General features: G+C 37.5%; 3 protein-coding genes across 5 annotated transcripts in view; 2 read left to right on the forward strand and 1 right to left on the reverse strand.

Annotated features, from left to right (window-relative positions):
* Positions 1 to 1,707, reverse strand: part of spred2a (sprouty related EVH1 domain containing 2a) — a 20,506-nt gene extending 18,799 nt beyond the window's left edge. Inside the window, exon 1 of the mRNA XM_053477073.1 lies at positions 1,072 to 1,707. Coding sequence (XP_053333048.1) covers positions 1,072 to 1,097 — 26 coding nt within the window. The 5' untranslated portion in view covers positions 1,098 to 1,707. The remainder of the gene's footprint in view (positions 1 to 1,071) is intronic.
* Positions 1,708 to 10,854: 9,147 nt separating this feature from the next.
* Positions 10,855 to 47,172, forward strand: meis1a (Meis homeobox 1 a). Of its 3 annotated transcripts, XM_053476909.1 has the most exons (14): positions 10,855 to 11,054; positions 11,138 to 11,371; positions 12,834 to 13,060; positions 15,347 to 15,485; positions 15,652 to 15,702; positions 15,798 to 15,848; positions 16,166 to 16,315; positions 20,173 to 20,278; positions 24,889 to 25,034; positions 32,655 to 32,731; positions 37,360 to 37,418; positions 37,962 to 38,051; positions 40,045 to 40,127; positions 42,994 to 47,172. In XM_053476909.1, the coding sequence occupies exons 2-13, from the start codon at positions 11,360 to 11,362 to the stop codon at positions 40,086 to 40,088; spliced, it is 1,152 nt and encodes a 383-aa protein (XP_053332884.1). In that variant the 5' UTR covers positions 10,855 to 11,054; positions 11,138 to 11,359; the 3' UTR covers positions 40,089 to 40,127; positions 42,994 to 47,172. The 3 variants fall into 3 exon arrangements, with proteins under 3 accessions (XP_053332884.1, XP_053332883.1, XP_053332885.1); XM_053476908.1 differs by having other exon boundaries at positions 10,855 to 11,371; XM_053476910.1 differs by having other exon boundaries at positions 10,855 to 11,371; positions 37,965 to 38,051.
* Positions 47,173 to 53,926: 6,754 nt separating this feature from the next.
* On the forward strand, positions 53,927 to 60,715 carry etaa1a (ETAA1 activator of ATR kinase a). Its single transcript, XM_053476662.1, has 6 exons — positions 53,927 to 54,221; positions 56,472 to 56,606; positions 56,685 to 56,758; positions 56,844 to 56,953; positions 57,130 to 58,757; positions 60,059 to 60,715. Exons 1-6 carry the CDS (start codon positions 54,092 to 54,094, stop codon positions 60,178 to 60,180), a joined length of 2,199 nt encoding a protein of 732 aa, XP_053332637.1. The 5' UTR covers positions 53,927 to 54,091; the 3' UTR covers positions 60,181 to 60,715.
* The last annotated feature ends 233 nt before the right edge of the window (positions 60,716 to 60,948 follow it).

Here is a 60,948-nt window from a genome sequence, read left to right on the forward strand (position 1 = left end):
GGAACGCCGAGTAGCCTAATCTGCTTGTCTGTGGACTGTGGGAGGAAACCAGAGTACATGGAGGAAACCAACCAAACATGAAGAGAGCATGAAAACTACATCGATCCCTCGACCCCACAGTGCAAGTCACTAAGCCACCAGCGCCTTGTCCGTGGTGATTCCCATCCCTGATAGATCATTTAATTAAATAAAGAGAAGAAAAAAAACAAGAGCCACTACATGTCTTATCCAGATATAATATTGTAATATAATATAATAATAATAAATCTCAGAGAATTCCGTGCAACGTTTCTACTGAATCATATGAAACACTGTTAATCATCGCTGTGGCGTTTTTGATCAGGGGTTTCGGTATGAGAATCTGCACAGCACGGATGTGACAGGAACAGCTTGTGCTGATCTCACACTTCCGGTGATCTGTAAGGTGATATAATGTAACCATGCGGTTTGACATGATGTGGTGTTGTGATGCAGGTTAGAGGTCGGGTTGAGCTGAGCTCCGCCTGTGACGTCGGGAGGGTTTCATTTATTTATTTATTTCATTTTTTTTATGAATGAAGCGTGGTATGCAAATAAGCGCAATTGACGAAAAAGGAGGAGGGGGGGCAGAACATGGCGGATTTAGTTCCCACCAGAGAGAGAGAGATACAGAAATGCGCCAAAGCACCTCGGGTTTAACCCCACGTGGGGGGTTATAAGGTCTCCCCGGCATGCGTAACGTCGACGGAACATCACCGGGGAACCGTTTCCGCTCCAGCCACCCTTCCACCCCTCTCTCTCTCCCTCTCTCTCTCAGTCTGAGATAACTGTGTGATCCTCGTGCGTGCGTGTGCGTGAGTGTCCAGGCACAAACGCGTGCGTGCGTGCGTGCGCGCTTCAGAGATTCGACGCGCAATAAATAAATATATCACTCAATCCCAGCAGTGAGAAAAAATAAACGCACCCCAGGAGCCAGGAGAAGGAGGAGTAGTTAGTAGTGGGGGTAAAGGAAGGGGGCGGCGGAATGGGGTTTTGAGGAGGAGGAGGAGGAGAAGGGGAGGAAGGTTTTTTTTTTGTTTTTTTTTTACTTACTCGTCTGGCTGCGATTCCTCGGTCATTGTATCCCCCTCGTTTCACCTACAGTAATAATAATAATCATCATCATGATAATGGTAATAACATCCCCGAGCGCGCGCGCACCAGCGTCCAGTAGGCTCCATTTTGTCTCACACCGATCCCGGTCTCCCTTTTTTTTCCCCTTTTCTTTTCTTTAAGCTGTATAAATTACAGCAGCAATCGTCTCCTTTCTTTCTTTATGTTTGTTTTGGTTTTTTTTTTTTTTTTTCGTCTTGCAGACTTTAACCAGCGCGCGACAGTGTAGAATCCGACCCGATGGTCTCGTGGACGCAGGAGGTTTCGGTCTGCGGTGAGCGCGCGCGCGGCGGCGGAGGCGACAACGCGGCGGTGGCGGCTGCAGTCGCGAGTTGCTCTCGGTGAGGACGGCCCCGCGCGAGCCCCATCGCCGCTCCGCGCTCACTCCATGTTGGATCTGTGTATAGAGTCGGCGAGTGAGAGAGAGAGAGAGAGAGGGAGGGAGGGAGGGGGGGTAGTGGTGTTGAGGTGAGTAAGAGGGGGGTGCGGAAGTAATGACGTCAGAACCGATAGACCGACCGTTTCGGACGAAAGGGCTCCTACCGCGCTTGTTCTTTGTATGGATACATTACGAGTCACTTCAATCAACCGATTCCTTTGAACACTCTCACTTTAACCGCGTGCTGATTCGACCGATTTCCCCCTGCTGTATCTTTCTTCTATCTATCTATAGAAATAAAAGAAAGGTTTGGTGTGTACTTTGGTCGGAACTCGCTCTTTACATGATATACATTTTATGAACCGAAATCTGTCTGTCTGTCTGTCTGCCTGTCTGAGACAGGGGTAGCTCAGTGGTTAAGGCATTGGACTACGGTTCGGAAGATCACAGGTTCGAATCCCACAACCACCAAGTTGCCACTGTTGGGCCCTTGAGCAAGGCCCTTAAACCTCAACTGCTCAGATGTATAATGAGATAAAAATGTAAGTCGCTCTGGATAAGAGCGTCTGCCAAATGCCTAAATGTAAATGTCTGTCTGTCTGTTTGTCTGTCTGTCGAGACAGATTTTGTCACAGCATCGTGCAAAACTGTCTGACAGTTTATGAAACTTTTGAAGTTAAACCTGAATGAAATGAAATAAAAATGTTGAGTAGAAGTGAAGTTATGAGTAGTTTTCTGCCAGATTATAAACTGCAGGTTCTGACAGCGTACTGCGCATGCGTCAAACTGTGGCCGAGTCTTAAATCGACTTTTGTACAGAATTTAACAAAACTTCTGCAGCGCTTACTGTAGACATCTGCCTGAAGTTTAACCTGCAGCAGAAGTGAATTCAAAATTGTTCAATGTTATGAACAATTATGTGTTGGATTTAATAATCTACTGTAAAATAAGCTACCAATTTGCTACTTGCTCAATGTAAACCAACACCTGCATTAATAGATATTAATTAGAAAAGCTAAACTGAATATTTTTACTAGGATTAGTAAAAAAAAATTCACAGCTGAAATAACAGCGCTGAAGTGGCATGAGTGAATTTCGAACACGCTGGAGTCGTTTTAAACACACAACATAACGTTACCTTTATCCGATTTACTTTTTGATTTCTCATCTGTGATTCACTCGCCTCGTACCGAACAGGGAGTGTATTTGGCTGATGATGAAAGAAGTACAACTTAGCATAACCAAGTCGTAAAATACTCAACCTTTACAGAATGTGATTTTTCTGTATTAATAAGTTAGACAGAGAGTTCTGCTGAACTAATAATATCTCTGATTACATATAACTGATTAGCTTACTTTTAGCTTTAACTTTTTAAAAACATTTTATGTGAATGTAACTCACAGTGGGTAGCACGGTGGCATAGTGCTTAGTACTGCAGCCTTGCCAGGGACCCTCAAGGGTTTGATACCTGCCTGTGTGTGGGATTTGCATGTTCTCACCCATGCTTGTTGGGTTTCCTCCGGGTACTCCAGTTTCTTCCCACAGTCAAAATATATGTAGATTAGGCTAATTGATGTTGCCAAATAGTCTGTGGTGTATAAATGTTTGTATGTGTGTGTGCCCCCTGCGATGGATTAATAGATGGATGGATAGCTAAAGGCCTCCTGCAATGCTAAATACAGGATAAAGCACTATAGACAATAAGATAGAGTGATAGAATAACTTGCATTCATAAGCAGGTACTAATTTAAATCAAAGAACCTAGGAATCCTGTTATCACCACGTTACACACAAACCAATGACTGGCCAAAAATACACATGTATATACATAGACATCATACATACATACATACAGTTCATACATACATGCATACATTAATTAATTAATTATTCAGTCTCAGACTTTATTTCCTGTCACCTCTACAAAATCATCCACCATTCACCAAAGTCCAACACACTAAAACTCAGTGACATAATTCTGTCATTTTATTATTATTTATTTGAACATCCCATTGCAGATTTAGTCCCATTTTGCCATCATAATAAACTCCTGACTTTGGAGAAGGTTTAAGACTACAATTTAAAGCATAACCATTTGGAATTAAGTTCATCTCCCTGCAAGAGCATTAGTGAGATCAGGTGCTGATGTTGAGATGTCGAGGAGGTTCAGTTCCAGTTCATCCCAAAGGTGTTTAATGGAGTTAAGGTCGAAATTCTCTGTGCAGGACCCTTGAGGTGTTTCACTTTAAACTTAACACGACATGTCTTGATGGATCTCAAGAGCATACAAAGACATTCTACAGGGCTACATTTGTGTGCTTCTGATTTTCATTGCATCACTTTAGGGAGCCTTGCCTTGCCTTATATTTCAAAACAAGTAGTGGCTAAAAACTAATTCAGGCCCACACATGAATAACTTTATTTTAAATTTAATTTCAAATGATGTGAATGTCCATTGTTGAGTCTGGATCAGCTTAATGCCAAAAGAGTCTAATCACTCATTAACGATATACCCCTTATACACCTCCCTGGTAACCTGTTCCTGTCCATAATGCAAGTAACACCCTTTAAGTAATAATGGAAGTTTATCTCATCCGAAATCTGTCACGTAAATACCTGCCTCAAACCACTTCCAGTTCCTTCAATGATATCACTCAGACATGTTGAGGTGGTTTAGGACATGGTGTGACTCACAGTAGACTATAAATACATACAGAGCTTCATTGCCTAGCTGAAATCTGTCACTTTCTTTTTTTTAGTGTACTCGTTCTACTGGTCTAACCACCTAAAAAAAATTTAAGAGAACTTGTAGAGAAAAGCTAGAAGTCATGTGGATTATATAGGGATATCAATCCAGTTGAATATAAGTTTGAATACAGAATACGATTGTTGTTTTTGTTGTTGTTGCACTTTGTTTATGCAACCATTTTATACCATATGAGGTGGTATAAAGATATTTTGAGATTCACGTGCCGCAGGTCCGGTTGCTTTTGCCGTACGTCCTTCCTTAGATTCTGAGAAAGATGATGAGCTTGCCTCGAGCTGTCAAGCTGCCTCGCCTCTTCCGGTTGTGGAGATGACGGTCTCTTCCACTGTGAATCTCAGGGTCGTACCCGTACGCCCAAGTTTCATCACCGGTAATGATCCTGGACATGAAGGACAGGTCATCCATGACACGCTCTTCAGGCTCTTGTCATCTTACAGTGATGTTCTGCCATGCCACTCAGAACACCTCGGGCAACTTATTGCAGCATCGTCATAAACTTGCCGAAACATGTCAAATGTCTCTGTGGCAGATTTGCCCAGTTTCACGTAAAATTTCACATTTAATCTTTGCTCTTACTTGCTCTCCATGATGACATAGCAGATGTGGTAACTTCCATGGTCAGAATAGTACCATGTGCACAGCTCCTGATGTACACAGGATGATGTCTTTTGGCACGCTGACTTATGAAGGTCGGTGCTCCCTGTGACTGTGCGTGCAGTCTTGTGCTGCCATCTGTTTGCGGGTTATAAAACTAGTCTTCAAACTTTTTGATACCACCTCATGAGATATACTGCCTGTGATAGGCTAGCATTACTTGTTAGCTATGTTAGCCTTGTAGCTGTAGTGCAAAAGAAAAAACTGTGTGGGTTTGTCTTTTTTCTCTTTTTATTGATAATAACTTAATATATAACACATAATTTTTTTTTAAAGTGTGTAATTCTATTTAGAAGATGCTATGCTGTCATGGTCTTTACCGCATTTAAACAGCATTAGTTTATGCTAACTCGTGAGCTAGCATAAACTAGCAACACATATAGAAATATTTCTTTTTTAATTAAAAATGATTTTTTTTTTTATTTACAACCACATGTTTTTTGGACAAAAAAAAACTGTTTAACAGACTGCTATTTGTTCTTATTTCCATGCAGCTTTAAAAAAAAAAAAAAGAGTCACATTTACACTTTCGCTTTCAATTTACAGATTTTTTCCTTATTCTTATTCATTTTACAGCTGCATCGTATGTTTATGTTTATTTATGTTGCAACTACACACAAAAACATATATACACTTGTTATTACATATTTTATATCACAAATCCATGAATTAGCACATAAAATGTTAATTCTCTAAACAACAGAGCAATCAGCATGGCTTTAAGTGAAATCTAACCATGTCATCTTCTGCCACCTAGTGGTCATGTTCCAAAATAAATACTGCCAACCTCATAGGGAGCTTATTACAGGAAAGATCACTATAAACAACTTGTGTGTTAATCTTCATAACTATTGCATGAACCACAAAAAAAATTATTTTGTATTGAAATTGTTCATCTATTTTCTCTTTAGTTAACATTGTCCTACATTACCCACAATGCCATTCAGCTAACTGCTGGAGCAGTAGGATTTAGCCTTACCTAAAGATATTGATGCAGCACAACTTCAGTCCTTTAGCTTGTCCAGCCCTCTCATCTTTTCTGTATGCTTATTTCAAAACAAACACCCTGTGTCTTTGCGCATGAGCATCTTTTCTGATGCATCAAAATACACGGGAATTTCTCAGTAATATGATGTCAAGCTCTCACTCACTCGCTCATAGACACTCATTGTCTATACCACTTCATCCTGTAATCAGTGTCGCAGGAGGCCTGGAGCCTCTCCTGGGAGATTTAGGGCACGAGCCATTGCAGGGCACACACAAATACACACACTCAAACACTGGGAACTAGTTTGTTCCACTTCCAGAACATTTAAACTGTTTATACTTTTTCAAAGAAATTTACAATTAGAATTGTAGAGTGCTTTGTAAGTTGCAGGTCTAACCTAACTCTGCTAAATAATTATTGTATTGAGTTTTGATTAATATAGAAGCGTATTGCATTCACTAAAGAAAAAAAACCTGAGAACCTACTTCATTCTTATAACTTAGTTACTGCATCATAATTATGAGATAAATATTTTTTCTTTTGTGAATGCAATGTGCTTCTCTACATTAATAGGAACAATTTTTATATTATGTTTTTGTTCCAATAATGTGTTGTTAATATGTATGGAGAATTTATATTTAGTACTTAAGTCAAACTAAGGCTTTTAATTGTGCAATACCTTGATTTCTCTATATAATCAGATAAATAATGTACACTATTGTACTTATCTTAGTGTTTCACTAGTAGAAAGGTAAAAAGTAGAAGGAGGTCTCACTTACTTCAGGTCTAAAAATCTGGCCTCCCAGGAATTCCTTTAGTGTCCCATAAATGTGAAAATGGCTTGGCGCAAGGTCAGGACTGTACAGGGGATGAGGCAATGAGATAAAATGGAATCACACACACACACACACACACACACACACCTCACCGCAGGAACATATATTTAGTGAGTGAGTGGATGAGCGAGAGAGAGAGAGAGGTTGATTCATGTTTTTTTTATGTTACTGATGCAACACCACAATAAACCTCTGATTAGCACACCACATGCACTTTAAAAGTCAGACTCAGTGCTACTTTTGCTCACAGCAGAATAGCTACACTAGTGCTATTATTGGTTTGGACTAATAATGGGCCAGCCTTCACTCCACATGTGCATCAGTGAGACTTGGCCACCCATGACCCTGTCACCAGTTCACTGGTTTTCCTTCCTTGGATCACTTTTGGTATGTCCTGGCCACTACAGACCAGGAACATCCCACAAGACCTTCAGTTTTGGAATTTTGGACCCTCGCTCAGATTTTTACACTTTTTAATTTTTTTCCTGCCTCTATCACATCCACTTAACAGAGATAAAATGTGGACTTGCTGGCTAATACCTGTATATCTCACCCACTTCCAGATGCCACTGTAATGAGATATTGCAATTGTAGCTACTGTGACAACGGCCAATTTGTGATGGGTCAGAGCAGCTCCAAAATTGCAGCTCTTGTGGGATGTTTCTGGTCTGCAGTGGTCAGGACATACCAAAAGTGATCCAAGGAAGAAAAACCAGTAAAAGAGAGATGGCCAAGGCTCCCTGATGCACATGTGGAGTGAAGGCTGGCCAGTGTAGTCCGATTCAATAGAAGCGCGGGTGTAGCTCAAATTGATGAAAATGTTAATGCTGGTTTCAATAAAAAGGTGTCAGAACACACAGATAATCACTGTTTTGGTGGCATAAGGGGAATCTACTCAATATTAGGCAGGTGGTCATAATGTTATAGCTGATCAGTGTATATTCTGACTCCTGAAACATGAATTTCGCAACATGTATTTAGTCCAGCAGGAGGCGCCGTGTGCACTAAGTATAGCTAGTACGAGCTTTAGGATTTCAGTTTGCTTTGAAGTAGAAGAACTTATTTGGCCTTGGCTAACTAATGCATAAAACTCCACAGTTGCATGCTCCTATAAAAAAAATAATGGATACCATGGTCGAGTGATATGACCTGACGTGACCTGACGTGAAGTGGACAGCAGCTCAGGCAGTAATAAATAACAAGTTGATGTTAAACGCAGTCGATCTAATATGTTATCAGTCCTTGGACTCCTGTGCACCGACTCTCCACATAAACAACAATGATTACCAACAATATTGTTCATTAATACGGGACGATCTAATTGTTGATATGGTGAAGTATTCCATTAGGAGGTGTTTATGTAACATTTATGAAAGGAGTATACAGTGTCAATGCTTTGTAACAGTCACTATGTGTTCAGCCACAGGAACGCCTTCAGGACACGGTGCGGTTCCTCTGCCACATGAAAAGCGGCATTGTTTTGACTTATTTACTTTAACGGAGTGAAAAAATGTGAGCCTTATTGAGAGAAACGCTTGTTTACAGCTGCTATAATGAAATAACTTGTCTCAGAGACACGCCACAACATTGAACATATTAAATGTCACGATACACAGTGAAAAGGCATGACATGTCATTCACTAATAAATAGAAATTGTAACTGGCAAATTGCTGTGGAATTAAAGGGGAAAAAACATGAACGAATATGAATAACTGGAAAATTATCATCCTCTTTTTGTCAGGCCACATCACATCAAATCATCAGCACAGTGGCATAGTAGTTAGCATTGTCGCCTTCCACCTCCAGGGTCCAGGATCGATTCCCACCTCAGGTCTCTGTGCATGGAGTTTGCAAAATTTGGTTGGTATTTAGTAAGTTTCCTCAATGTACTCCAGTTTCCTCCGTCAGTCCAAAAACTGGCAGATTAGGTTAACTGGGGTTCCAAAATTGCCTGTTGTCTGTGTGAATGAGGGTAATATGTCCAAAGTGTTCCCCGCCTCTTGCCCTAAGTCTCCTGGGGTAGGCTCCAGGCCCCCCATGACCCTGTGTACAGGATAAAGCAGTATAGCCGATGAGTGAGTGAGAAAAAACTCCCTTGGTTAGGTAGAAGGCATCAAACTTAACATGAACTGCAAAAGCATGTCTATTTAGACAGACCACAACCTATTAAATTGATGGTGAGTTTCTGTTGGACAGACCCGAAGATGGACATATGTGTACTTTTCTGGTCAGACCCTGGGAAAGTTATGATAACAAACAATTGCAATGATTTTACACTGAGTGTTTTATAGTATTTATTCATCCACGCACACACACACACAAAAACACACAGGGCCTGAAGTTAGACACAAAGTCTGATTTAAACTGTTTATTCTTCTAGATTAGAAATATTTACATTTAAAGTTACATTATTCATTTACACACTGTACTGCTGGAAAAGTAGTCTGAGAACTGCACACTGTAGAGAGGAACAGGACTAAACCACGAGTCTGGGATTCATTTAAAGAAAGCTTTTTACACTCTTTAAGGGGTTTTTGGAATTCTTTAGGAAGATAAACGTTCTTCGATTCCTAATAGGGTTCTACCTGAAATTACTTGTTGAGTTCTGCAAAGAAGTGTAGTCTATAGCTTTGACCTTTAATTTAGAGTGCAGATATCCACCTGATTCAATGCAAGCCTGTTTGTTCAAAATGTAAAAAATGTAAATAAAATTTTAATGTAATTATTCTTAGACATGCATTTATTTTTTGTGAAAAAAAGTAAAAAAAAAAAAAAAAAAAAGGCCCCCAAGTAATTCTTTAAATTTGCATTTTGTTTAGGAACATTTCACATTTTTTTAAATATTTCTACCTCAATGTTTGTAACAGTTCCAGTAACAAGATGGATAAAAAGAGCACCTTGAAGGTTGTTTAAATAGTTAAAAGTACTTATAGCTTCCCAAATGCTTTTTAGTTCGAGCCCTGCATAATGCATTAAGGTGCAAATCAATAAACACTTCCAGATTTTATCGTTTCGACGCAGTAAAGAAACATTGATTTTTATTTAAATTACAGTAATATGATTCTATTAACCATTTGTGTTAAACATTTAAATCAATCAATGTTTCTGGAGACAATTTTAAAAATTATGGCATTGAGATGATCTTAAGCTCTAGCCAGATCTTCCAGCAACCTGGAAACTTTGACTTGTTCGTATAATCCTGATCTAAAGCAGAAAATTCCAGAACTACTTCGAGCTCTCTGTTCTGCCTACAACTACGCTTAAACCTAGCACTGTAAAGGATTCTTTGATTCAGGGGATCCCCTGAACGGTTTTAGTTTGAACTTGAAAACAGACGTTTTCCTTTTCAGGAAAAAAAACAAAAAAAAACATTAATCATTCGAAATGGCCCTGAGCAAGCATTTTAAAAAAGATTTATACATTTATATATGTAGGACTTACTTGTGCTCACATTTAGTTTGTCCCTCTAAGGGAACCCTTAAAGGTTTATCATGGATGCTCTCTTCTATTCTAAATTGAACTTTTTTAGAAAATCTAATATCTTTAACTTAAGACTTTAAGAGTACATGGTGTTCTACAGTATCCCTAAAGACTTGGGATCTTTAATATATTTCATGATGCTTGTGTTACTTCAGTGTGCAGGAGTGTATTCTGCCTTGTGTTTGGATAAAATCATTCAAAAGGATGTGAAAAAAAAAAACCTTGGAAAATTCTTGGAATATTTGTACAATTCTTGCAGTTTCTTAGAGACAGTGGATAAACTTTTATTTTAAGATTTCACGTTCAGTTATGTCAAAGCTGATCCACAGTTATTTAAGTATTTTTTTTTTTTTTTTTTTTAAAGAAATAAGTTTTATTCAGTCTGGCATTTCCAACATGACTGGCTAAAAACATAACATGCTCATAAAAGTACATTTTAACGAGATAAAAACATTATAATTGAAATGACTCATAAATATAAGTGAAATGGAACTCAAGAGCTGAAATGAAATGCTGTATCTGGTTGGTTGCTGATGTGTGCAATAGCGGCTCCTTTAAGGACACACACTCCCTCACCACCTCCTTCTCTCTCTCTCTCTCTCTCTCTCTCTCCCTCCTGCTGTCCAGTTCGGAGACACGACACTGAATTAAGACTAGGCGACTTTCCGCGGACAGCATGGGGATTGTATCCGACTTGTAAACACAGCTGGAATAAACGAAGCACGATTTTTGGAACGTCTTCAGCATCGCCTCTTTGGATTTGTTCTTTTCCTCCCTTGTTTCTTCTGCTTCTTAAAACAAGAAAGAAGAAAAAAAGGTTGAACCTAGCACTTTTGGCATTTAAAACCCAGCAGGAGTTTGTTGGCGGATTGGCAATGAGTGTGGTGTGTGTGTGAGCAGCTCCAGAGCTCGGTGGATTCCCCCTGGCTTGATGCGGTGTGAGTCCGAGCGACTCCGTGGTTCCGCACAGCCGCCATCGGCGCGCCCAAAGCCGGCCTCGGTGTGAGCGGGGACTCGGTGCTGCGCCGTCACCTCCAACACCTCCTTCACCAGCACACTCACCTCCTCCTCCTCCTCCTCATCCACCACCTCCTCTTTCTCCACCTCCTCCTCCTCCTCCTCATGGCGCAGCGGGTGCGTAAAGCAAAAATCCCGGAGGGGAAAAAGTGATTTTTATCTTTCTGTGGGTTGAATGGAAGTCAACTATCAAGTGTAGACAGATTCAGAATGAACCGTTAACAGTAGGATAATAGTGGAGGTTATCACTCTGGAAATTATAATAAAGATGGTAGAAAAGATGATCGTCAAATTATTGTTTGTTTTAGTTGTATATATATATATATATATATATATATATATATATATATATATATATATATATATATATTTATTTATTTGGGGAACTAAATACCTGTAAATATAGGTACATCATGTGAATATATAAGATGGGGAATTCTGACCTTCTGATACCAAACTAAATACATTTTTATTAGTAATGATAATATATAATGTTATTCCACTCGCAATTTAAAGCACAATTTGCCGTTACAATTTTTTTGGTTTAAATCTCATTCTCGCCTGAAAAAGAAAATCGACGCTACATTAAAAGTGACTGAACACAAGATACAAATCTAGGACTAAAACAACTAACTTGTGTGTGCGCGTGTGTGTGTGTGTGTGTGTGTTCCAAAAAGACTTGAGACGTGGCCCATTTTGTAGTTAGAAATTTGAATCTAGCCCTGAGGACATTTATTTGCAAATAAAATTCAATTCTAATAAGATTCGGTTTTTATTTATCAGTAATTTATAATCCCTTTAATGATTTTTCCAATTTAAAATTTACAGATTTAGTATAAATGGTTAATTTTAACACGGCTTGAAGGCTACACACACACACACACACATTGAAAATTTGTTCAGGGTTCCATGCAATATTTTAATTTTAATTTATTTTTATTTGCTAAACATATAAAACATATAATATTATAATAATAACAACACTTAAGGTAACCATAATTTTTTTAATTAACTTTTCTAATATTTGAATAAACTGAGAAACTTTAACTGCTGTTCCAGTCGCCTAACGTTTACACAATTATAATTAGCTTTATCAGATTATAGAAAATTGCGGATATTGGATTAGATTTGTGGTTAATTTAGGTTAATCTTTAAAAACACTCTAGTAATAATAATAATAAATAAATTTAATAAATAAAATATTTCGTAATATTTGAAAAGTCTAACTTGTATCCTTTTTTGTTGTTAAAGTCTATGCTATTGTAGGGTTGTTATTCTAAAATATTTAAAACATATTTTTTTTAATTTAGGGGAAATAATAAATATTGTCATGTGTGTTTAAAACTTTAAATATACATAAAAAAATCTAGGACATGAATTTGACTAGTCTGTATGTTTATCGTGTTTTTGTTATGAATCCTTATATTAAATAATATTGGTAAAGATTTGTGTATTTTGTGCGTGTCTTGTTTTGTTCAAACCGCAGTGAATTATATTCTGGAGATTTGCTGTTTTAGATTATTAATTCTGTCTCTGTGTTTGTGTGTGTGTGCGTGTGCGTGTGTGTGTGTGTGTTCAGTACGAGGATCTGGTACATTACGGAGGGGACGGCCTCGGGATCCCGGCCCCGGCGGTGTACGGTGAGCCTCACGCGGCGGTGCGCGCCATGCACGCGATTAACGGGGGACCGGGCCCTGGTTCCGCCGCCGCCGCTCTTCACGCGCACCACTATCCGCTGGCAGCGGTTTCAGGCGTGGGCTCGGCCGTTAACGACGCGCTAAAACGCGACAAAGACGCCATTTATGGGTATGTGTCCTCCTTTTATGGCGTTAATAATAAAACCCGGCACCTATTATGGAGCTGCTGAAACTGCTGCAATATAGAATGAAGTTTGTGGACTGTATAACTACAGTGCGCGTATTTGTAGTTTTATTATTGTACTCTGAAATCGTAATGATTAACCTGTTATAACATGAACTAAAATAAAAACATAGTAAAGAGAATATCTGCTTATCTGCGAGGGTTTCCTAATTACATATTTAGAGCGTAAAATATGCAATAAACGTGCACAATATATGCCTAATATATGCTGTTATCGTCATATTGGTTACTAAAAGTCACACAGACATGCTTAACGTGTTCATAACGTTCCATTTCCATTTACAGCTTATCGTGCACGTGTTTTTTGCTTAAATAATAATTTAAAAATTTCGTTGATTCGTTCGTTATCTGATTCTTTTATTTTAACGTGATCCCGCACTTCATGTAAACACAACATTTTATTTGTTTTCCCCTCGACGTTATTTACATAATCACACGTGGAAAAACAGAATTACGTGTGAAAATATTTGTTATTTTTTTCTTCCTGTAAGCGATTTCTATCTATGCGCTCTAATCATCATGAATGATCTCAGAGGCTCTAGATATGTTTTCTGTGCTTTATTTAAACGTAGCACTAGCAGGAAAAATCTAATTAATTGAAATCAAGCAATCAGTCAATCAATCAATTAAAAAAAATAAATGACAAAGGAAATATGAACAGAAAAAAATAAAACAAGGAACGTTTTTTAAATATAGCATGTCAAATCTGTAAAAACAATAACAGCAATTATTGCTCATTATCTGTATTAACTAAAGCATCTGTATAACAGCTGTTCGCTTTCTAGATAAACACAACAAACAAACAAACAAACAACACCCATGCTCATGGACACATGCTATGAACACTGGCATTATTTAATCTCCTTAGTAACAAAAAGAACAGGATTTATTAAATAAAACAAGGAGCGCACACACACACACACACACACACACACACACACACACACACTAAACTGTTCATGGCCCATAATGTCGAGGTGTAAATGCTGTTAAACTGCAAAACACTTAAGACACTGGCTGTATTCCAAACCGCACACTGAACTAACCTACTACTAAGTTATAAACGGTTGTATTAATGCAACAGTACGCCATCTTAGGTAACCATGGTAACCCATATTAGCAGGTCATTCCGCTTTGTGAGTTTGCGATTTGGGGCAGAGCCAGATTTTCCCCTTTGTGTTTTGACATTTTATGGGCTTGTTGTGAAATTGTCTGAAACTAACACAATACTCTGTTGGTAATTATTCGCTGGTGAACAGACTCTGGGGATACAGCCTCAGGATTAAGCTCAATAATTAAGAGAGGATTGATTAAATTAGTCTGATTATGTGAAGAACTAAAACTTTAGCAAGGTGCTAACATATTCTTTCCGTTATATATTTGTATGGTTTTATTGTGTCCCAAAGTAACAATGATAATAATAATCTAGCACGCCATTTATAGTAACCATGGTAACCCGTGATCTTGTTTTGGCGTAATGTTTAAGATTTACAGCGTTCTTACATTTTTCTTTTCGATTTGTTTGATTCCTTCTTTGAATGATTGGAGAATTAAAATGAAGATATCTGATGATTTAATATTTATTATCGAATACTAAAACAAATGACAGTCTGTTTAGTGTAGGACAACTTTTTGTTTGTTTGTTTGTTTGTTTGTAAAGCTTCGAATACACAGACTAAAAGCAACGACACAAATGAGAGCTAAATCTGTAGCACAAAAATTTTAACAAGCTTGCAAATTTTGTTTTGTTTTACACGTGCATACATTTTTGTTTTTTTTATTAATTTATTTGTTTAAATTTTACTGTTTTTCTTTTAATCCCGTGAAAAAACATTTCCACATGAATTAAATCCACAGAACCCTAATTTAATTTTTGACAGTAATTGTGTTGGTGTTATATATTCGTTATGGCTATGACTTTATTTTAACGTGGAAATGAAGTAAAGGTTGATTAACGCTGATTAACGGATCCACTTTAGATTAGCTGGTCTTTGTGAACTATGTTGGGTAATTCTGCGATTATATGGAGAGGTAAAGTTTCAAATAACAATTAAATGTAAAAAAACATGTTTTTAAAAAGCTACTTTGTGGTTTTATTTTGTTTTAGTTGCGGTTAGTATTTCTTCTTTCTTTAGAAATCATAATGTAACTAACCAGTGAGTTTATTTTTTTACTTATGTTTTTTTTTTCTTATGTATTTTTTTATTACAGACACCCGCTGTTTCCTTTGCTTGCACTGGTTTTCGAGAAATGTGAATTAGCGACGTGTACGCCGAGAGAAAGCGGCCTGGCGGCTGATGTCTGCTCATCCGCGTCCTTCGACGAGGACATTACCGTGTTTTCAAAACAGGTCCCTCTTTCCCACCTCCAGTCCCCACTGCATGGGTTTAATGACTTCTAATGAGTCGTGTCGAATAAACGCACTGAAATTTAAAACTTGACCCCCGAAGCGCGAGTGCGCATGCGCTAATCTCATTACGCTTTTTATTAATTTAATTATGTTATTTCTATTACAGATAAGGACAGAAAAACCGTTTTTCACGCCCAATTCAGACTTGGATAACCTGGTAGGTTGCCTATTAAAGAAAGGCATTATAAAGATCGACTTTTGATCAAAATCTAGGCTAAATAATTGTTAATTCATTTGAAAAATCATTTACAGATGGTGCAAGCAATACAAGTGCTGCGTTTTCATCTTTTAGAATTAGAAAAGGTGAGATTTCATCTTCTTTTTATTATTACTTTAATTGATTTTGTTGTGTAGTAACAAAATAAAAGAATTATAGAAAAGTCTTAATAACTGCGCTTTTTTGCAGAAGTCTGATTTATTTTGCGTTTTTTTTTCATTTGCAATGTTCTGTCTTGTGATTTCACCTCTATTTTGTATGTTTATTTATTTATTTTTTTAAATATATTAATCACGTGCTTTGACGCGTTTATATGCAGTGTCAGGGCATGTCACGCTCTAATAATTCACGTGTTTTTCACGTGCAAACAGACATTTAATCAAGGGAGGTTTTTTCCCTGCAGGTCCACGAGCTTTGCGATAATTTCTGTCACCGGTACATCAGCTGTCTGAAAGGGAAGATGCCGATGGACTTGGTGGTGGATGACAGAGAAGGATCTTCCAAATCCGACAGCGAGGAATTTAGTCGAAACTCCGGCGGCACCACAGATCAAGTCAGTCTATTTTTATAACCCATCAGCAGGGTTCCCCCTTATGATTAGCCTTTATTTCACCTTGGGATTTATTTCATTTGGAGCCTGTTACCAGTAAGCGGCTCGTGCGCATGCGCGTGGTCTGTCCTTGTATACATTATGTATAATGAAAACACTGGGTTTATGTCTAAAAACATACACCATTCACCTTTAAACGAAGAGAGCCATGTATATCCAGTGCACTTACCAAGCTCAAGTGGCCTAGTAAACCTGTGTCAGGGATTGCTTGTACTGGAACTGATGATGGCATTATTTATTCATCCCTGCGTTTGATGTTTGAATTACTGAACTTAAAGAATTGCTTGAGATGTTCACATGCAAAAAATGAATAAACAAATTTATATATGTATTAAATAATATATTAAAAGAACAAAAACAAAAAAACAATCCAAAACCAACTCTAGCTTAGATCTAAACAGGTGTGCAAACATTTTAGGCTTGCAAATACACAACGTTTGAAGATGACAGATTTATCTTTTATAGTGAAAAGAGAGAAAGACAGCCTTTATTACAGTGTATAAAATGCTAACAATAGGACATACTATCCTACTAAATTCTTCGCGAGTCTTCTTTCTTTCTTTTTTAGTTATCGATTTATTGATTGGTTTATTTTTTATTTATTTTTTTCGTCTTGAGAACCAGTAATGCATGTTTTGGAAGAAATATGTGTAATTCATGGGATTTTTTACAGTACATAAAATAATTAGAAAACGTCTACGATATTGAATTAACAACAACAACATTACAAACTACAAAGGAAATATCTCCATACATACCGGAAATTCACTTAATTAAGCAAATACACGCACAACCCCAGATGTTTTAACACAAATTCATCATAGATAGGAGAGACAACTTGTGTATACATATAAAGAAATTATATTTAAAGAATTTTAAATAAAAATTCAGATAAATATGTGTTAATTTCCCTTATGTATTATTGGGATGCCCTGCAGGAACTTTTATATTGCATTAATATGCACAAAATATTATAATAATATCTAGACTCTATTGTTTTTTGTTAAGCTTTCTTTAAGTGTTCATTGGATGATTAATGGTTCTCATTCTCCAAAAAAGACGAAGAGTTCTCCTTGGAACCCTTCTAACAGAGAAATAATAATTAATTGTAAGGTTATACATTTGACGCTGTTCTCAAAGAAGGACAGCTTAAGAACTATTTCTAAGAGTCTATAAACTGTAAAGTGAATTGCAGTAAATGTAATATAATGTAATATATCACATTACCACGGTGTGTTATTTGCAGCATATAAAGGAGATTTGTTTTACTACAGAAAGTAAATGGGCAACTCCTATTTGTCCAGAGTTAATGAGACACAGCGGCATGACTGGTCCTTAATTCTTATTTTTCAGCCTTGCCTTCAGCCTTGTACGTCTATCCTCTGCCCTGCGTTCCTACCCTAACTGTAAATTGTACAACATATAGTGCTAAAAAAATCTTTTCAACTGACTGGCACAGAATATTCAAAGTGTAAGCACTACAGAAATGTTAGTGTCTTAACCCCTGTCAAAGCATTAATAAAGGTTACACGGACATTTGAGCTTGGTTTATTTCTGAAAGCAGGCTTGAACGGCTCGTCCTCAGTGTTGTGCAAAGGGAGGTTTTGCTTCGGGTCGTACACAGTTTACAGAAGGTTTATCCACCACAGCTGTTCCGAGGTCAGCGCGGAGTTTGAAGTTTTATGAAGGTTCGGCTGCAAAAGCACGACGATGACGCAGGGAAGGAACCAGTGTTTATGTGCAAGTCGAACATTATTACTCAACAATCATGTTCTGTATTGGGGCTGAGTTTTAAAAAACATCCTGCTTTTCGGGTGGTGTATATAAAAGAGCCGACGCGGGTCTGGCTTCAAAGGCTCATGGGATGGTGTTGTTTCTGAATGAAGCCACATGTTTACATTTCTGTGTTTGCTTTTCATATGAGGGAAATACTTGTATGTTAAATGAGCTTTCAGACTTGTCTAGATGGGCTTCTCTCTCTCTCTATGTAGTTTTCGGTGTACGTGCTTACTTACATTTTTGTATATGCACTTATACACGTGCAGACATACTGTAGCTCCATGTGTCGCTTTCTCGTAGACGTTTCTCTTGAGGTTGTGGGATGGTGATTGTTATGTTACGTACTTTTAAACGTGTAATCAAGTACTTGAAATTCTACACATTGCTTTGACAATGAATGAAAAAAAAAAGATAGAATTACGACTTTGCCGCATCACACCTCCAGGGTTCCTGGTTCGTTCCTGAGCTCGTGTTACTGTCTGTTTGGAGTTTCACATGCTCCATGTGGGTTTCCTCTCCGGTTTCTTTTCACCTCCAAAAAAACATACCTGCAGGTGGATTCTTGCCTCCACATTGCCCCTAGGAGTGAATGAGAGTGTCAGGGTGTGTGTGCATGGTGCTGTGTGATAAACTGGCTTCTGTCCCGACCGTTTTTTTTAGGATTCCGCAGATCTACTATGACGCCAATAGTTTAATCTCGGCGAAAGCAGAGGGGATGTTGAGTGCAGAATGTTGTGCTGGGTGTCATGTTAAATCATGTAACCTTGTTTTGTTGGGTATTTCATTGCTGTTATGTTCTACCCCATAGGCAAAAAACGAAACCATTTTGGATTTGGGATAATTTTAAGATGTTGGATGAAAAATAGTGACTGTAAGCGATAGTGCATGTTGAGAAATTCATAAAAAAAAAATCATATCTGAAGTATTTAATGGTCGCTTTCCAAAAGCTGTATATCATCAACATTAATAAAGATAATGCACTGACAAGTAGAAAAGCTGTTCCAGAGAGATTGAGGGGAATAAATGTGTAAAGAGTGTGTTTTAACAATCAGTGTTCTGAAGCTCTGGTGCCTCTAAGCTGCTTGCTCGGATGATGCTCCCATGCAGAAATAAAATCCCTACCAAAAGCATATATATATATATATATATATATATATATATATATATATGGAAAAAGTCAATCGGAGAACTTAAGAGATGACTGACGTGCAGAGCCGCGTCATTCTCAGAACAGCGTTGTGTGTTTTTTTAATTCCCATATGTCATAACAGTGATCATGCGCTCACGCCGCCCGCATTCAATCCCAACCACAAATATCCATGCTGGCTAGCTACATCAGCTGTGAGCTTAGCAAGCCATGTTAATTGTTCAACACCTCGGACACCTCCGCCGTCTTCACAGGCTAGCTGGAGAAGGCTAACCAGGCAGCACGTAATGGAGGGTTTTTTTTTTTTTTTTTGCTAAAACGGCTGAATGGTCTGTTAAAAGAAATGCGTTTTGTTCAGGAAAAATTAAAAAAACGTTTAAGATGTTTGGCTCGCACTATTCCTAGCTCCGCCCACTAGTCCTAGTCCCACTAGGAATCTTTTATTATAGAACAGTGCAACTTATATAGCACTGGATATGGCATTTTACAAAAAAAAAAAAAAAAAAAAAAAACGAAATCAAAAGTAAAGGCGCCCCAGACTAGAAATAACCAGGCTGATGGAAAAGAAAGAAACAAAGAGGTGTTTATATATCTTGTGCATCATGATATTTATTGTAGATGAACCCTATCATCCCCCTGCCTCCATATGTTCTAGCTGCGTTCTAGCTCTGTGTGTCTGTGTGTGTGTGTGTGTGTGTGTGTGTGCATGAAAACTGAGCATGTGTTCTATATTATCTCTTACAGCATGAGTCTGGTATGCAGTTTCATACTGCACTGGACCAAATCATATATCACCAATATATCTAATACTCATTTTTCTCTCTCTCTCTCTTTTTCTCTCTCTCTCACACACACACACACACACTCATACAAGATGTGTTGGAGGGAAGATGACTCCGTCTCCGTTCACTCCACAGAAGGTCCAGCACCCTGCGGCGGACGGTCCAGTTCTCTCAATGGAGACAACAGTAGTGAACATGGTACAACACACACACCCAAACACACACACACACACACGCATAGTGGCTGTCATATTAGCATGAGTATTTGTGAAGTGCACACCGTGTGCCAAGTGAAACAGAGCTGCTGAGGTTTTGTCATCTCTTGCATAGGTTTACACTTTAGCACCACCCTGGGGGTCCACTACTACACACTACTACTACAACTCCTACTACTACACACACAAATTCATATGGGAATAAAGATATTTTAGGTTTCTAGTGTGTGTGCGTAGATTTGTCAGGAAATGGTGCGTGGTGGATCGAAAGAGAGTCTGGTCTGTGCTATTCAACTCTGTGCACCAAACCATGGCCAATAAAAAACAGCATACACACTTCTCCAAAGGCATTCAAGTGCGTGCAAATGTGTGTGTGTGTGGTTGTGTGTTTCCTCACAGCTGTTTGGCTGTCTCTGTCAGAATAACATGCTCCCTTAGCTGAGAAAGAAGGATCATGTGTGTAGACATATTTATACTTTTGTGATACTTTCCTGAACTAGAACTACACAGTTCCTGTTGCGCATTTCCACCAAACTGCAGGAACCGTAGAACCGCAGCGGTTTTATTTAAGTGTTTGGCAAAAAACAAAACAAAACAAAACAAAAAAAAACAGTGGATATTTGCTCACGTTTCTTTAAGTTCTTGCTGATATATTTGCAATGAAAATGCATGAAAAAGGTCTTGTATCTATGGTGTGAGTATATTATCGAATGATGTCCAAGTTTAGAAACACTTATGTGTGTATCTTAAACACCCTCCCACACACATATTTAACAAATCACTGACATTTGGCACAGTAAACCCTCAACGAGTTCCTGGTCCATCACAAGTGTCTACTCTGGAGCATGGAACAAAACAAAACAAAACAAAACAAAACGGCAAGGCCCAGGAGCGAAAACTGGTCTCAATTTATCCAAAGTTCCTTAAAATGTTCCTGTAATCCTGCAAAGTCTTTGCAACATATAAGCACTTCTTAAGTCCCTGCGAAAGTCCTTAGGTTCCAGTTCTTACACCCACAATACAAATGTGCCTAAGGTTCCTGAAAAAGGTTTTTGACTCCCTGAAAAACCACCTAGTTTCCTGACAATGGAAAAACACCTAAAAGCCTTGCGTTCCTGAAAAAGGTTTCCGGGTCCCTGACCGAGTTCCTGCAGTGGAAAATCACTTTACAAATGTCTAAACATGATTAAGTTTATACGTGTTCTCCCCACATCAGCACCAGCCCCTGAGACAGTGCAGGTCCCGGTCTTTACTTTGAACTGATACAGGAACGTCCAAGTGGCCAGGTTTCCTCTCCAGAGGAAGTGAGGTTCCTGCACAAGCGTAACAGGCGAGAGAAGCTTTCCGCTGTCTTCCATTCACTTCGAGTCATCTTTGAAAAAAAGAAGATGCATGTCATGTCATCTGGAACTTATCCACTTCTGGAGACAGTAAACAGTTTATTATTTGAACCACAAGCTCGACAATCAGCTCATTGTTCCAGAATAACCATATGTTCATACTAGCTGGGGGCAAGTTGATGACGTCACCACAGATTTGTCTCGTAGTAGTGTAGAAACCACTACTGTTGTCTCTTGTGGGTGTGGCCTATCTGAGTTATGATAAGAACTAGTAATACTATAGAATATATAGATATGATTTTAGGGCAATCATTTAATTTTTGATGATGCCACTGAATTTATACAACTAATGCATGTAAGAGTAATTCAATTTTCAAATTTTCAAATCAAAATTTTCAAATTTAAAATTCAAAGTTTATGATACCGCGAACCTGGTACAACATGATTCACTTGTAACCAGTTTTGGGGGACGTCTCTTTTTAAAGGAACTAATAACATTATAAAAGACATTACTGTTTTAAAAAAAAATCAGTTACATTACAGCGTTACTTTCCGATAAAAGTAACTATTTCGAGTACTTTTCCATTGCAGAAAATGAAAACTCCTTTGTGATTCCTCATGCATGTTGTTTTAGTCAAGACTTATAGAATAATTATTCTACCATCATCACTCAGCGAAGTTTGGCCCATAATCTGTTAACTACTAATACCCCTATCTCACCTACGTGGTTTCGGTTCATCATGATTCACCGCGGGTTTTGGCGCTGTGATTAGGTTTCCTTCTTTCCGTGCGTCGTTTGTCGCATAGTCAAACCGCACAGGTAAGATAGAGGTATAACAGCAGGAATAACAGAGGGGGATGGGTTATTGGGGGCGGGGCTTGTAGGACGACTTTTACACACACACACACACACTAATAAATTGGGAATGACTGCTGTCTGGCTCACAGATTACATAAATTATCTGAATAACAGATTACATTTTTAAAAAAGTAACTAAATAACTGAGTACTTAAATGGCGGACCGGACGCGTTAGATTACTCGTTACATCAAAAAAGTAATCCGAGTTCTTTACCGTCTTACAAACACTGCTTATGACAACTCTACTGTATATTTGATGTCAATACTGAATCTGCTATGATGCTATTCTATTTATATTAAAACAACATGATTTTTATTTAATATAATTGACCAAATTTGTTTACAGTTAATTCACAAATAATAATTACATACAGAATAACTAATTAACATATCTAAACTATGGGCAAATCATCTTGTAATCTTTGGAGTTGTACAGAAATTTATCATTAACATATTTTTCCCCCCTGACATCTTAAAAAAATAGTTAATAGATGATCCTACTTCCTGGTTGTGAAGACATAAGTCTTTGCAGTAGTACATTTCTAATGCTATGCTAGTTAGTCCATTCCTTAGCCATGATGCAAAAGGATTAGCAAAGCCAAAAAGTAAAAAAAAGAAACCCTCAGGTATCAAAACTGTTTTTCCAGGCTCTCACTTATAATTATGACAGTAATCAGTGTTTAAGTGTGAAGTTTAGCAGATGAAAGCAGCATAAAGTAATTCTAAGCGGTCTCTGCTAAGAACCTAAAACGTTAGCGCAGCTCAGGGCTAGGGTTAGCCATATTAATTATGCATCTTTCTTGAATGGAATGATCTCAGGGGCATCACAAGGCAGTTTTTGTATGTGTGTGTGTGTGTGTGAGTGTGTGTGTGAATGAGACTTTGGCCAGGTGGGCTTAGCATAAATACACATAACTACACAAATAAACTGTTGCAGCACAAACCATGTTTTAGAGCATGATGCGCGCACGCACACACACACACACACACACACCACCACCACCATCAGTGAATTCTGCTGGCTAGTGTGGATGTTTGTACATGTGTGTGTAGTAGTAGTCAGGAAATGACGTTCCCTTAGAGTAATAAATGCTAACTGTACGGCTAATGTAGCCTGTGCATTTAAAGGGTGGAGTGTAGAAAGGTTAATACTGGGTCTCTAAAACAACATTTAAACTACCTCAGAGCATAGAAATGTAGTTTTTAAATGTTTATCTCCTCTTGGATGGCTTAAACTGATGATTTAGACTTGTATTTGGGACAGATGTGTTATCTCAGTGGTAAATTCCCCTCAGCTCCAGAATGAGGCCACCAGAACCTTTTAAATGCCTCGCTAGCTAATTTAGGCAATGTTAGTGAAAATTATTTCAAATATTATTCCTTTATTTTAACAAGCTACCAAATTTACTCAAATTCAAACCTTTATCATCTGTCAAAATCATTTTAGGAGCTAAGTTAAAAAAAAAAATATTTTTAATAAACTTCACAATATGCTAGTTAGAAACCGTTAGCCACAGCATCTAGATGCTAAGCTAGCTTTGTCAGTTAATATTATTTTCATTTTTTGTTTGGACATGCTTGGCTGCTGCTAATTAAATCGTTAAACATAATGCTTTAAATCAAGACTCACATAATGAAATCCCACCTTAAAACGCGTGCTAGTTTGGCTGGCTAGCAAGGTAGCAAGTAGTCATTACTAGGGATAGCAGAAGGAGGGGATGATATATTTAAGTGTTTTGTGAGATCTAAATTACATTTAATGTCTTTACTAAATTTTCCCATACGAGTGAATACATGTTGTATTTGGATATACAGTATACAGAAGGTTTATTGGTAAAGGTTGTTAGCTAGCTATCTCAGCCAGTAGGAAAGGGCTGGAGGAAAAAGTGACGCGTTATTAACGGTTTAGAATGATCTGTTTAGGCTGACTTTTTTGTGTTTTTCTGTGCAATCCAGTACATTTAATGTTTTTGCTACTTTCAATTTGTCTCTACACTGTACAAGCTTGTGAATTGTGAGTACGGTTTAAGTTTGATGATCTTTAAATGGTTAGATAGCCTTAAATAGCCAGGATTTATTTGTGTTTGGCTCAGATGTCTTCTCCCAGCGCGAAATTCACCTCAGTCACAGATTCTAGGTGCTAGACTAGCTAATTTGGGTAATAGTAGTTAAAATTATTGACATTTTTCAGATGTATTTTAACAGGTTTGACTGGCTATGAAGTATGTCGATTCTAATAATCATAGTAATAATACTTGTATTAGCTTATGACCAGTGCTAGCTAGTTTAGTAGCAAGCATTTAGCTGGCTTGTTAGTAGGGTGCTATATAATGCTATATAAACGCACATGCATATTTATAGAAAGTTAATTATGCCAAACATTTCAACAACAGGTGACCTTTTGGACCACGGTGCCGCTTCTCCAAGCACAGGGGACGATGATGAGACGGACAAGGACAGGAGGAACAACAAAAAACGAGGGATTTTCCCTAAAGTGGCAACCAACATCATGCGAGCATGGCTCTTCCAGCACCTAACAGTAGGAACAAATATTTCAATTTTTCTCCTAACCTTTTCTTTTTTCTTTTTGTCTTTGTCATGTACACGAACGGCCTAAACGTTTTACAGGAATTGTATAGGTAGAATATGCAGCTCTCTGTTTATAGATGTTTAAGGATGAGTGTAAGAATTTATTTTACTGTTAGAGCAAATCGTGGACCTCCTAAGGGACAACATTCCACACCAGCTGTTAGACATACCACAGTTTATTATCAACCAAAAAATTTGCTTAAAACACATATCACAGAGACAGTTTGATTGTAAGATTAAACACAATAAAAATGTTATAGGCTACTGGGGAGTCTCTTAAAAAGCCATACATTACAGTACAGCTCAAACTAAAGTGCTGGTGCTATCGGTTTACAATGACTTTACAAGAGCTGCTTTATGTTAAGGGTTCGCGGACACAAGAGTATAAACACAGAATACAGGGCCAAAGAAAGACAAAGCTACACACTGCAAAGAATAATCTTATCATGAGGAAATGTAGAAAGAATGATGTAAAGTTTCTCATTTTACAATACAATACAATTTTATTTTACAGTTAAATTAATTTCATTAGTTCTGTTTTTTAACATGTCTGTCTAATTAATATATGGAAAATTCAAGCACGAAAACTTAAACATTTTAAAAAAGTAAAATAATTTTACAATTTCAAACAATATTAAATATACATGTACCATTTTCAGTCCATATTTAAAGAATAATTATATAAAACCAACACAATTAAAGTGGATAGTTGCATACTATTTTGCTGTCCTAATCTCCAAAGAACCATGGGTCCATATAATTTACACTCCTAGCGCACGTGATATAAAATATTAGCTTTGTGTAAATTGTGTACTTACTGGATTTAATGAAGCATTAGAAATGTATGTATGTATTTACATACTAGAATTGTTTTTAATTAAAATAAATTAAAAGTAAGCCCTATTATCAGGTTATTGTACTACTTTCTTTTTTTCTTTCTTTTTTTTTTTATATTTTATGTACAAATTTTAGCACAAATGAAATTTACATCTAGCTGCGTACTTTTGCAAATTATTTCTTTTGGTATTTGTACAAATCTCACATAATTGCTGTTAATAAATGTCTGAAACATTACAGGTAGGAAAAAAAGTTTTTAATAGTCAGAAACACAATCTGGCCAAATTTTAAGCCATTTTTGTCATACAGAAAAGAAATGTTGCCAAACTCCTTATTGTGCTTTTCCTTAATCTTGTTTATGACCATTGCTTGGAAAGTAAACATTTTGCATAGCAAATGTATAGCATTTGCTATGCAAATAGCAGATAAAGATTTATAAGTAGCATTGAATATAACTAATCATCTTTTCTCAAATAGATTAATTAATTTTTATGTTACTGTGACAAAGTAGGAGAACTCATCGAGTCCCATTGAATTCTACACTTTTTGTACGCATTTTTAATTTAACTTATATTTAAAAAAAAATTTTGTACAAAATTAGTCTAAGCATAGTTTAAGCATATAATATGATAAATAAAAAAAGGCACAAATTTTGCTTGGAATGTGATGGGAATTCTTCCTATTTAGTTAATTGGGTAACTTCCAACAGAAAAAGAAATCATGAAAGAAGACAAATATATGTAGAAAGTCACATCTTTACACCACTTTGATCAGGTTCTAGCAAGACTTTGTTTATGTGAAAATAGTCATTATAAATCAGACTTTCGGAGAACGTACAAAGTGTAATGAAGGTATCAGCACTACAGCTTATGATTTTGAGCTGTAAGTGAAAATGATAATCTTATATAAAGTGTTTTTTTTTTTTCATTTTCTAAACGAAGGCAATTCACATTATAAAGGCATGTAGCATCATCTGTCTCTTTCATTCTATTGGTATTTTACTTATGCTTAGACACACACACACACACACACGGGCTGCACTCTGTTGGGTAATTAGCGTGTAATTTGCCGCCCTCCTGTTAGCAGATGTGCAGCAGAGTGTGTTAAGCCTGCAGCAGCAGTGAACAGGAACAGCGCTGGCATTTGGCTCTTGTTTCATATCTCACTAATCAAACGCATGCCCTTGATGACACACATCCTATGCTGACATTCTGTAGCGGTCAATAAAACATCACACTGCCGGGTAATTTTTTTGGTGTGACAGTAATATGGCTAATGCCCATGCAGCGTGTTTGAATTCATGCTTGTATTTTAATTCTTCCATTTCCCGATAATATCACTGTAATAAAGTGGCCCAAGTAGCACAACCTATAAATGCGTGCTACAAATCGTTAGAATTTCAGACACGTGGACAAACTTTGTCTAAGATCCCCAAAGCTCGTTAAAGGTCGGGGGTCACGGATACCACAGAATGCTTCAGTTGTCCGGCTGCTCATATCTGCCAGAGTAACCCGCAGAGAAAGTACACACAACGGCGAAATGGTCTGGCCCATCCTCTGAGCTCCCCTTTGATGTCACAAGATCTTAAATAGAAAAAAGGAAAAATCTATTCGAGACTTCAGTGCCTGACCGCCCGCATGCTCTCTCCGATAAACTCTCACTGTGTACATTTCTTATTCATGCTGATGTTTGTAAAAATTAAATTTCCCTGACCTCGGTCTGCTCATTATTGCCTAATTTCATCTTCAGAGTGGCTGTCAGAATCGCAGGCGCCAGACTAATTAGCACACACTCACACACACACACTCACACACACACACACGAAGGTTTGTGAGGACCTTCCATTAAAATATTACTATGCCACACCTAAATTTGATTTGAACGTTAATCTCAATAATGTTTTTTTTTTGTTTATTTTATTTTATTGCTTATAAGAAAATCTGTAATTTCAAATAAAATAGAAAAGAAATGTGGGGACAATAAAAATGGGGACCAGTGAGATATCATTTGCTTTAGGAGGAATTTGGTCCCCTCAAGGATTTAAAAACATGTTCACACAAACACACACACACACACACACACACACACACACACACACACACACACATTTGTCTTACTCTAATTATGAGGACCTTCTACTGAAATATTCCTATGCTCCATTTAAATCCAGTGTTACTCTTAACCTCAGTAATTTCTAAGGTGCTTCTTCTGTTTTATTTTATGTTATTAGTTTTATGATAATCTGTACTTTTTATTTAAAAAAAAAAGAAAAGAAAAAGGTAGTTCCCGTTGTGTGAAAATCGGTCTCAACAAAGTAAAAAAAAAAAAAAAATGCGTTGAGTGCACACACACACACACACACACATTTACCTTTGCACCATACATCAGAGACTGGCAACTCTGCCCTTTTCATGACTTCTTTTTATTAACAGCCTCTGGTTTTCTTCATTCGTGGCTTTTTATTTTTATCTCCAGCAGCTTTTTTTTTTTTTTTTTTTTACACGCTACCGATTTTAGTTTTGCGCCTTTTCGGTTTGCCTTGCTGCTCCTTTTGAAGTGCAGAGACATTTGGAAGCAATGAACAAGACTCTATTAGTGTCACTAAGGTAAATGGGTGAAAAACATGGTGGAGGTGAAGGAGGGATTTTTTTTTTTTTTTTGGTAAATGGGGGGCCAGAGATCCCTTGGTTTCCCTATTCTCCTCCTCTCCTCTCCTCCATCTGTCCAGGGTCGAACTCACTGTTATCAAAACATCATCCATTACGGAGCTGACAGCCTCATCGGGGGACCCGGGACCCTGCGAAAAGCCGTGGGGAATTTCCGTCACTGCCCCACGCCAAAAGGGGGGGAGAAGTAGGGAGGGGGTGAAGGGAAAAAAAAGAAAAATGAAGGAGAGAATGAAAGAGAGGAGAAGCGATTCATCATGAGAGCTCATTTTTTCTCTTTTCTTTGAGGTGGTAAGCGAAGATTGGTGGAGTGAAGAGAGATGGAGAGGCAGGGGATTATCAGAAAATCCTGTCGCTCCCTGACTTTGTCTTTTATTCCTTCAAGTCACGATCCAGAGTTTGTGAAGTCATTTCTGTTGATTACGAAAGATTATTTTGTTTTGCAGATCTGAAGTACCTAAAATTTAGCAAATAAGTCATTTCCACATAATGTGCACATTGTGTTTTACATAAAAGTAATGCAGTACATGCTCAGGATCTCGTATTTAATAATGTAGAATTTTACACATGGTTTAAAACGAGAAGAAACTAGAAAATCTTTTACAGATGATTTTATACATTTCAACCTTAAGACTGTTTTTCCAGAAATATAGTTTTGAAGGGAAAGCGGCAAGACTTTGCTGAATGTAAACTGCCAGTTTTAAATTTATCAGATTTTATGTAGTATATTAAATATGCTAAGATAGAAAAGAGAAATAAAATTTAAAAGGGTAAAATTTGTAAAAAAAAAAAAAAAAAAAAAAGTAAATACATTTGAATGTTTAATGTGTTAGATTTAGTTTTTAAATTCTTGAAATTTCCACTTATTTTTTCTTATTTTCATTAAACATTCTGCATTTAATTTAATCTTTTTTATAGTTTTAAATTGTTTCAGTTTAATACTTCTGTTGGGTATTCTTGCTTTTTAATTGTAGACAAATGTATTGTTTGCAAACACCTAATATAAAAAAAATCAGGACATTTGAAATTCAAAAAATTTAAATATGGTGTTACTTTTGTTTTTCGGTTACGCAAATAAAAAAAAACATTTGTATGTATTTAATAATAAATTATCATTTTTAATTACAGTATTATGTAAATACAGTATTGAAATTTATAACTGACAAAAACATATCTTTCAGAACGAGACGTTGGTCTGCTGTGTTCTTCAAAATTCCTCAAAATTAACTTGTGATTCTGTTGACTATAATAGCCGTAAAGTGCGGATTTAACAACTGGACAGATATATATTTTCTTAGCAAGTCGTCCAGAAGTGTCAAATGGCGTTAGAATAAGGAGCCCGAGTATGGACTTTATCTCATGAGCTTGGACACTGTCAGGGAAAAACGCTTTCCATCTAGGCAGCCTAATCTCAGAGGAATGTCGGGGAGGTGGCGATGATTGGAAACGTCCATGATAAAAAATATTGTTTTTGGTGAAAATCACTTAAGAAGAATCTGTGGCAGATCTCCTATTTTGTTAGAATCTGTTCAAATTCCTTTTAAGTTGCTTGTTTAATATGAAATGCTTCTTGATGTTTTGAACTGTAGCCTTTTTTAACACAGTATCACTCCATGTCTGTGCACACACATGGTGTGTTTTAAAGGTGTTTTAACTTTAATTCCCTAGAATTACTGATAATTAGGGCACTAACAGTTTTACTACCCCAGAAAACAGGATAATCACCTCCATACACAAACACACACACACACAACTTACTTCCTCATCACCCAGGGAGCAGCGCAGGCTCATTCAGCTGTAAACCACTAAAGCTCACTAAAGCTCACCCACAATTTGCTAGCAGAGCAATAGCGACAGGTGTTCAGCACCCAAAAGCTGGAGCGAGGCCGAGTTGTTAACACCGCTGACCCTTGATCAGATTTAACGCCGGCCTCTCTGTATTTTCAGCTCCTGATAAGATATCGCATCTGATCTGGGGTCAGTGTATAATCGCACACGGGGGTTTTCTTCATTTCCGCACAGATTTCCCCCGGGATTACGACAAGGGTTTAGTGGTTGCGTAGCCTTTGATTGCAGGATTGTTATTCGTAATTACTTTGTTACTTGCCGTTTGGAATCCAGAATGTAAACTCATTCAAATTAGCACCAACGCTTCCTGTTATCCTTTTTTTTTTGTTATTTGTTTTGCCACAGAACAGTTTATATTGTGATCAGGGATGTGATCGTTAACTGCCATGAAGGATTGTTAGGGAAATAACAACAATAGCAAGCAGAAATGTAAATGGAGGACTTTTACTTTTACTTGAGTCATTCATTGTTTAATGATACAAATAGCCATTTACACATTATTAAAAAAAATGCAATAAATAAATAAATAAATAAATAAATACAATTTAACACAGTATCACTCCATGTCTGTGCACACACATGGTGTGTTTTAAAGGTGTTTTAACTTTAATTCCCTAGAATTACTGATAATTAGGGCACTAACAGTTTTACTACCCCAGAAAACAGGATAATCACCTCCATACACAAACACACACACACACAACTTACTTCCTCATCACCCAGGGAGCAGCGCAGGCTCATTCAGCTGTAAACCACTAAAGCTCACTAAAGCTCACCCACAATTTGCTAGCAGAGCAATAGCGACAGGTGTTCAGCACCCAAAAGCTGGAGCGAGGCCGAGTTGTTAACACCGCTGACCCTTGATCAGATTTAACGCCGGCCTCTCTGTATTTTCAGCTCCTGATAAGATATCGCATCTGATCTGGGGTCAGTGTATAATCGCACACGGGGGTTTTCTTCATTTCCGCACAGATTTCCCCCGGGATTACGACAAGGGTTTAGTGGTTGCGTAGCCTTTGATTGCAGGATTGTTATTCGTAATTACTTTGTTACTTGCCGTTTGGAATCCAGAATGTAAACTCATTCAAATTAGCACCAACGCTTCCTGTTATCCTTTTTTTTTTGTTATTTGTTTTGCCACAGAACAGTTTATATTGTGATCAGGGATGTGATCGTTAACTGCCATGAAGGATTGTTAGGGAAATAACAACAATAGCAAGCAGAAATGTAAATGGAGGACTTTTACTTTTACTTGAGTCATTCATTGTTTAATGATACAAATAGCCATTTACACATTATTAAAAAAAATGCAATAAATAAATAAATAAATAAATACAATTTAGAATCAATGCTAAAGGCAAAAAAAAATTAAGGAAACTGTAATGATTTAATTTAAATGCATTTTTAAATAATAGTTTGTTTTCTATAACATGATAACAGGGTTGTATTATTAAACTGGCCTTATTTACTTACTAGTACAACATTGAAAAAGGAAAGTTATAAAGTTTTTTAACTTAGCTTTACTGTGTGGCAGTAAATTCCTCATTACAGCGGAACCTCAGCATTCAAATTTAATCTGTTCCGAATTAAAGGGGAAATTATTAAGGCGAATTCTTTCGTATTGCAAAACCCATTTTCTTATAAGAAATAATGTAAGTTCAGATAATCCGTTCCAGCCACCCAAAAATATTAACAATATTACCAATTTCCAACACTATATTCAAAAAAAAAACATTTAACAATAATATTTCCACCTTCCCACTTCCACAAAGAAAGCTGCGATTTGTTCTCATGTGTTTTTTTGTTAATCAGGTTTTTGGTTCCCAGTGACTCCGCCCCCTCTGGGCTATTATTGTTAATGTGTCCTATAGTTTATTAGTGACCTCATTATTGTCTACTGTATATTTGCTTATCATGGTGCACTTTTGCTTGTTTCTTCCATGTTCTTCCATGAAATATTTCCTCCTTTTTATCAAGTCATAACACAGAAAATTAACTGACAGAATATCAGATTACAGTCTTGCACATACACCCAACAATCTAATTACTTGACCTGAGTCCAGTATCTTAAAATGTCAGAAATCTGATATCAGCTTCAGGATTGAAAATGTTGTAAACGGTGTTTGCTTTCATATAAGGATCATATTATTAGTGTGTATGCAAACACCCTTGTATGAACATCAGTATGATTAATACATGTTCTTTGTTCTGTGTGTTAGCACCCGTACCCATCTGAAGAGCAGAAGAAGCAGTTAGCTCAGGATACGGGTCTCACAATCCTCCAGGTCAACAACTGGTGAGTGTGTTTTTAAACTGAAGAGACACTGATACACCTTAAAGTCACATGTTTGGAAGGACGATTGAGTTTGTCCTAGTGTGTATAGTATAGTATATTGTGATGGAAAAAAGTCAGTCATAAGGTTCAGGTCCAAAATCTTAGAGTTGCCTAGCAGTAAGATTTCTTTAACCACCTGCCTGAGTCTTCACCTGCTCACTTCAGGTGCTGTGGGTTGCGGTGCGGCGCCTCCATAGATCAGACTTGTCTCATGGGTGCTCGATTGGGTTGGAATCTGGGGACGGCCGGGGTCCTGCACAATTCAGGATTTAGCATGTCTTTTGACTGTGGGAGGAAGCCGGAGAACACGGAGAAAACCCACCAAGCACGTAGGGAACATGCAAACTCCATGCACACAGACCAGACCTGGGAAACGAACCCAGGACCTGGAGGTGCAAGGCGACAGGGCTAACCACTAAGCCACCATGATACTAGTTATAATCGTAATACTTCGAAATAAAAAAATAAAAAAAACATTTTTTTTAGTTGTCGTTCCAGTTCTTGGCGACACTGGCGTTGTAGACTGTTGTCAGCCCGTTCAAGTCAGACTGGAAAGTACCAAACTGATTATCATTGTAGTGCCACGTTCCCTCAGCGACAGTGACATTTCAGGTTCTCCCCAAGTCGTTATATTACGCGCGTTCAGCTGGTACTCACCAAAATCATTTTCATTGTTGACGACCTTGCCGGGTCTTTCCAGCGCACGCCTTTGCATGGGAACAGTGTGGTCCCTTTTCCGAACAGGTGAGGGGGTGGCTTGAGGAGTGCAAACAAGCACTTGTCAAATTAAACAATTTTCACAGTGAACAGCTGGACCGGTTTATTTAAACACATATACACACACACACACACACACACATACACACACCACCACCACCACCACCAACTCCCCCTTCACACTCACACTCACACACACACACACACAAAGGCTGACCGCTACATAACCCCACATTACGGTGAGGCCAGAGGAACGTTTTATGATGGTGCAACCCATGTGTTTTTACGTTCTAAGGTTAAACAGCCCAAGTGTCCATAACAACACATATGAATTCACAGAAGGTGGATTAATGCATTGCACAGATACAGTACAAGTCCTGAACATTAATCATCCTGATGCATATAATAAACGTATAGTGTTTGTGTTGTGCGGCATGTCTTGGCGCATAACCTTCATTTGTGTCTCTTCAAAAGCGCCTCAAATAGCTGTAGCATATTCACCACATGCTTTGTATTTATGGTACATGCTTGCCATGTGCGAGTGCAGTATGCGTGTGTATATGATGAGGAGGCCGAGCCTGGCGCTCGTAAAAACCCAGATTCATGGTGTGAAGCGAGGGGTCAGCCAAGGGTCAAACTTTTACCCCCTAAAAGAGGGGGCAGGATCTGCAACCGCATGGCTTTTTGTTCTCGAATCCGATTGGTCACTGGACAGGTGGCGTGTCATAACCGAGCTGATTTATTGGCATCGGTGCTGATCTGGGGTCAGTTTTAATATTCATTTCTCTGATAGTACAATGACATGGACACTTAGAAGAGAAGAGCATGAAAATTTAGCTTTTCTTGTCATTAAGAGGTAAACCTTTACTGAGCAGATTTTGTACATTTCGTCTCGTTTCATTTACGTAGAAAAGTGTGTGTGTTTTAGAGCTTTGACTGCAACTGTAATTATGGTACATTTATGGAAGGGACATTATGAAGGGACATTATGTCCACATTTAAAAGTACATATTAAGGCTTCAAAATATAAGACTGACAAGAAAAGGTACAGTTTTAGTATCTTAGTTTCTGAGACACAGCGTGTTAGCACTTTAAATCATTTCGAATGCAATCACTTCCCCCAACCCCCCGGTTTAATGCCCTGAATCTCATTAAAAGTCAAGGACACCTTTTTTAATATTTTCAAAACGGATCCATTTGTCCTCCATAATTTATTTTAGCTCTTCCCATTCCTGGTGCATAACCTTCATTAGCTTAGCGCCGGCCTTTTTGTGCCATGCAACCCCCAGCGTTTTTCAAGGGAACAGGAAATGGAACCGCCTGCCCCGAGGTCAAACAGTGAGGACATAAATCATGTACGGACCCAGGGCACTGGCACCTTCAGGTCAGAGGTCACGAGGGGGGGTTTTCAGACTGAGGAAGACCAGAGCTGCACCTCTGCTTGGCGTGTGACGTCATGAGGTCGCAGAGTCAAAGGGTGAAAGGGCAAGCACTGTAGGGGATAGATACTAAATACTAAAAGTGTTTTGAGGCTGTGCCTGTACATCGACATCTCTGACATTAAAGAAGTACTCCACTGCTCACTGCTTTTCCAACCTAACCCCTGATCAGCACATCTGCAGTGTGGGTGTCAGTGATGTGGACGAGGGATTCCAAGTTTCTCATAGTTTAAGGAAAAATCAAAGATAAAAAAAAATAATATATATATATATAATGTATACAATAGCAGCAGAGGTGTAGCAGCGAAAGTTTCATTATGGTGCTTGATGGGTTTTGCAAATGCACTTGACACAATCCTGTTCTTGCACAAACTGTTCCAGAACAGCTGAGCTTCGTGTCTTTAAATAACAACTGACTGTTCTTGCTTTATTACCTATTTCCATATGTTATTTTTTGATAGTTTGGAAATCTTCAATACTTTTCTACAAAGTGGACAATTAATCGCAAAACAGCACTTTTGAACTTTTGATTGGTGTGGATGTATAAGCTAGATGTGCCCTCAATTTCATTTGTGTGGAATTTAATCACTCACTCATAAGCCCATATTAAAATATCTGTTGAATTTTGAGATGGACTAATGATTTTTTTCAAGGTCGATTTTTTTTTTACGAAATAAAAAAAAATTGGCGTTTTCCATTTAAATTACAAAATAGCATATCTTTTCTTCCCGTGGGCCCATTGAGATGAAACAAAGCCTATATGTTACCTCAAGCTCGACCAAACACACCTGTGAAGACCCTATTAAAATCTGTTCAGTAGTTTATACATGATGCGAGCACAAATAAACAGACCAACAGACAGACAAAATAAAATATTCCCAAAAAATCTTGATGTGTTCTATATATATATATGTGTAGTATGTAGTATATACACACATACCAATAGTATATAATATATACCATATAAACTATAGTGTATAAAGTACCAGTTTAAAGATGTTGGTGCTACAGTGCCTAAAAACAAAACAACATCCTCCCTCTAGGATAGACCGGTCACTAATATTATTATAATAATATTATTATTATTTTGGTAATTAATCCCTGTCCAAACTGTTAATGTATTACTGTAAATCAGTATTAATAGTAATTATGTATATATAATTATTCTGATACTTAATACCATTAAAATAAATAAAAATATAAATACAAATCAATTATTTTTTTAATATATCAATTAAAATATCAAATATCTTTAATGTTTATCGGATATGCACATATTAACATGAAAGATCAAAAGCAATAAATATTCTACAGCAGAATTTTTTTATTCAATAAATCATGCACCATAAGGAAACCTGGCATTGTGAGTGTCTAATACAAATTTTGTTAATAACAGATAAATTGAACATAGGCAAAGTTAAATGACATTTTATTAAAATATTACTTAAAAGCATAACAAATGGCTCAGATGGACTCTAATATTGCACTCATGATGGGAATGAAACTGGTATCATGTCACCTCAGTCGGAATATTGGAATGAGATGTAAACCTTTGATAATCCGTTCAGTAGGTAAATATTAGCCATGTAAACACTTGATCTGATTGTTTCTCTCTTCTCGGAATAAATATTATCTTTCAGCACATTTTCAACACGTGAAGGTAACATTTCACATAACTTTCACACACTGGGTTTCTGGTTGGCTTGCAGTTTCATATGTAGTAAAGCATTTATCCAATCACAGATAAGACTGGATTCCTGGTATGGACCCAGTCATGACTCAGAAGGCAGGGTTTATCCGAAAAAGATGGGAACTATAACCTAACATTTAAAAATCTAACAACATTTTAGAAAAATACTACTTCTTCTCCTTCTGTTATTTCTGGCAGATTAAACACTTGACAGCAGGCAGAGACACTTTTTTTCTAATTAAATCCTTTGGGCACGTGAACATGCGTCTTATCAGCTCACAGTTAAGTTGGAACCTCTAATCAGAATGGTTTTAATCAGATGGAAGAGATATTATCCACCTGGACATAGTTTCTACGAGGGATCCTTGTGTTTAGTGACACATTTTAGTACAGATATTTAAATAAATGGTAGTGTAAATAGGAATAATTGTGGAATTTTTCTCTTATTATTGCTGTGATATATGTATTAAAGTAAGTTTGGAGTAAAGAGTTAAGCTATTTTTTTGTCTTTTTGATGTCAAAATATGGTCTAAAAACCATTCAAGGAAAGACTTTCCCACTTTCAGGCTAGGTTCCAGGTAAAACCTCTTTAAAAAAGGAATAAGTAATTAAATACTAAGCTGTAAATCTACGAGATTTATCCAAAGAGCCTTAGCATGAAGAAAACCATTGATTTCTCTTAAAACATAAATTATGTAATGTGACATATAACCAGGTCGTTCTCACTATATTTATATCTCCAGGTTCATCAATGCCAGGAGAAGGATAGTCCAGCCGATGATCGATCAGTCGAATCGTGCAGGTGAGGCCATGCTTATGCTGTCTTACTCCCACTAAAGCTACATGTCTCGTCTGCACTCTCACATACTTCTACTAAGTGGGTCTAATACGAACCAATGAAGTTAACAGAGTTCCAAGGGTCTTTATTAAGTGACACAAAACAAATCGCTGAACCGAGTGGTATATTTCATCCTTCTATTCTGTCTTCTCTCTCTCTCTCTCTCTCTCTCTCTCTCACTCTCTCTGGCTCTTTTTCTCCTAACTGTCTTGAGCCTTGTTTCTGTTGAGCTGTAGTAAAGTTTATGGGCTGTGAGGGGGGTGCGCGGGTCGGGCAGGCTCCAGGCCGAGGCAGGGAGGAGGGCTGGGGAAGTTCAAAGGCATTTCTGTGGGTCTGAACTGCTGCCCTCGTGCCAGTTAACCAGACACAGCTCACAAACCCCATACGGACTGTACGCTAATGGGCTTCAGAGGGAGGGGAGCGGGGAATGGGAATGCATGACTGGAACACTATAGCGATATGTGTTTGATTTTGGAAGGATTTTGACTGGAGTGTGTGTCGTTGTAGTAGGTCACAGTGGGCCGTACACTCCTGACAGTCAGCCAATGGGAGGCTACATGCTGGATGGACAGGCTCACATGGCAGCCAGAGCCCCAGGTGACATATTATATGTACTATTCATGCATTTAAAGGAGTGTTATTTAAAAGTTTAAAAGTGTTTAAACGTGTTCTGTAACATTAATATGCTTTCAAAAATGCTGTAGACTGTGATTTATAATTTTTGGTAATGGACCCGATTAGTTTCTTAGGTTCAGGCATGTGTTTTTCTGGCCCAAATCTAAGCTCCACCTCAAGGTGAAACAAAGCTGCTCAAGCTGCTTTCTTATTTAAAAAAAAAATGCTAAATTATTGAAAAATGTGAGTATAACATAATTTTTGTTGCAGTTAAAATTAATTATAGTCTTAAACTCCTTGGATAACTTCCTTAGTTCCAGGAGTAATTTCTTAGATAGAGAATTAGCTTTCTTGGTTACAGTCTCAACAGTCTCAACTTTCTCAGCTATAAGATTAACTTTCTTAGTTTAGTTCACTTTACTAAATTCAAGAACAACTTTCTTAGTTCCAGAAATAATTTCTTAGATGCAGAATTCACTTTTTTTTACTTACAATATAAAATTTCGTAGCTACAATAATAACTTTCTGAGTTACAAGAACAACTTCCTTAGTTACCGGAATAATTTTCTAGATATAAAATTGAATTTCTTACCTACAATATCATATTCCTTAGCTACAAGACTGACTATCTTAGTTATAAGAACCTCCTCAATCACAGAATTAATTTCCTAGATAATTTACTCTTAGTTACAATATTAACTTTATTAACTTCTAGATTAACTTAATTAATTACAAGTACAACTTCCTCATTACAAGTAATTTTAGACACCAGAATTAACTTTTTTGTTTAGAAATTTTCTTAGCTAAATAATTCTTTTTCTTAGTTACAAGAACAACTTTCTTAGTTATAGGAGTAATTTTTTACATACACAATTAACTTTAAACTTTGAGATATATCAGCTTCTTTAGCTACAAGGTGAACAACACAACTTCCTTAGTTACAGAACCAAACTTTCTAAGCTACAGAATTATTTTATGAATCTACAGAATTATCTTCTTTACATGTAACATTTACTTTTTTAGTTACAGGAACAACTTCCTTAAATACAACATTAACTTCCATACTTACAAGTTCAACTTCCTTATTTACAGCAGTAAATTCCTTTGGAAAAAGATGAATTTCCTGAGTTATAAGATTATCTTCGATAGTTCCAGGACTACCTTGCTTAAATCACAAGTACTTACTAACTTTCTTAGTTACAGGTTTATTCCTTACATACAGAATTAGCTTTCTTACATACGATACCAACTTCATTAAGTACAAGATGAACTTTCTTATTTCCAAGACCAACCTCCTTAGTTATAGGAGCAACTTCCTTAGTAAGAAGTTCGAGTTCATTAATTGCCAGGGTGAAGTTACTTAGATAGCTTAGAGAGCATTACGTGGCTAAGCTATGGCATTAACTTCCTTAATTACAGGAGCAGCTTTTTACCGACAACATTAACTGCCTTAGTTACAGGACCTCCTTCTTGAATTAAAGAATCAGCTTTCTTATTTACAGGAAGAACTTGCTTGATTATAGCATTAACGTCTTTAGTTACAGGATCATCATTTTTTTTACCTGGAGGAATCATATACCATTATATGATATATCAACCTTAGCAAACTCTGATTAACCATAATTACCTTTTCTGTGTAACTCCTGGACATATTTGTTTTCTGCCAGGCTTCTGCGAAGATTAAAAAAATAATATATATATTAGACATTAGCCTCGCCTCCAGCGGAAAGAAAGCTGCTCAGCTTCATCCTTTTTTCCTTAAAAGGCAACGCAAAAGACAAACAGATTCCTCACAGGCTTCGTCAGTGTGTGTGTTTTTTGTTTTAATTGAAGCTGTAATTCACCTTATGGGCAGCAGAGGGCTCTGTATATTACAAACTGCTCCTTTAAACAAATTTAAACAACAGGTATTTGAATCGTACTTGAATGAAGGAAACGACAGTGAATGATTTCTCTCTCTCTCTCTCTCTCTCAGGCTCACTGGGGATGGGGATGGACAGTCAATGGCACTACATGTAACCAATGTGTACTGCATCGTAACACCTACATAGGTGTCAGGTAATCTCTACTTGTGAGTGTGAGTGTGTGTGTTGTCAGAAGTTAACTTAAATGAAAGGAGACTCCAGTGTCAGAAGAGAAATATTTTTCTTGTTTTTGTTTATTTGCCTTATTTCAAATTGAGAAATATTGTCTTGTAAAAGAAGCATTTTTTTTTGAGTACAAAATGATGAAGAAAAGAAAAACCAAGCTGAAAAGAGAGAGAGAGTGAGAGAGAGAGCGCTTGTTAGTGCCTCTGCGGGATTGCTGCTTTTCACTCCCTCTTTATGAATCATTGTATTCAAACAAATCCATCTGTCATATCCCATAATGCCCCACAATGCCTGTACAGTTGACCTCCACCCCTTCAGCGAGCTGAGAGAGTTTACCCTGCCTAATCTCCCCTCATATGTTTCTCTTTTCCTCTCTTTTGTTAAATTCGTTTTTTATTTGCTCAGCTGTTATTTTTTCCTTTGACGTAAAACACACCGAACCTACTTAGCACTTGGGTGCTATATTGATGTCCCAGGGTCATGTTGTTATTGCTAGCGCAGGTACAATGGCAGTAAGTGGAAGAACAATGATTAAGGCATAGCAGTCAGGTTTCGGCTGAGCCCCTAATGCGAGATAGGAGGGGAAAAAATATGAAAGAGGCATACTAGAAAAAAAACAAACATTTTTTTTTTTTTGGTCATAGTTTAGAGTCTATCCGTTTAGTGTAAGAATCTTTGCTAGACAGATACTCTCGTTTTTTGTTTGTTTCCTTTTATAAATAATTCAAACAAAAAAATATTAAGAAACTTGGTGTAAAGTTATGAAAACGCTCATTCTGCTTCATGATTGGTTTTAAGAATTCCGTCTCATCTAGATTTGATTAGAAACCTAGAGCACAAACTTTTTCACAATATTTGTTAATTATTAAATCTAAGCGTCAGTCTACACCACGTTTATGTATAGTCGCCCACTGCAAAAGTATCAGCCAGTTTCTGTTAGCAAGCCAGTGTGAGGTTATGAGGTCCCACCCTCTGCGTTACGATTGGTTACAAGAATTTGGTCTCGTCTATTTTAAGTTAGAAACCTAGCTCGCGTCACGTAGTATTTCAGTACAAGTGCAAACCACAGGGAGCGAAACTGTTCACTGAAACAGTAAAGGCAATGTGAACAGTGTGCACAACAATAAACGATAAAAATCGGTTCATCATTTTGACGGAATTGGACAAGCAAGATTACCCATCAAGTAATTTTTTTTAAACTGACATTAACTAAACAGGGAGAGAGAGAGAGTACAGTGTTAATTACATTGTGGAACAGAATACAGCACTAGAGCATAAGTGCAGTTAAATAGAACCAGAAATGTGCCACTTGTTTTGTATAATATTGGGGTAAAAGACACAACAAAGTACTACATACGCCGTATTAGGTGTGTTCAAGTCAAATTTGGACTTTTGATTGCGCAGACTAACAACACAGTATGAGAGTAAAAACTATCTTTATTTCTCTATATAATCCCCTGGATCCACTAATGCACTTTTCCCAGTGTTTCATTAGTGCTTGAAAACCATCAAGGGAGAAAGATTCCTCAGTGTGCCAGAACCATGCTTGAACTGTTTAAAACCCTAGCCCACCAGGATCCCCTGTAATAGCCCAAACATGTGGAAATGTCTTGGATGGAGGTCAGGACTGTACGGGTGATGTGGCAATAACTTCCAGCTGAACGTCAACTGTAATGTGCAAGTGGTGTTAGTGAATGCTTGTGTGTACAGTTCACACAGACAGATATGCAAGTTGGTGACCATCGATTATTCATGGATTTTCAAGAATCATGCGTTCCACTCGCTAAAACGTTTGCACCGTTCAAATGTTTTACTGCAGTCTCATCTCTGTTCTGTGCTTCAAGTCTTCCGGAAACGTCAATTGGTTTTCCGCCCCCGTTCACCAGAAATTTCATCACATGTCCTAGTTCGACACATTCACAGCAGAGATGCACAGATAAAGTGCCGAGAGAACGAGGTAGACTGGAGGACTAACGTGCAGCTGCACTGCTGTCTTTATATAGAGAGATGAAACGAGGGGTTAAATCCCAGAACCCCACAATCAGCAGGTAATCAAGTGGCCTTCTGGTCTGTGTTTATTATAAACACATAAACACACATCTTGGTGAACAAATCATTCAGGGTGTACTTTTCCTTTGAAGGTGTTTCTGAGTGGAGTTTTCCATTACTCTGGTTCCTTTTCAAAGGAAGATAGTTTAAGTTCCCTTTTCAAGGATGGTTTTAAGTAGAAACCCATTTGGGGGAAAAAGGACACTTTAAGGATTTTTTATTTACTGGAATACTGCAATAAAAAAATTTAATCCTTCAAGGTTTTTCTGTTAATCATTGGACTCATAAATAAAGTTGTAAATAATATATATGTATTTTAACGAAATAAGACCTCTATTATTAACAGTAATGTGAACTTTTAGTAGAAGTACTTTAAGCGGCTGTCTAACCAGAGTTAACGGCACAACGTATTTAAAACATGCTCTGCCTCTCATAATCTTTGTGTATGGGAAAATGTTCTCAAAAGCCAGAAGTACAACATGTAGAATCCTCCACGGTTGTTTTGTTCATGCTGCTCATTAGGAAAGTCCCACAGCTGAAAATGTAGTGGTTTGGTTCATAAAAACAGAGGGAAGATGGCCAGTTTCTCCGTTTCTGAAAACCGTCAGCTGGTTCCTTGAAGCAGCGTTGGCTCCAGTACTGACAAAAGAAAAGAGAAACACTGTGTACGCTGTAAACGCCGATCTTTCTCTCTTCGCTTTTGCCTTCTGCCTCTGAAACTGAAACGTGCTCACTGCTCGCGTTTGGATTTTTAATTTTTTGACTTTTTTTTTTTTTTCCTACAGCACCAAAGATGGCGAATCGTCAATGCTACAAATCCCAGGAGCCTGATAAATTACCTCTCCGTGGCTTAAGGAATGCAAGTGCCTCGCTGCCACCACAGAGACTGCTGCAGCAGGCCGTTACAGCCGTCTCGTTCAAAATGGCCGTCCCAGCTGGAGCTTGGCGAGGACTGGGACATCAATCATAATGGGTCAAAAAAAACAAAACGAAAAAAAAAAAAAAAGATAAAAAGTAAAACACCTTTACTACTCCCAGCCTTACCTGCTGTAGGCTTGGTACAAAGACTGAACTGCCTTAAAGGATAAGGACACTCAAATGTTAAACCTCAAAAAAATATTTTATCCAGGTGTTTAAAAGTTTTTTTTTTTTGGTCAGAAATGATCTCCAATAGACAGTCTTTAACTACTGCATAAAACACTAATTGATATCATGTTGGGATGTTTTGTGAATTAATAATGTATTTACCTACATATTTACCTCTGATTCTTTATTTATGTATTGGCTTAAAAGCAGAGATTGTAACAGCAATCAGATGTCCATAGGTACAACATCAACTTCCTAAGTTTGAGGATTAGCTTCCTTAGCTACACCATTAGCTACTTAAATTACAACATCAACTCCCTTGGTTACATCATCAGTTTCCTTAGTAACAGAATCACCTTCTTTAGCTACAGTGCTAACGTTACTTAGTTACAGGATCATCTAACTTAGTTACAACATCAGCATCCTTAGATACATTGTGAGCTTCTTAGTAACGGCATCGGTTTCCATGGCAACAGCATCACCTTCTTTAAAGAGCTAACTTATTGGTTACAGCATTACTGTAGCTTACTTAGTTATAGCATCAACTTCCTTAGTTACAGCACTAATGTCTTTACTGTAGTTATAGCATCAATATTATTGCTAAGAGCATAAATTCCTTAAGTACAGCATCAACATTCTTACTTACAGCTTCAACTTCTGTAAGTACAGCATCACTTTCCGTAGTTTCTGCATCAAGTTCTTTAATTACTGTACATAACAACAAAACAATTTTCATTGGTTGTGACACTTGATTTCATAGCTAAAGGCTAAAATTCCTGAATTACGTAATGTTATTTACAACGTTAATCGCACAGATATAAAAGAAACTTTATAGATTACAGAATCGCTCTTACAGATACAAGAATCAACTTCCTTATTTATAGCAATGTCTTCCTTAGATACAACTTTAAATTCCTTACTTATATCATCAGGGTTTTTTTTTTTACCGCTGTGGCAACCGCTTGCTGGGAGCAACCAAAAGACCAACAACAACAACATCATTAGGTTTATTTTGTTACAGGATCAACATCCTGGGTTTCTGCACAGTCCACAGTAACTGCGTATATACTTATTTACAGAACCAACTTTTTAGTTACAGCATTAACTTCCTCAGTTACAGTAATAACTTTCATTGTTAGAAGCTGAGTGTCAGCTTAGTTACAGGATCTTTTTGGCATTGGAGGGACACCTAAAAGTATCCCCGGTACTGCTAGGCAAAATGGCAGCGTATGAGTTTCTGGGGAACATGCTGATCTCGGAAGGGTCTTTTTTTAGCGTTGTTCTGTTTTAAAGTTCTCCAGAGTGAAACTATTGCTACAAATATTTTGTAAATAGCATGTTAATTTGTCTCTGTAAAAACTGTAGACACAAAAAACAAAACAAAAAACTTTTCAGCTTAGTATAATGGATAAACAGTTTGACACTGACATTCTAATAATGGCTTTTGTGTCAGCTTAAGTTTTGTAATTCATTATTTCTCAAAACTGGTATTTGGGCCCCTCAGATGGATTTGTACAGGTGCTGAGAAACTGGTGTGCCTTGACCTCAAGTTAAAATAAATGATGTGCATAAAGTCATCACTATCCAGAGGTAAAATAACCTTGCATAATTTTATTACATTTTTACTTTCTTAGTTCAATTACTTAATGGAAGATTCTGCATAATTTGCATAGTTCAAAGTGTGTGGCCTGCAAATTTCTGTTAAAGTGTATTGGAGGTCACTTTTGTGCCGTCTCGTATCCACCCCAATAAATACACTGAATAAAATATGCACTTTGAGGTTTAACAGTGACCTTTAAGAAGTTAAAAACTATTTTCTCACCAGCAACAGGAGGACCTGCACGCATTTTCAAGGATCTACGTGGAATCTATGTGGAACTACATTAAAATCTGACCAGGCCTGGAGAAGGACATTACAAAAAAAAAAATTATAATAAAAATAGACGAAGAAGAAGAAGAAAAAAAGAAGCTTGTATTGATGGTACGGTTTGATTTTAGATGACATAGGCACTAAGCTTGCAAATTTTTAAGGTTGATTGTATAATTTTGTAGTGCTGCAAACACCAAAATGCAACAATGTTTACCCTTAACAAACATGCTGCAGATGCATTGATGTTTTAAAAACTGAATGTTTCTTGCCTTTCTTATGCGATCTGCTGCATCTCTCGAATGAGTAATGGTGCTCCAAGAAAATCCTGAAAAAAGATGATTGTAAATGGTTTGGTTTGCATTGGTACACCATATTCTGTATTTTCCGCACTATGTGTGTTTGTGCGTGTGTGTGTGTGTGTGTGCGTGAGAGTGCGTGTGTCGTTTTCATAAAACTTTTTACCTCAATAGCTGATGGCTGGTTTTATTTCTCTAATGGAGTTGGAACAATAAGGCGACTTCACACTGGAGCTGATTATGTGTGCCACCTGTAGGACAGCAGCGATACTGCGCAGTGTGAAAATTGAGATGCACATTATCATGGTTTATATTTAGAAACATATTAGACACATATTCTTATGGTTTATATTTATTCATATGGAAGACACTTTTTGTCTACTTACAGGATAAAACGTGATATTTTAAAGAAAAAGAAAACATCATGCTGGCTTATCACACTGTGAATTTACTTTTACACTGTTAGAAAAATTCTAACTTTTATTTGTATTCAAGAAGCATCTTAATCGCAAAAAAAAAGCAAACATGCACCTTGTAGCGCATTATGCCCTGTACATTACTGTAGTAAGGAATAAATCACTCTGGGACATGCTGTTATTGGAACACCACAACAGCTCAAGTGTTTTATCAGCGTTTTACAAGCTACTTTTATAGGCTACTTTTACAGACTACTTGGCTCAACCCTGATCAGGATTCTGTCTCCTTGCTTGTGTCGCATGAACTTGATAGAGCTTTTGACACCACTGATCACGTTATTCTCTTGAATAAATTAGAAAATATTACTGCCGTTATGTAAACTTCCCTCTCCTACTGTAGCTCAGGTCTCATTTGGCTGATTGTAATCTTTTTGTAGATGCAAACGTGCAAATATACAGTTTGGTGTTCTGCAAGGTTCGGATCTAGACCCACTGCTTTGTTTCTCTATACTGTATATGAACAGTTTGATTGCATAAATGCTATTGTAGATTTTCACTCATTTTGGCAAATTCTTTTCCAGAGCCATGCAAGGCTGTCTATAACAAAATATTTTTGTTAAACATTTCTAGATTTTGTTCTTCTACAATCTTTGAACTATCACTAGCACTGATTTTTATCATTTGGCAGCCATAATTGCGCTTCAAAGTCAGATTAATGAAAGAAAATGAAATAGAGAGATAATGTTACAACACCTAAGAGATGTTTCTATCATGTTTGCTATTCTCGCATTGTGTCCATTACATTCCTTTTTTTAAATAATGATTTCTAAGTTATGTTATTACCTTGTGGGACTACAGACATATCACCATAAGATGCATAAATGACCATTCTAAGTGAAAATACAACTGGTAGAGGAGGAAGCTGATGATGCTGTACATGGAAGTTTTTTAAATATTTTACAATGTTTCTCATGATCTCCAGCACACTTTGTAATTAAAAGGTTTTGTGTGGAGCAAAACAACACTTTCTCCCTGTTCAAGTTTTCTGCCATGAACTGATTTACTACAAAATCAAAGCATGAGTTTTCTATCATTTTTTTTATATCTATGGTTGACTTTAAACGGCATACCTAAATAATCATTTACACAACTCCGGACTGATTTATCCACTGTGACAAAATCGTAGGAGGTGGATTTATAGCATTTTGCAAAATTAACTCTGGTATAAACAAAATAATTTTGACATAATATTTTGCCATTCATGCTTTTTAACATGTTAGTGACCTATTAAAACCATGCACAAATATTTTTATTACTTTGCAACATCTAACTTCTTTTGAAAAAAAAAATCTTAAAATTGCAAAAAGAAAGGGAGATTATCTTATTTTGCAGTCAAGCTGTTCATATGAATCTTCTTTGTAATATTTTTCATAACCATGAAACATATTACACATCTTTGCATTATACATCTGAGTAGTTGAGGGTTAAGAGCCCAAGCAATTGGTGGTTGTGGAGTTTGAACCTGGGACCGTCTGACTGTAGGCCAATGCCTTAGCCACTGAGCTACCCCTGACCCCGGTACTAGAACTAAATGCAGCTAGAAGTAAGCTTTCTCATTACACAGTGCCTCTGGATGGCCTTTCTGTCTCGTCACATGCAGCAGTAATAGACCTTGGTGTAATCTTGATTCCAGCTCCAGTTAGTCCCGGATGCAGCGACCAGAGTCCTTATACTAGAGTTCAAAGATACACTATCTTATCCACACAAAATTAGTATAAAATACTAATATTGACTTATAAAGTACCAAATGGTTTCACACCACATTACAGTGGCACATCAGCAGACAAACACCCACCTTAGGAATGTTCGCCTGAAAGACTGAAATTTTGCTAGAAACTTACCTTGGCACACACAGCAATTTTGGCATGTTTTTAGTGTTGGAAATTGGTAATATTAGTAATATTTGTGGGTGGCTGGAATGGATTATCTGCATTTACATTACTTTCTATGGGAAAATGCGTTTTGCAATACATAATTTCTGCCTCAAAAACTCCGGAATGGATTACACGTGTGAACTGCTGAACTGCCATACCTACTTCAATTAAAATATTCAGCCTATTTGTTGGTGCCTTGTATTTTCTAGATTATAGCAGATGCTAGAAATTATTCTTAAGAAAGCTCCGCAGTTATGGTCTAGCCTTCCAGGTAGAGTTTGGGACTCAGTGTATAAGACCAGCTTGATAATTTTTCTTATTAGTAAAGCCTTTTTTCGAAAAAAAAAAAAAAAATCCTTAGGTAAAGAAGCAAACCCTTGAGGCCATGGGATGACTTGATTCCCTGGCCCTTATCCAATCCCCAACCCCACTCTCACATGTTCGTTAAAGTTCTTTGATGCTAGAGAGACTGTCCGATTTACAGTATGTCTCAGACCCCTTATGTCTGGCTCGCCATTTTAGTCATGCTCTTATAGCTAGTCCTTAGAATCCCTGCTTGCACTCTGCACAGTTTACATTGTACGATCACATGACAATGCACATACAGTACCTAATAAATTTGTCTTTTGATAAGCTATATATGCTACTCCTGAGATACCAGTGATTCTGCCCCCTTCTGTTCTTCTGCCTGAGCCAACATTGATCCTGATCGCTGCTTCTGGTTGGAGTTCTCATCTCTTAGAAACCACTCACTGCTGCTGAGGATGGCTAATGAATACTTAGTAACCATAAAAATGGCTTTAGACTGCAATTAATGCGAACATTTTGCTACAGTTGCTTAGGATGATAATTGGCATGAAAGCTTTAGTGCAATTCCTACACAGAGTTTTATACTTGAGTGTCTGGCAGTAAAACAGTTATTAACATCGACAAAATAGACTTAAAATTATAATAAATTACCTGGTTCCAGATGAGTTCCATTTAAAGACTGGTTCCTCCCAAGCTTTTAGGTATCAGTTACAGTATAAAGGTATGAATTTATCATTTATATAAGGAATAAACTATAGATTTTTATTAATGTAACATAACACTGTAGACTCCTTCCATTAATGTTTGCATAAACCTTGCTTGACAGAAAAACATAATTCATAACTACAGTAATATCAGTGTTTTTCCTCTTTAGTGTATAACTTTACATTAAAAAAGAAACCAGACAAGTCTTCCAGACAATTCTATGTCTGGATTACTGTTAAATTAATTTACTATAATAAGTTACTAATGAACACAGTGAAATAAACCATGCAGCTGGAAGCACTTTGAGAGCTGCTGTGTTAGAGAACTAATCAACACCTTCAATCAGGATATACACAGTCATGGCTTTGTGTAATGTATAACAGGTGAATGATGTATAAATCCAGTAGCCGTTATGCATACAGGAGACAAAGGGATTAGATATCAGCTTGGATCAGTTTCAGACTGTGTGTGTGTGTGTGTGTGTGTGTGCACGGACAGACGTAGGGGCTCTCAGGTTGCCCCATGAAAGCATGTATAAGGGCAGGAAGTCGCTCTCATTTGAAGAACTAATTAGAATCATTTAACCAGAAAACAAAAACATGTCAATGCCCATGTTGGAGATCAGAAGAACTCAGGTCTGGAGAGACCTGAAACATCTACACGCGTGGAACAACACAGACAGAAGCCTTCTGTTTAATAAGGTTTAAAATGTTGATTTAGTTCTCTTTATAACACCATAAATAATAAAATGTCTCCATGTTTCATCCTAATGATGATTAATGATGCAGTAATTTAATACTGAGTACCTGGCATCTGAGTTATTTCTGTCACTTTGAAATTATTTAAAAGGATGGACTGGCGAAAAAATAAGAATATTTTAATAATTAAAAAAAAACAATGATTTATTGAACCAGATGTAGGCAATCCGTCAGAATTTTCGAGCAGTCAGAAGGGTTTGGATGTTCACTTATTTAGTTGTCGCTAAAAATGTAGAATTTACAACTCATGCATTCAAAAAATTCTTTTCACCTTGTGCTTGTGTTTCTTACAGGGACGCATGAAGCCGGGAAGTGATGCAGGTTGTGATCGTAGAAAAACAGATGAGGATTTCACTTTTAAAATCACTTTTAGCCCTGAGCAAAGTCGTGTACAATACATTTTTATAGTTTAAAATATAAACAGAATTAAAAGGAAAATTAGGGAAATCAGTTTGTAATGTCTGAGGAAATATGAACCATTAGGTTTGCCAAACGTATCTTTGCTTAAAGAAATTAATTAAGTGTCCAGTTATTAGCTACACATTTATAATTTCACTTTGCATGCATCATGAACAATTATTATTAAAAATAACAACAGCAGCAATAATAATAATAATAATAATAATAATAATAATAATAATAATACTAGAGTGGCACAGTGATGTAGTGGCCTTGCTAATAGTTGTTCACAATACTTTCTTAGTGTGTGAATGAGTGTGTGTGCGTGTGTGTGTGTGCTCTTTAATGGATCAGCATGGATTGTACAGCCTTGGATAGGCTCCTGGCTTTCCGTAAAACCTGTACAGCTGGTATACAGAATAAATAAATAAATAAATAAATAAATAATAATAATAATAATAATAAAATGAAAGAAAACTTCAACGTTGTTCCCGTATGATTAATTCCAGAAATTTGTGCACCCATAGAGCAAAATGGAAAAGACATAAAATGTTATTTGTAACAGCAATATGTTTAATGTATTGGGATTAATAGAATATAAAGGTGTTCCTTTGTAGGTGCAGGAAACAAATCCTGTATTTAAAAAAAAAAAAATCACATGTGTTTGTGTGAAAAATATGAAAAAAATATGAAAAAGTGCATTTACACAAGCCATGCTCTCAAACTGCAGATGTGAACTTGTGATCATGTGGAAAAGAATAATTCAGTGTTAGTAAATACCATAAACAACTTTAAAAAATTAGCATGTAAAATTAAATTAACATGTAGAAATATGAAAATGAGATACATGTAAAAATGTCTGAAACGTAACTAATGGAGAGGCGTTAAACCATGTGCACATTTCACATGTGAAAGAGGAAAAATAGTTTTTTGAGTCCTTGCTGCGGGACTCAATTACATTTTATTTATAACATTTTAAAATGCAATTTGTTTGTTTATACAGTACACCATAAAATAAACTGATGATTTCAATTTTTCCTAATATTTTTTCTTGCACTTGCACGAATGTAGCATGGAAGAAGTTGCTCCTTTCAGTAGTCCTTGAACATTAAAGCAGATTTAAGAGGATGAGAGCGTGATTTAAAAAGCTAGAAAAGTTGGAATTCTGATGTCTGGTGTTTTTTTCACACACTCAGACTCGAGGCTCCTCTAATCAGTGAACGATGACATCATCAGGACAAAAAAAAAGAAAAAGAACTGTGTCTATTCAGGAAATCTCAGCCTCCAATAATCCACTGCTGCAGAGAAGACTCATCTATCAACTAAAGTACTTCTGTGTGTGTGTGTGTGTGTGTGTGTGTGTGTGTGCCTTAGGGGCCACATTAAGCATGGAAAGACACATAAAGAACATTCAAAGGCTGAGGTAGCCATATAGCAGTAAAAGAAAGACAGAGAGATATGGTCATGTCCATGCGGTCATTAAAGCGTTGAGGAGATTTACAGGCCGTGGATCAGTGCGTAGACTAACTTATTCACAGCGAGCCATCAGCACAGAGTGAAACAGCAGGAACACCTATGATATACTGCACACACTTTCCTTTCAACGCAGTACAACTGGACGTTTTTGTTACAGTCGAACACAGGGTTTTTTTTTTTTTTTTTTGCTGGTCAGAAAATAAAAAATTTTGCTAACCTTTAAACTAGCCATGTAAGTCATGGAAGGAGTAAAACACTCTGCAGCATGGTGTTACAAAAAAAATAATCCATGACGACTCGGGCGTGGTGTGCTCTAGTGTTAATTCTGGAATGTTGGAATGTGATTAGATTGCAGTAAGTGCGTCAGTCTTATACTGCAGCTATTCGCCAAATATTACAGTAACTGCTGAATTAATGAATTATAGTTTTTTTTATAGTTATGTTCAGATTGTGCAACAACCAAGAGACAAGTCAGTTCATGTTGCCTCTTTTATAACAATGGCAACAAGTAAATGTGGAGCCAATTTATTTTAACGCAAGAAGCTGATTAAAGTATAAAAAGTTATTACAGCATGAAATTTTTTTTAATAGAGGCACGTCCTCATATCAATAAGAGCAGAAATGGATAATGGGTTTAATAAAACGCTTTTAGTACAATCATAAAACACTCAAATAAACCATAAATTTAAAGCATTTAACAGCTCCAGAAAAGGATTCTGTCTGTCTGTCTGTCTTCCTGCCTGTCTGGCTGTCTGTTTGTCTGTATGTGTTTTAATACCTACGGAGTGAAACTTCAGTGCACCCAGAGGAAGCGGATTCAATACTGCTGATTTTGCCATTTTATACATTGAACTCAAACACACACACACACACACACTCACTCACTCCCAGGTCCAAGTCTGGGTCCTCTTACACACATAACGACGCCCACTTTCCCTATGATATACGAGCGGCATCGGCAGGGGTTATTTGGGAACATCGAAAGGTTGAAAGTGCTGTAACTCAAGAGCGCACACAAATCTGTTTATTGGGCCGAAGCTATTTAATGTCGCAATGTCTCATTAAAAAGGAGAAGTTAACGCTGTCATCTGATTGTGACATTAAAATGAACATCTTAATAATAGTAACAGTTAGAAATATGATAAAAAATGAATAACTAAGAATATTGCAAGTGTGTGGAAAAGTATCCTTTTTACCTTCACAATAATGTATGTATGTTTTTTATCTTATACAAATCATTTAGCTATTTATTTGAATATACAGTATGTATTGATATCATGTAATATTTATCTTTGGAACTATGCGTATGCAACTTACAAATGTTAGCTATTTAATCAAATCTATTTACTTTTCCTTTTTTAAGGTGATATAGTATACAAGTAACATATTTGGAATTTTTTTGCATGACAATTATTGGACATATATATATATATATTTACATACCTAAAAAAAGAGCAGTTTAAATAAACTGGGACTCCATGATGAAAATTCTGTTGAATGAAGGCGCGTACAGTATATACATTGACATTTATAGAGGATTTTAAGCTCAGTATGTGAGCCGCAATAAATCTGTGAATGATGATCCCGACCCTCTGCAGTCATTCCATTGAACATTCAGGAAGTTGAACACCTGATCCCTGAAAATCAATGGATAATTTGTCACCAACTTGAGGAAGAGACTTATCTCTCTGTGAGAACTGTACACACAATCATGTTAAGGGAGTTCCTGGGGGGCCTGTGTTACAGACATGAATCAGACAGGAAATCAGATCCTGGCTCCAGCATACTGAGAAAACTTTGATGGTGTCCAAGCACTAGTGAAACACTGGGATATGTGCATTAGTGTAACAGGGGATTATACTGTATAGAGAAATAAAGGGAGTTTTTACTCTCATAACTGTATTCTGTTAATCTGCACAATCAAAAGTCCTTGAATTCCCAGGGAAAATGTTAGTTATCATATCATGTTATGATTCTGTTTTATTTTTATTTTGTCAGTTATATACAGTATTTTATGGATTTATAATCCATCTAAGAAAATAATCAGGGTCTCACTGTGTGGTCAAAAGTATGTGGACACCTAACCAGCACACTTAGAGTACATGTGTACGCACTCATGAGGGAGTGATATTTTGTCGGTAATTTTGTCGGTTTTTATTCTTTTGTGACCATATGTGACAAGTATTCTTATATTTACAACAACATCAACAACAACAAGTTTAAGTAGATTTATAAATATAATTCTTATTAAATGTTTTGAATTCATTTTTAAATTATTTTACTGCACTTTTTACACACACACACACACACACACACACACACACACACACACACACACACACACACACACACATCTGTAGTGATAAATAGTGTTGTCTTGGGAACAAACAAAAAACGTTCTGGCTGCGCATTCGAAGCGCAGATGTGATCCTCCCGAACAGACACACGCAGTGGCTGATGGGAAAAAAACAGTAACTTGGCGGTTCGCTTGAATTAACAAACAAACCACGCAGACGCCGACAGTTAGCAAAGATATACGTCATATAAACTAATGTCGGGTGTTAGCGGTAAAGTTAATATGCTGTTTATACGTTATGTTATATAAAATATGCGCCGTAGGCTTCAGGAAGCAGTATGAATACGCGGAGGATGAGGAAGGAGGAGACCCCAGATCAGACTCAGAGCAAAACCAAAATAAACAGACTGAAGAGGAGCCCGAAAACAGCACAGAAAGCAGACATTACTAACTACAGAACTCAAACAGGTGAGTCACAGGTACTGAGTTACAGGTAGTGAAACATGTCGGTGTATTATTATATGACTCACAACAAGTAAGAGTATTAAAGTTAGTGATCTTCCATTCTAAGATAGTGATAGGTCGTTCATGAACGTTTAACGTGATTTAGATGAACGAGGAGTCTCGGAGAGTGATTTATTTTATTTTTTATATTTTTGTTTTTACTGGGCGCGCATGCGCAATTCATCGCAAAACCCCTGTAGGTCATATACAGGAAAGAATTGAGCGAATCTTTCACAATGACTCTTCGACTCCGAGTCGTTCGATCTTTTGTCACGTGACTCCCATAGACACTATGCGGTGCAAAAGATTCAAAAGCTGAACGACTCCGACTGGAAGATATGAGAGAAGAGCTAGTCATTCTGTTTATTATAATACGTTAACTTAGTTGCAATGTAATATTTTCATTACTGGAACTATAGCCGATATTTGTGTATGTAGACGTATTGGGGGTCTTTTTATTGAAAATGTAATAATAATAAAAAAAAGGTTCTGATTAAAAGAACGGAATAAACTAAATGACTCACAAAAAGATTCGTTCATTTTGATAAACGAGATGCAAAGAACCAAATCACTAAAATGATTTAAACTTCCATCACTATTCTAAAAACACATCAAGTTTCATCACCTAAATCCCCCCCTTAAAAGTGGGCGTGGTTAAATTGCATCAGACTACACGAGACAGACTTCACTCCCTATGTGTTCGAGTCTTGGCCACTCATGACCCTGTCACCGGATTTCCTCCCCTGGATGACTTTTGGTATGTCCTGACCACTGAAGCAGTTTGGGACTTGCTCTGATCAAGTCCTCTAGCCATCATAATCAAATAAAAAAAAAAAGAACCGTCACAGTGTGATGGCTAGACAACTAGGTCAGAGCAACTCCAGAACTGCATCTCTTGTGCAGGCTGCAGTGGTCAGGTCAAACCAAAAGTGATTCAAGTAAGGAAAACCAGTGAACAGACAGATTGTTCTTTATGTAGGAAGTTTAAAACTAGTTTGTCTTATATGTTCTGAAACTGTGACGCTAATAAAAAGCAGTAATGTGAAGCTCCACTATGAGACAAAACACAGGACGTTAGAGCAAACGAATCTGGAACAGTTGAGGTGAGGGCATGTAAAATACCTGAACTGAGAGCCTGGAATGGCGGAGCAACCAGAGTCCTTTCACATTCATTTACAGCACAGCAGCGTCCAATGAAGATTCACTAAAAGTTGATTAAAGATTGTTTGTATTCCATACGAATAAAAGGAAATATAGTCCATGAAAGTTAAAACTGTCCACATTTTTTATGTAGTTACAAATTCTTTTAAATCGACTATTATTAAAATGTTATGGAAATTTAAAATGGTTTATTTTCATAGATTTACAAGAACATAAACATGAAATTCGGACCTCAGCTCCAGGGAAATTTTACTGACAAGACCTTCTTAAATTTTTATTCAGTACCCCTGGTGTAAGGGGTTGGAAAATGTAATGGAGTGTAAAGTAGGGTGCATCTCTTTCACCCTTTCCAAGACTTTCCAAGGATTCTAGTATTAATAAGATTAAAAGGAAAAAAAAAAAAAGAATAATTTCACATGCAAATGTACCATCAGGGGAATCTCTATACATGTGATAACCTGGTCTGTCAGGTTGTCAGCTGACTTCGTTTTATTGCCACATAACGCTGCTGAGTCTAGACCTGAGCAACTGAAGAAACCCCAGATTATAACACTGTCTCCAGAGGCTTGTACATGATGGGTGCATCGCTTTGTGCGATTCTCTTCTTACACTGGAATAGTAAGCCCATCAGTAATACTCTGCCCATCACTCTGGAATAGAGTCAATCTGGATTCATCAGACCACATGACAATGTACATTGCACCAAAGTCCAGTTTTTGTGTTCATTAGCAAACTGAAGCCTTTTCCCCAATTAGTCCCACTAACAAGTTGTTTTCTTATGGTCACGGCTGTTTAGTCCCTGTCCTGTGAGTTTTTGTCACATTGTCTTCACATTGACCATGTCTTTCATGAAGTTAACGGTTCAGCACGATCATTCCAGGTTTTAATAATGCATTGGAGAGTTCTTAACCCAGTTACTGTAATTTTACTAATTCCAGATTTTTCTTTTGTTAGCTAGGCAGTGGAATATATATACAAATACAAATAGTAAGCTTTGCTTTAAGTAACTTTGAGCTACTTACACCTACTTACATAATTATTTAATTTGATTAGATTTCAAGACACCGACCCGTGTACCGAGGGCAGGTTTTAGGAGCTCCGTTACTGAAGAGTCTCCAAACAGCGATTATGAACTTCAGCATGAAATCATCTGGGATCCAACATCACCCACAACTCCCATCAGGAATGGCAAGTGGGCGTTGAATCTTTAAAATGTATAGTTGCTCAATCAAAACATCTGTAATCATGTTCTGAATTCTTGTTCAGGACGGGGTCGACGGAGGACCGCTGTTTTCAAGTCAGTGGACGTAACAGACATCGTCAACAGAATAGCTCCAAAGGTTGTTAAAAAATACATTGTGACTCAGTTATGTACTTTTTGTCGAGTGTGTATTTCAGCATTGGTGTCCCGGTTTTGTAACGTAGAGCAAGAAGCTCGACGAAGCAGAGTCATCTTTGCTGCAGTGGATTGGGGACACGGCCGTCCCCTGTACTCCGGAAGTCCGAGAGCCCAGGACCAAGCCCAAACCAGCAAGGTCTGATTGTAAAGCACTTTGATATCAGTAGTTTGTGGTTTAATTTTGTCTGGTGTAAATGAATACAAATACTATATAGTACACTGTTTTGTATTCTTAATTTCAAAACCATAGAGAAAATGATTCAAAGTTATTGGAGTACACTCCATCCACATGACAGCTTTGTTCCTGCACAGACAAAACCCTGTGGACGACCTGCTGAAGTTAGCAAAGCAGTTTGACTTCAACATGATCCAACAGGAGGAAGCTCATCTCCGGCCAAACCCCCAGAGTTCTGCAGAAGTCATAGATGAAGACCAAGATTTGTTTTTTAACGAGAACAGCCCACCAGCTCTTCCACAGACTACCTCTGGAACTGTGAGACCAGCATTGAATGTGGAGGACACCAAAAAGAACAGTGAAGATCCTCTGGATGATCTGGATCTCATGCCAGAAATGGAAGATGATCTTGATTTGCTCTTTGAGGGTTCGACGCAGCAGCTCAGTGGTGGCCTGAGCCAGAGTTTCGGGACTCGTTCTCAGGATGTGGGTAAAGTTCCTCCACAGTTTGGAGCTGACTCAGTAGTAGACCCGGTCACTCAAATGTGCGGAGTTTCAAAATCAAGAACCATTCGCACATGTGTGGGTGAACCAATAGTCAGCATGGTCAAGCAGGTCGGAGCGGCTGATGATTTTGATGATGACTGGAACGACAATGATTTGCTGGACAACTCGCTGGTGATGGAGATGACGCAAAACCCGGAGCTGTTCTCCGCACCTCAGCACAGCTCGACACAGAAACAGACGAACAAAAACAACTCAGGAAATACCGTGTACCGTCAGAACGGTTATAAGGACGCAAAGTCTCGAGAAGCACAACCTTTGAATCAGAGACTCGAAAGTTTTCAGAGTAGCCAACATCTGGACAAGCCTCGAGGAAATGAGAACACTAGGCAAAATCAATTTCCTTTAAAACCCAATTCAGAAATGCATGTTTTTCCTTTCAGCAAAGTTCCCTCAGTGGTTTTTGACTCCTGTAGTGTCTCTAAAACCAGTTCTCAACAGAAGGAAACAATGAAAATCCAGCGACTGCTAGCGGCCACTAACGCAAAGTCTGCATGGAAAGTCCAATCTACGACTGCAAACTCATTTGTCTCCAGATCTGACCCCTTTAAAACTAGTCCTCCAGCCACCATCATGACTATTTCCAGTTTCAGGAACAATAACGTCACTGAGGAGAAGGAAAACCACCCGACCATAGAGGAGGATGCCCTCTGTGACCTCGCAGTCGAGGACCTGGACTCCATCTTTGCCTCGGATGACATCTGGGACGACGGGGTGGATGACGATGACCTGTTCTGTGAAGCATGCGAGAAGGTCGAAGAATCCATGACCGAACCGGAACCTCTTCCAAAAGCGCCCGTATCAAGACCGACACCACGGAACAGTCATGGCCCGAGTAGTCAGAACGCCGCGGCTAACCGCCAGAGCACGTTTGCGAATCGGTTCCCGTACGACACTCGGATTCATTCCCACAACGCTACTGGGAACCGAGCGCCAACGAGTACCGGAGTTCCTACTACAGCATGTAATAAAAGCACCTCAGCACCAGGGAACAGCATGATGACGACGCCAGCTGAGAGAACGTACAAATTTAGCCATATTAAAAGCACTACAGAATCAGGAGGTTCAGCCAATAACACAGCTGGACAGATCAACGAGAGCGTCATGGCAACCACCAACCAATCACTCCAAAGAATTCAAGATGACCATCAGTTCAAAAAGCCTTACAGCACCTTTAACGTTGCACCAGCAGTCTCCAAAGGTATCTGAATTCCAATACATATATTTGTAATACAACTCCATAATTATTGGAGAAAAACAAAAAAATTGGATCATTCTAAAAAGTTTTTTTAAGTAGTATTGTCTACTATTTTTTTAAAGCATTGATATGTAGAAGTGCAGGCTGTTTAACGACCAGTTATTTTTCATTAATTTAAATATTTGATGTCAAAAACATGGGTAATTAATGTGTCTAAAAAAATCCTTATGTATAGTGGTAGTTTAGTATATACAGTGTATCCGGAAAGTATTCACAGCGCTTCACTTTTCCCACATTTTTCCACATATGTTACAGCCTTATTGCAAAACAGATTCAATTAATGATATTCCTAAAAACAAGGGGCCTCTGGGTGGCGCAGTGGTAAAGTGCTCGCCTCATCATCCGGAGATCGCGAGTTCGATTCCTGGGTCATGCTGTTACCTCTCGCAGTCGGAGGTCTAGAGAGAGCTGATTGGCCGAGCTCTCTCAAAGGGGAGGGATGAGAGGTACTTACGTGATTAGTGCTCACATTAATTACGGCTCTACAGCCAATCTGGGGCGTCTTCCAACTATCGGAGGAAACACGTGATAGTCTTCGGCCCGCTCGACTGAGTGGTAGTAGTAGCCTTAATGTGGGAGCCCCCTAGTGACTTGCCAAAAGGCACCTGAAGGACCATAAGCACTCAGACCATAAGCACCTTTGGCACCAATTACAGCCTCAAGTCTTTTTTTGAGAAGAATGATTGTTCTCCTCTGTCCAATCAGCTGAATTTAGCACAGGTGGACTCCAATCGAGTTGTAGAAACATCTTAAGGATGATCAGTGGAAAGAGGATTTTTTTTTTCAAGGGTTAATTTTGAGTGTCATGGCAAAGGTAAACACTCATGTACATGTAATTTATTTATTTATTTATTTATTTATTTTTTTAAAATAAATTTGCACAGTGTCATTTTGGGGTATTGTTTGTGGAATTTTGAGGAAAATAATAATCCATTTAGAATTAAGGCTGTAACATAGCAAAATGTGGAAAAAGTGATGCGCTGTGAATACTCTGTGTGTGTATGTGTGTGTGTGTGTGTATGTATATATATATTTATATATATAAGTAGTAAGAATGTTGAATACTAAATATTCAACAGAACCAGGTTTTGATAATTTAACGGTATTTCGATAAAATTCTCCTTACTTAAGAATTTAAGAGCACACCTGACTACTAGTGTTTTGTTTTTTTTTTATAGCTAAGAAATGTACAAATGCTGTGATTTAGTAAATATTTTAATGGGATCACATGAATGCCTCTGCAGATGTGAGGAAAGCGGCGGTGACGAGATGCAGTGACGCGGAGATCGAGAGGAAGAAGCAGCAGGCTATGGAGAGACGGAGACTCAAAATGCTGGCCAATCAGAACCTTCAGGCTCCTGTATGAGCTACATTACATAATCCCAAAGATGAATAAAACTGGCCTGGTCATGGTGGCAGGTCAAAACTGCACAACAATGCTGAGCACTTGTTTGCCCCGTCTGAGGATGGACTGTATCTTTGCCTGGTCGGTGTCAGCAGGGGCTTGTCATCTGAATGATATCTGCTCCAGACCTCAGAAGTCCACACTGTAGATACAGAAAATCAGGGGACATTTGGAAATTTTCAGCACGTCTGTCTGTCTGGAGCTTTTGAATGGTTTCAGTGTTTGGATGAAAACGTTCTTCACTGTATTTAAGTCATGATTTGACCTTCAGTTATATTCATGTTGAAAGTTGTCTTAAATTCTTTTTACATTTTTTTTATTTGTGTTGTAGAAATGTTTTATTTTTGTTGTACAGCTGAAAAAGAGATTAAACCCTCCAAATTCACTCTTAGCAAAGTGGATAATATTTTAATGTTTTATGTTCATTCTATTAAAATGATCAGTTAAACTTTTCTCCCAGATACAGCACTTATTAAACACCTAAATTGCAGTTAAAGTGTGTAGAGTAAAATTATCTCCTTTTTTAAAACTGATACTCATGGCCCGCCTCTTTTATCAAGACTGATAGACACAGAGACCGCACCTTCTTTACTGAGACCGATAGACACACAGGCCACGCCTCCTTTACTGACAAGCAAACAGACCACGCCTCCTTTACTGACAGGCACACTGGCCACGCCTCCTTTACTGACAGGCACACAGGCCATGCCTCCTTTACTGACAGGCACA

This window comes from Clarias gariepinus, chromosome 18 (assembly GCF_024256425.1).
Source record: "Clarias gariepinus isolate MV-2021 ecotype Netherlands chromosome 18, CGAR_prim_01v2, whole genome shotgun sequence".
Taxonomy (NCBI): Eukaryota; Metazoa; Chordata; class Actinopteri; order Siluriformes; family Clariidae; genus Clarias; species Clarias gariepinus.

Bases quoted from the DNA above. Each gene is read 5' to 3' on its own strand.
- etaa1a (XM_053476662.1), top strand. From the start codon at position 54,092: ATGAATACGCGGAGGATGAGGAAGGAGGAGACCCCAGATCAGACTCAG. The intron at 54,222-56,471 runs GTGAGTCACAGG...TAATTTGATTAG, and splicing joins TAACTACAGAACTCAAACAG to ATTTCAAGACACCGACCCGT. The intron at 58,758-60,058 runs GTATCTGAATTC...ATGCCTCTGCAG, and splicing joins TGCACCAGCAGTCTCCAAAG to ATGTGAGGAAAGCGGCGGTG.
- meis1a (XM_053476908.1), top strand. The intron at 15,486-15,651 runs GTCCCTCTTTCC...TTTCTATTACAG, and splicing joins TTACCGTGTTTTCAAAACAG to ATAAGGACAGAAAAACCGTT. The intron at 20,279-24,888 runs GTACAACACACA...TTTCAACAACAG, and splicing joins AGACAACAGTAGTGAACATG to GTGACCTTTTGGACCACGGT.